At 41.4% G+C, this 72,089-nt stretch overlaps 1 protein-coding gene across 1 annotated transcript; it reads right to left on the bottom strand.

The window, feature by feature from the left end:
- Positions 1 to 14,500: 14,500 nt before the first annotated feature.
- htatsf1 (HIV-1 Tat specific factor 1) lies at positions 14,501 to 33,253 on the bottom strand. Its single transcript, XM_072552606.1, has 9 exons — positions 32,935 to 33,253; positions 31,797 to 31,989; positions 29,393 to 29,440; positions 28,096 to 28,250; positions 26,222 to 26,385; positions 23,151 to 23,250; positions 22,257 to 22,346; positions 19,507 to 19,644; positions 14,501 to 16,973 (listed from the first exon to the last, which is right to left on the bottom strand). Exons 1-9 carry the CDS (start codon positions 33,097 to 33,099, stop codon positions 16,560 to 16,562), a joined length of 1,467 nt encoding a protein of 488 aa, XP_072408707.1. The 5' UTR covers positions 33,100 to 33,253; the 3' UTR covers positions 14,501 to 16,559.
- Positions 33,254 to 72,089: the final 38,836 nt, after the last annotated feature.

Below are 72,089 nucleotides of genomic sequence, written 5' to 3'. Positions count from 1 at the left end.
ATTGACCCTTACATTGAACAGCATGGTGGAAATTGTTGCCAGGCATTTCAGTACCTTTCGAATTCTCAATGTAAAGAAATCTCCTGCCAGCCTCTGCTGTCATATTTAGTCCTATTACTTAAATCTTCTCTCTGCTCTGACTATTTGCAAAAAAAACCTCCAGTTTTGGAAAATCACAAAGCAACTTTCTCCATTGACTGGCACACACTCTGCTTTGAAATGGGATATTTATCTGTTCTGGGAGAAAGTGAGGACTGCAGATGCTGGAGATCAGAGCTGAAAATGTGTTGCTGGAAAAGCGCAGCAGGTCAGGCAGCATCCAAGGAACAGGAGAATCGACGTTTCGGGCATGAGCCCTTCTTCCTGAAGAAGGGCTGATGCTCGAAACGTCGATTCTCCTGCTCCTTGGATGCTGCCTGACCTGCTGCGCTTTTCCAGCAACACATTTTCAGCTATTTATCTGTTCTGTCAGCTTCATGTAGTGTAGCTGCAGTCTTTTATTCTTACAGCTGCAGCTGTTGTTAATGCTTGTCTTGATTTCAAATGTTAATAGCGGCTTCAACCCAGCAGATGGTCTTTTTGATCCATGAATGATTGATACTTTGAAGAAGCTGTATTAACAGGATATGCCTTTAATGTGTTATTGTGTTTGTTTATACACCTAATAAGCGACCAGGAGCAGCAAAAAGAGGTGGACTCAATCAAAGGGCTGTAGCCTCAGGGCCTGGTATATCTCTCATTTTACCGCGACCATCAAATGGTGGATCAACCCTTCTTCAATAAATAGTGTTGGGGACTGTGCCAGGAGTAGTACAAGCCTTACCTATAAAATAAGGTCTCAGGCTGGCAAAACTGCACTTAAATAATAATTGGAGGTGGAAGAGGCTTTACAAATGTCTCCAGAAAAAGTGGTGGAGTAGTGGTAAGGTCACAGCAGTAGCAATCCAGAACTCCACACAAATGTTCTAGGTACAGGGGTTTGAATTCCACTGTGGCAGATGGTGAAATTTGAATTCAGTTTCTAAAATATGGGACTATTGGATGCTGCATTCTAACGTAGTTATGTTTTTAATGCAGCGATTCCTCTGATGAAGTTAAATCAACCCTTACATTGAGCAGCATGGTGGAAATTGTTGCCAGGGTCTAGTGATAACCATGTAACCATTGTTGATTATCCTAAAAACCTATCTGGTTCACTCAGGTCCTTTAGGGACTGTTGTCCTCACGTGATCAGGCAGACCCACAGCAATATGGTTAACCCAGTGACATCCACACTGAATCAATAACAGAATAAAAATGATAGGAAGTCTACCGTGCAAAGTCCAAGGCAAAAACCTTTGTCATCATCTCCAACCAGAAATACTGAGTGGAGGGTCCACCTCAGCCTCTTTGGAGGCCTTCAGCATCACAGTTGCTGCTTTTCAGTCAATTTGTAGAGTCACACAGCACAGAAACAGACCCTTTAGTCCAATCAGTCCATGCTGAACACAATCCCAAACTAAACTAGTCCCACCTGTCTGCGCTTGGCTCATATTCCTCCGAACGTTTCTTATTCATTGACTTATCTACATGTCTTTTAAACATTGTAATTGTACTACGTCCACTACTTTCTCTGAAAGTTCATTCCGCACACATACCAATGTCTGTGTAAAATTCTTGCTCCTCATGTCTTTTTTAAATCTTTCTCCTCTCACCTTCAAATTATGCCCCTTGGTCTTGATATCCCCCACTGTGGGGAAAAGACACCTGCCATTCACCTTATCCATAACCCTCGTGATTTTATAAGCCTCCACACAGTCGCTTCTCAATCTCCTATACTCCGGTGAAAAACGTTCCAGCCTATCCAACTTCTCCCTATCATTCAAACACTCCAGGTAACATCCTGGTAAATCTTCTCTGAACAAATCTAATGGACTTCCTGAGATATAAGAAACAATTGAAGCCACTAATATGAGTCTTGCCTCCAGCGGGATATTTTACCATCATGTAAGAAATTATGGGAGGAAATATTGAAGAATCGAAAAATGGTAATTAAAGCAAACTGTTATATGCAGACATAGCCTAGGTACTGCTGTGCCTGTGAATGCAAACATTAAGCTGTGAAATTACATCAAGCCACATGCTTCAAGTCGAGTAGTAGATCCCTGGGTAAGATGGAGTCTGACACCTTTATACCTCCAGGTCACCTTCTATGCTATAGTCTCTTCAAAATAAACACATAGTTTAGTTTCAGTGGCAGTAATTGTCACGCAAACTTGAGCACCAGAGCTAGCCACATCCTTAGCCAAGCTGTTCCTATACAACAACAATATTGGCATCAATCCAACAATGTGGAAAATTCATGTGTATGTGCTGTCAAATCCAACCAATCCAATTGCTGTTTGATGTGTCTGCTTTCAATCATCAGAAACATGGGAGAAGGTGCCATCAATAGTGTCATCAAGCAACACTTGTGCAGCAATAACCCATTCTTCAACATTTAGTTTGAATTCTGCCAGCTCAGCTCCTGATTACTTCACAGCCTTGGGCCAAGCATGAGCAAAGGAACTGGATGGTAAGATAGCATTTTTGACTGACCACGGCATCAAGCAACCCAAAGGGAATCTGAAGAAAAGTCGCGCTTTGTTGGAGTCACACTCAGCTCAAAGGAAAATGGTTGCAGTTGTTCAAGGTCAATCACGCCAGTCCCAGGATATCACAATCAGAGTTTCTCAGTATGACCTGAGCCTAACCCACATTGGTTGCTTCATTAATAATTACTGTCCATCATAGGAGCAGAAAATGCTTTATGGATAATTGCACCATGTTCAGCACCATTCACAACTCCTTAGAAACAGATTTGTTTCATCGTGGGGCTCCATCCTTAAAGGTAGTCCCATTAACTTTACCATCATTGCATAAGTCATAGAGTCATAGAGACATGAAGCACAGAAACAGACCCTTCGGCTCAATCCGTCCATGCTGAGCATAATCCCAAACTAAACTAGTCCCACCAACCTGCACTTGGCGCATACGTGTTCAAATGTATTCGAGTACTTTCCTCAGGGAATGAAGGGCTCTTATACTTCAACAGTATTGAGACTAAGATAGTAGTGTTTTATCTGTACTCTATACTTTGATTTCTTACATTGATTCAAAGTCCAGACATCTGTTGACTCTTTCAAAAAGATTGCAAAGATTTCTGATTGTTTTTGCTTGAAAATCTGTACGCTAACCATTTGAAAACAAAACTGAATCAACACCTTTGTGAGTTTTTATTGTATCCAATTCTGGAGGATTTGTTCACTGTGGAATCACATGATCATCATGAACGGCACAGCTAATCTGAGGGACCAAATGACAACCTCGCCTCCTATTTCTATTGTTCTTAGAAATGAATCTATGTGCCTCTGAATTACCTTTTTAAACTGAGAAGCCCTGAAACTCAGTGGGGCATCAAAATATTCACATTCTTATTTTACTCACACATGCATGATAACTGCACAGACTGAGAGATGAAATGTAATCGATAGTTCTTCAGCTTGAAATGAAACGATGGCACCAACACCAGAATCCATAAAAGATTCCTGATGAAGGGCTCTGGCCCGAAACATCAATTCTCCTGCTCCTCAGATGCTGCCTGAGCTGCTGTGCTTTTCCAGCATCACTCTCTCGACTCCATAAAGGATGGGTACAGCAACAGCAGCCTTTGAACAATAAGAGAGAGAAAGCACAACGTTCTAACAGCAAGGATACTGGAAGCTCTTCTCACTCTTTCTCTCCCTCAATATTAACCTCAGAACCAACACTAATAAGAAAGTAGCTTGTGGGGGACAAAAGTCATATTTCACTGAGGGCTCAATTCTGTCAACGTTACCACTGTTGAAAGAACAGGAAAATAGCTAAATAATTGGACTCAGATCTTTTAGTTCCACAGCTCAAGGGACTATTAAGATCTGTAACCTTCATGCCTGTACCAGATTCTCCTCCCCCACTTTTATAACTCATCAACTGTATTTGTCTGTGCGTTTAATGTCACATTTTATTATTTCTTAAGATAGAAGCTTATGAAAGTCCTCTCTCTTTCACTCATGGAAACCCTGAAATTGGCTGTCCTTCACTTTTGGTTCTGGTCAGCTGGGTTTATTTGATGTGGGATAGCCGGATGCTAGAAAAGAAAATATTTCAAGAGTTGCTGTCACTGACCAAGAGGGTTTGAAAATGTGAAGGGAGCCCTCCTCTTCGGATTGTAACGATCAGATCTCTAGTAAATTGTAGACAACGATAGCGGCAAGGGGCCAGATTTTCCCTTTTGAATTGGAAATCCCAATTCTACCCTCCTGTGAAAACCCGCCAGACATGACATTTCCCTGTGGAGTTGAGGCCTGTGCTTCTTGAATCAGGCCCAAGGCGAGAACAGAGGCGAGCAACTAAGAATGCCCATCTTCTTTCATTGGTACATTGGCCCAATTAAATTCAATTCCTGATGAAGGGCTCTTGCCCAAAACGTTGATTCTCCTGCTCCTCAGATGCTGCCTGACCGGCTGTGCTTTTCCAGCATCACACTCTCGGCTCTGATCTCCAGCATCTGCAGTCCTCACTTTCTCCCAGTTAAATTCTCTCACGCCTCCATAGAGTTCCCAAACCCTTCTCATACCTTCTATATCCTCTCCATACTTCCCCTTCTTACATCTTCAATAACCACTCATTCAGCATCCACTATGGATGGACCTCATGAGCCCTATAACAACGCTGGGAAGACTTTGAAAAGGTCACTCACCATAAGACAATGAAAGAAATACTTCAAGCATTACCATATTGGGGATAGAGAAACAAATGTGATTGAACAGGCCTAGTGTGCAACAATCAAATAAACTGAAGAGCCAAAGAAGTCTTTCTGTGTTGAAGTTATTAAAATAAAAAAACCTTGCTCTTCTTCTAGTTTTTGATTATATCTCCCTCACGTTACCCTTAACTACATCTCTATTAAGGGGACCTAAGGGGTAACTTTTTCACACAGAGTTCCGTGCTGTACATCTCTATGACTCTATGATTCTACTACAGGAAAAATAAAATTAACTTACAGCTATCATTGATCAGCACCTTCACTCCAAGGGGTCAAGCATATCTCTATCCATCTGGTGTGAGATGGATAAGTACAAATATAATTAGACGGAATAAAGATGAAGAGAGAAGCTCCTGAGTGATGGTTTCAAAGCTCCCTTTGCTGAGCGGACGACCTCCACACGAAGAAAAAATATCTATCAGCTTCCTGCTGTCCACTCCAATCAAATGATTTGTGCATATGTTTGTGTGTGTGTGTGCATGCGCACGTGTCTTAGTGTGTGTGTGTGTGTGTGTGTGTGTTGGGGGGGGGGGGGTGGGGGGGGCGGGTTTGCGGTTTATGTGTGTTAGTGTTTTTTTGTGTTTGGTAGTTTGTGTTTGTGTGAGTGTAGGAGTGAGAGTGTATGAGTATATATGTGGTAGTTTCTTATTTAAACCTGGATGTGACAAACAAATTGGAACAAAAAGGGATAAAAGGAAATTCGTAACGAAATGTTAAAAATAGGGAAAAGAGGATATTCGGTCAGAATAAGTTTCAATTACCAAAAGGAAATCAAATTAAACTAATGAGATCAGAGTCTAGAATTTTCAGGGAATGCCACAGATTAGGATACTTGTCTGTGCTGAGTTAACAAATGACAGTTCCCCTATCAGACACCCCACTCCACGTGAAATAAATGCCCAGGGCTTCTGTCATTGATTGTTTGATATGGATTCCTGCTGGAAAAAAATGACAATGACTGGAGCGGACTCAGCAGTGATGTTCCTTGACTCATTGACTTTGGCTCCTTGCCAAAGAGGGTCCACTCAGGTTGAGGATCCAAAAAGTGGTTATTGTCTGTGCAGCCTGAAATTGCAGAGAAATGAAATCTGTTCAGGAAGGGAGGAAAGAGTAACATTATCCCATGGGAAAAGTGGCAGTAATAGATTATATTCTACACCAATAAGAAACTTTAATGAATAACTGATGATTATCCTAAACTCCTTTGTAGACTGCTTAATTAGTTAATTAATCAGAAACAATGTCAAATGGCATTGTAGATTATCCCCATATCTCTTTCTCTAACCTCACTTGCTGCTGGAAGATTTATTTTTAAATCGAATACCTTACGTACTGATTTCTTAGCTGGAAGAATAGAAGCATGTGTTCTCAGAGTGATGCTGGCGATGTAATTGTAGATTTTGGTGTAACATTTTAGAGTCAAGGTGGCTTGTCAAACACCTGCTCTTTCTGGAATAACACTTTGTTAGCTCACCAGTTTGGTGCCTGTTTTAATTAATGGTAGTGCATTTTCATCTTTCTTTCCTTTAGGTATGACTGAGCAGACAACCTCCACACAAAGAAAAAATATCTATCAGCTTCCTGCTGTCCACTCCAATCAAATGATTTGTGCATATTTGTGTGAGAAAGATTCCCAAACTTCTTGGTTCATTCCCAGCTTTTTTTAGGTTCCCTTTGTCATGTGTTCCAACTGCAATTTGGTCGAGAATAAGTGTGCAGACACTAGATAATCCCACATTACCAGAAAATCTCTGCTGTCTCACTGAAGAGGTCATTCTATTTTCATAAAGCCGGGCAGTGAGAATTCACAAGAGATTTAGTACTGGGAAGATCACAGCTGAGTCTCAGCCGACAACCGTAGATGAGAGTGGATTTCTCCCACTCTTTTTCCTGAGAAGCTCAACAGTGCAGGAACCAGCAGGAGATAGACTTCAAGGGCCTACCACTGCATGGGTTTCCTCAGGAAATCCCAGGAGAAAGGGTGGCAGAAAGTCTACAGCCATGCAGTATTCGGCCCTTGAAGTCTATCTCCTGCTGATTCCTGCACTGTTGAGCTTCTCTTCAGGGAATACCCCACTTCTGAGATTGAATTGCATTGTTGCATTGTTTCTGGAAAGCACTTCAGCCTCATACTGGCCTCGCACTCCATAGGGTCAGGTCACTGCTGCGGCCACATCGTAAAATAAGGTCTACACCCTTGTGTGAGGACATTAACAGGTTTTATTAAACTTAACTGTACACAAGGTGAGAAATCACATCCTGCTGGAAAACTACAGAGTCAGGCTGATGTTATTAATACATCATTCATTTTGCACATGGTCAGTGGCTACTCTTAGAGGTACAATTAACCCTTTCCACTGCAGTGCACTTTTCAGGACAAAAGCAGGTCATTTCATGCTTGTATTCGAACACCTCCCTAGTCTCTAAATTACCTTAGCTGAATAGTGTTTCAATAACTATGCTTAACTATTTCTCTGATTGCTACATTTTGCGCATTTTAATTTCCTTCTGCCTGCCATTCAGCTGGCTATTCCATCAACTTATAAATTCTCTACCGTCCCCCACCTTCTCCTCAACACCAAGTCACTCTGTCTCTCTTTTGTTGTCCTCACAGGATTTTTCTTTGACCCCTTGACCCAAGCTGTCCATCTGCCCTAATATCTTCTAATGTGTCTTGAAATTAAGTTTTATCTGAAAACATTTCTGTGAAGTACCTTGGACTGTTAAATATTATTAAATTTTCAGCATAAATGCAGATTATGTTTATTATTGCGGTATATTTTATTTGCTAAACAATCAACCAAAACACATCAGGTACAGCACAGACACTACATTTTGCATTTTGGTGCCTGGTAATGAATGCTGAATGAGTACACAATCATTCAGATGCAATCCAACAAAACCGACAGAACTTAAAGCTGATACTAACAGCTGACAGTCCAATCTTGTGATTATTTTTTTAAACTGAAATCGGCTTTAACTTTTAGTTAATGATATGAACCTGAATTTTGACATGCTGCATTTCAAAATCTTCCTGATTCCATCCTCACACCTTCATAAACCTTCAAACAGCATCAACTTTACTGACAAATGCAGTTATCTTTTCTTAACCCAACTGAATGGACTTGGCTGACCTTTCCATTTTATATCAGTTTTTATCTACACATGTGCGTGCGCACAATATTCTGAGGATTCAATGAGAACCAACACACAGTTGGCTGTAGAATTCCCCAGCTGTGGTAGGCTTCTCCTCCAGCTATTCCAAGTTAGCATTGCGTTCTCAACACCATCACTGTGATAATATGCATGCATGAATACTAAACAGTTCTACTGAGCTGGATAACCATTAAGATGATTTACACGCTTACTAGACAATTAGCAGTCTGGGGTTATGTAAGATCAGGACAAGCTTAATACAGTACAATACAGCAACAGAAGATTGCTGCACAGGTGGATCGAGTGGGCAAGAGGCATATGGTATACTTGCCTTCATCGGACGGCATATTGAGAATAAGAGCTGGCAAATCATGTTAAATTGTACAAGACATTAGTTCAGCCACTTTTAGAATACTGTGTACAGTTCTGGTTGCCACATTACCAAAAGGATGTGGACGCTTTGGAGAGGGTGCAATGAAGCTTTACGAGGATGTTGCCTGGTATGGAAGGTGCTAGCTATGAAGAGAGGTTGGGTGGGTCAGGATTGTTTCCATTAGAAAAAAGGAGATTGAGGGGGGACCTGATTGAGGTCTACAAAATCATGAAGGGTATAGACAGGGTAGATTGAGAGAAGTTTTTTCCCCCAAGGTGAAGGTTTCAATAACAAGTGGTCACACTTTCAAGGTGAGAGGTGAAAAGTTTAAGGGGATACACTCGGCAAGTACTTTACACTGAGGGTGGTAGGTGTCTGAAACATGTTGCCAACAGAGGTGGTAGAGGCAGGGTAGATTAATTTAAGATGTGTCTGGACAGATGCAGGAGTAGGTGGGGAACAGAGGGATACAAGTGCTTAGGAATTGGGCGACAGGTTTAGACAGTGGATTTGGATCGGCTCAGGCTTGGAGGGCTGAAAGGCCTGTTACTGGGCTGTAAATTTTCTTTGTTCTTAGAGCACAGGTACACATGCCCTTCTGCCCACCAAGCCTGTGCCTAGTCCTAATCTTTATTTAGACCTGCTACTTATGATAGTGTGGTTTCTATCCCTCTGTTCACTTCCCTACAAAGATGTGCCTTAAACTTGCTAACATGCCTGTTTCCACCACCTCCCTTCGCACCCATCACCCTCTCAGTGAAAAACTGTCTCCACACTTCTCTAAACACTCCCCCTCTCGCCTCGAACCTGTGCTGTCTTGTCATTGACATGCCCACCCTGGGAAAAAAAGCCTCTGACTATCCTATCTATGTCTCTGATAATTCTGTAGACTGTGGTCAGGATGCCCTGCAGCCTCTGAGTTTATCCACCCTCCACGCTTAACTGAAACCCTCCAAACCACTCAACATCCTGGTAAACCTTCTCTGAACCCTCTCCAAATGCACATCCTTTTGGCCGTGTGGTGACCAAAACTGCAAGTTAAATCAGCGCAGGTTTCCTCAACTCAGAAATGTCAAATGGATCAAAGTATACAAGTAATTATTTTCAATAAAGTAGGATTTCTACAATGAGGGAGAAAATTGATATAATTCCTATAGTCATCCAATCAGACTGTCCAGTTAGATAATCACCTTTATCCATTTGTTAAGGGTGGTGTGTGATACTTTTCTGATTCATTATGTGAAAAATACTTACTGAGCTGAATTTAACGGATGTGTTTTGTCCCTCTATTTTCCAGTTTCTAAACATTTTATATTCTGCTTACTCGTTGCATCTAGTTCTCGGAGGTTATTGTGTCTGTTTCTCTAGCATGCCCCCAACACCAATGCATTGTCAGCATGTTAAAATTCCAAAACTAATGACCTTTGCAACAAGGTTAAGTGACTAATGACATGGGCTATTATGATTTTGTAGTTATGACCACGAGCCCCACATTGCTGTGCGTTAGCATCTTGCCAGGAACATCAAGACATTCAGGGATTTACTGGTGTGAAGGAAATAGGAGGGAGACAGCCAGGTTACAAAAAAAAAGGCACATTGAATAAAAACAAAACTGGGAATAGTCACTAGGTCAGGTAGTGCCTGTGGATAAAGAAGTGTCTCAGATTTATCATTGATCAGATGGTTGCTGTTCCTGTGTTAACAGGGGCTCTAGCTCTGCCATTTCCTACAGAAACCACTCTCCCACCATAAAGTTGCTCCTTAAACAAGAAGGTCTTTTGCCAAATGCTTTGTTGCCCAAATGCCTTCTCCTTTAGGTGTATAAATTTAAGTCAAAGAAACATGCTTGTTTCTTGGGACATTTGGTTATAAATGCTTATTATTGTTGCAATAGAAAGACTTGATTTCTAACCCTTTGTATGTTCAGAATGTAAACAGAGTTGAGATGAATATCAGAGACGATTGCTGTGTTTTGAGGATATCTCCCTTGATGTTCAGGGAGACTATTTCTATATCAGCCACATTTTACTTCACTACTGCTTTAATGTTAGTGTATACGGAGTTAACTGCCTGGTCAAGACAGACAAGGACTCTACACCAATTACACCATTTTCTCTGGAAACTCTCCATTTATTCTGAATGTTGCTGGATCTTCACGTCCTAGACTAAGGATAACCTGAATCCTAATTCAACCACATCCTGTACTAGATTTCCATGGGAACACAGGAAAAGGAGTAAGCTAGTCAGTCCACCAAGTCAGCTCCACCATTCAACGTGATCATAGCTGATTGAATACTTTAATACCTTTTACCCAGTCCATCCTCAAAACCTTATGCAGTGCTGGTAATCAGAAGTCTATTAATCTCTACCTTTTACATATTCAAAGACTGAGCTTCTACAGCACTATCTGTGATAGAGAATTCCAGAGGTGAAAAGCGAGGAGAACTTGGTCCTTGGTCAAACTCCAAGCATCTTTTTAAAAGGTTTATGATTGAAGCTGCCTGCGAATCGCAGAAACTATGACTACTTTCCTTTGATTAACTGAATTGACTACGATTTTGAAATTCTGGATGAGTGGTGCTGGAAGAGCACAGCAGTTCAGGCAGCATCCAAGTAGCTTCGAAATCGACGTTTCGGGCAAAAGCCCTTCATCAGGAATAAAAGGCTTCCAGCACCACTAATCCAGAATCTGGTTTCCAGCATCTGCAGTCATTGTTTTTACCTTGTTGATTTTAACCCTATTGCGAATCCTCTTGCAAGGATGCCTGCCTTGAAGAAGTTTTCCTCCTCTCTCTACTGCAATTTTAAAATATTGCAATCCATGGTTAACGGCAATTGCTTGCATGCAGTGTGCTCAGATCGCCATCTTGTGGCAATGTGCTGGCAGTGCAGATATCTCTCCCCTCAAAATCTATCCCATACATACCAGCCCAATTATATTCCAAAGTACAAATATAATGGAAGACTTGGACTAACTAGGTCACTTTTTCCAAAGACAATTCTCCACATCCCCTCCTACTAATTGTGCTTTAATTCTAGTAATACTTGTGTGCTACAAGTGCTTTCTATCATTTGCAATCGTTCACTAGATTAGGGCATTGGCTGGCTGGATTACATCGCAGAGTAACAACCATGCAGGCTCAATTCTTGTACCAGCTGAGGTACCATGAAGATCGGGCCTTCTCAATCTTACCTGAGGTACAGTGACCCTCAGGTTTAATTCATCACCAGTCTACTATTTCAGAGAGCAGATGCATGCTTCTATAATGACCTTATCTTAGGATTCTTTCATATTACAGTACCTTTGCAATTAGCTGTTCAGACAGGATCAGCAAGAAAGTTTATGGGGCATGTTCAATATCCTCTGATATGCTTACCACCTCATATACTCATTTTTTGTATCCTCACTTGACAATACAATTGTTTTGTCATAAAACAGATGCTTTTTCCTCTGGTCTGGACTACCTGATAGATGTCATTTTACTACTTGTTTGATATGGACCACAATCTCACTCAGAAGTTTGCTTGTAAAGGTAAAAACGTTAACATTTTTTCTCCTATTTGAAATGTTTTGTTTACAACATTATTTTCTTTCCATTCTTTTATCTTTACCTTTGTTGTGTTACTTTGCATGCTGAGTCTCTCTAGCAACAGTTTAATTTAACGTTGAAGATTTGTCTTTCCTCCTCAAGAACTTTTCCTTGATCAACCTCTTATCTCATAGATCAATTCAAATGGACTAAGTCGATTAATTTCTTAACTAATTTGCTGAATCTCTGGTGTTAAATAACAAATTTCAAAACTTTATTCCAATCCTGAGGGAATTCATCACAATAGAGTTTAATCATTAGAGTGTTTTATGATATCTTGTTGACTGTGGATGACAATGCTGCAAACTTTAATGGTTTCATGTCCAAATTGTTAGTCGTTCATGAAAAGGTTTACACATACAGCTTGATCCTCTAATTGTATTTGTATTGATAGCTTAGAACAAGTTAAAAACAGAATTATTTCACCCCCACTACTTTAGCTGCAATTGTACTCAAAAGAAGTAGGACCTGAAAATTAAATTGATTCACCTTTTTAAGCCCATAGTTGCAAGAACATACTAGGTGTGCCACATTTGGGTTTTGGTAACAGCCCGACACAATCTATTCTACTGAATGATTCTTTAAAGACTTGCATGAGTATCGTAGGTTTGAGATTTTCTCTCTGCATGACAAATGGCCCATTTTGTGGAACTACACTACACCCTTAAGACTTGGTTTTAAATGTAACTTTGCCATAACTACCTCTGACAACTTACTGCGTGGAGTCCCTGGTCTCTCGTATTTGTTAATTACCACCATGCTCATATGTCTATCTTACAAATCAAGAGGGATACCTCCATCTCAAAGACCATTTTAGTTGCTTTCAATACTGTCCTACTTCACTTATATTAGAAACATATTGTCTAAATCACTTTTACCCTCTGGATGTGGACTAACAGTAACTTGGCAATCTCAAAGTATCATGGCCAAGCTTCTGAACTTTTACACAACTTTATTGGAGTGTGCGAGGAATACAGCCTCACCACTTCCTGAGATCCAAAAAGTATAAAATGTCCAATCAAATCACCAGTATGTCTAGGAAAAAAATGCAGCCAGACTTAATGACAAAAAAAAAGGAAAACCAACTTGTTAAGCAGTAAGTGGCAAAACAGGTTACTAACAATGGAAACATGTCCTTTTTAATATAGCCAAAAACAAACTCCAAAATACATTCAGAGACAGGACATATAAATCCACAGTTATTATGGATGGTGGAAAAAAACCTCATGTAACAATAAACCAGAGCTCAAGGATGGAATAAGGCGACTTTCTCAGATCTTTCTGTTTCCAATAGCAAGATCACAGAGTGATGAAGATCCTCAGTTTGGGCCACCAGTCAGTTAGACCCAAGTTTAATGGTCTAGCTTTGGGTTGGTTTGTGAGAACGCAAGCATGAGATCACAGAGAGAACTCTGTTTGCAAATATGTCCAAGGCATTCAAATAATAAAAAAAAATTGAGGAAGACACTGGTCTTTGGTGATGACTTAAGCTCCTTGGATGCTGCCTGAACTGCTGTGCTCTTCCAGCACCGCTAATCCAGAATTATTTTTTCAATTATACCACTCTGGAAAAATACACATGATTCTAACATCTGACTGAGCAGTACTTGGCTGAAACATGGTTTGCAAAACTTTCATTGGAGACTGGCATCCCTAGAAAGACCAACATTCATTGTTGAATCATAGTTACTCTGAAGGGAGGTTGTAGTAAGATCAGATAATCCCAATGTCATATACAAGTATGTCAGCACATGCTATTTTTTAAAGATATTGAGGAAGAGGGAATTGAGGAAAGACATTAAGTGGCTTATTGTTCTACCTGCACAATCATTTCACCATAATCGCCATTCAAAAGAAAATTTGATTTTAAAATTGAGAAATCAACATGCAGTGTCATATTTGAAGATACCAAGAGGGTTAAAATTCAAGGCTTCACTGAGAAAAATTATAGGAAGGGTGCTTTTGGGAAAGAAACCTGTTTCACCAGATTAAATTTCAGTTTGAACAATGAAAATGGCAGGAAGAAAACTATGGGATTGCAAATCTATAATCAAGGAAGGGTGTCAAGAGTTTGGACTGGTTAGAGGGCTAAGAGAAAAAGAAGTAGTAATACAGCAATTTGGGAAATTCCTAAATAATAATAAATAAAGGGTTGGTTAGCTCAGTTGACAGGATGGCTGAATTGTGATGGAGCATGATGCAAACAGCATGGGGTCAATTCCCACACTGGTAAAAAAGGTTGCTGTGAAGGACGGAGGCAAGGTGACCCCCAGATTAACCCACCACCAGTCAACTCTTTCTAAATGAGAGAGCAACCTTAGAGACACCAACAAATATAAAAAAAAAACGGATCTTACAATTGGGACCTGTAAACTAAATCTGCAATGTGTTAGCGATATGGGAATGCGAGAGATGACAGCGATACCTTCAAAATGCTAATAATCCTAAAAAAGTGTAATTGCACAAGAAAATGTTCTGACATTTTGTGATCTATTAGGTACTGTCTTAAGGGTTTTTTTGTTTATTTGCTGCAAATAATTGAGGCAATACTTGAGAACCTCTTTAGTACAATTTTATTCCAGTGGAAAAGATGATCACTTGTGAATCAGTGTTTTTTTTTCCCCAAAATACAGAAGACAAATACTGTACATCCTAGAAAGTGCTGTCAAAGCACTGCATGTCAAACTGCATCTGAGAAGACAACTTTTTTTTAAGGGCCAGTCCTTCATGAGAACAAAGAAGGGCAATAACTGACCTGAAACAATGACTCTCTCTCTCTCTCTCTCTCTCCCCCTCCTCCTTCCTTCCCCCCCCACCCGACACAAATGCAGTCAGACTTGCTGAGTATGCCTAACATTTTCTGGAGTTATTTCAGGAGCTTTTTTGAGAGCTAGACCATACCAATGATCAAACTTATTGAAACTGATCGCATGCGGAACAGGTACTTTAAATGTGTTTCACCCAGCAGCTCGGGGAAATAGTTAGAAAACAGAAGTCTGAACTCATCCCAGAGGAGACATGCTATTAAAAACCTGAAGAGGGAAACAATGTGCGAAAGGCTATCATGCAAATAGATTTCAAGCAGATAAAACGTAAAAAAAGAAACAGTTGGGTAATTCACAGGAAGAACAGAATCTGACAAGACTACAGCTACTGGAAGTTTCTAAGCAAGTCAACAAATCTGACACTTTACAAACATTAATAGTTTGATATAATAAATGCATCTAGATGTGATGAAGCAAAGAACTTTTAAATCTTAAACATAGTTCAGTAACTCAAATCACTAAAACTGAACTTTCCTTCCAGATTACACACAGCACGCAACACTCAAGATGCAAAGTGTAGGGAATGATTCACTGCCATTATGGTTTCTTCTGCTCAATGAAGTTACCTCCTTCCAGTTTGTTCCAAATATATCGAAGGGTCATGCGCATCTTTTAAAAGAAAGAGGAGGTTTCCTTGGTGCATATTTACAGAGAGAATAATTTCACCACTTTTAGAAGAGATCTTAAATGTAGGCTGCCTGTAGCATTCTAGGAGTATCCCCTCCAAATAGTTTTGAGCCATAAAGTGGACAATTGCATTTACATATTAAATCACTCAAAACCAACATCCACATTCTAAGAATTAACAGCAATTTGTTTGTTCAATACATCACATCAGTTGTATGACACTTTTGATCTTTTACTATAAATTCTGTGTCCTATGATCCTGCCTCACTAGCTACCTGATGAAGGAACAGTACTGCGAAAGCTTGTACTTCCAAATAAACCTATTGGACTATAACCTGGTATTGGGAGATTTTTAAAATTGCACTGCTGTTCAGTCAGATTAGGAAACAGTTTCTGTTGCCTCATTGAGATAACCCCCGCGTCCTCAAAAATTAGTTGGGTTTTAACGGTTTTGCCTTTCCCAGAACATTACAGGCTTCAGGTACTTAGTAGAATGTATATACCATGATGTTTGTGTGAGACAGGCTAAATACAGAAGTGGATTACCTCCTGTCCACTGTTTCCACGTTTGTGGCAATATGAACTCAATAAACTCAACTGAAGAGAGAGAAAGTAAAGGGAAAAACACCACTCATGGTTCCTGTTACTAGGAACATCAAATGATAGATAGTGTGAGATCTCACATGGAAAGCTTTACACTCTGCTGCAGCATCCTACATGACTGGAGTTTATCAATGTCTACACATTATATCAAAAAAAGGGTTATTTGGATGGCACTGCCAACAACTGCTGACACTTAGTAAGCTATACAGAAACAAAATACTGCTTTAATCAGGCAGCATGGAAAAGGATGAAGAAACTGCAAAGAAAATAGAGAACTGTTTGCATTTTTACCTCAACATATTTTTAACAGAGAAGAACAGTTATTGAAGTCAGTGGATAAGTTAAGATGGGAAAGGTTTCTCTCAATTGAGCATAAAATGGCACAATCCTTAAATACATGTTTGACACCAAATATTAACTATATTAAAGCTTCTTTCAATTAAAGCAGTCAACTTGACAATTAAAAACCTGCACACCAGATGTCCAGCCGTGTTCTACAATATTTCAGATAAAAATGGTGCTTTTAAGCAGTCATTTAAAAGCAAGGTCCCAATAAGAACTCACTGCTCTTCTTCTTCATCATCAACACTTCCATCAATACTGCTGTCCGTAGATAAATTTTCTTCAATCCATTTCTCTTCCGCCTTCTCCGTATCAGATATAGAATCAATCACATCTTGGTGTTTATGGTCCCCAGAAAGTGCTGCACTGTCCACTGTAGGTTTTGTATTGTCCTTTGACAGCGTTACTGTGTCCGCTGATAGGTTTTCATTATCTGCTGAAGGTGTTAAACTGCCTGCTGATTGCTTTCCATTGTCCTCAGACCGGTCTGTGCTATCCTCTGGAGGAGCGGAGACTTCTAAAGATGCTTGACCACTTGCCTCTGTAGTCTTTGGGTCATTGGCAGACTTACCTTCCAAAAATGATTCCCATGACTTCAAACGGTATTCTCTTTCTTTTACAGTTTCTTCAATCTGGAAGAATTTAAAATACTATTTAAACTTTTTTTTTAAAAAAAAGAAAGCAAGCACTTCATTTCTAACAAAGTAAACATCTTGCTGCTTAGATAAAATAGACAAGTTTTTGTGGCACACTTCAAATTTTCTCAAAAGTTCCCAGTAAGATGCCTATTTGAAATTAGTTTAAACTTTGCCCTGTAACTAAATGTTTGGATTAGAAATGTCCTGCTTGAGTGGGTTAGGGATGGTTTTCTCTACCAGTATGTTGAGGAACCAACAGAAGACATGCTATTTTAGATCTAGTAATATGTAATGAAGGGCTAATTCACAATCTTGTTTTGGAAAAGCCTTTAGACATGAGTGATCACTACGAAAAAAAATTTACATTCTGAATCTATTGTCACCTGCATTTTAGATTAAGTGTAAAATAGTAGAAAGTTTTTACAATGTCAATGTGATCTGACACCATTTTGAATAGCTTTTAGAATAATGGACTCTTAAGCCATACCTCTTCTATCAGTACTGAGCCAGTTCATCATCAATGCCTGCACCATTACCCTTCCTCCACTGCCTCACAGTTACATTCTGTTAGCAAGGGAGGCAGCTCAAACTGAATCAAGTTTTAATAACTTTAAGGGAAAGTATGAAGGCATGAAGCACAAATTGACTGAGATGATTAGAGAAAATTAAAAGGCACGACTATACAAAGGCAATCTATGACATGACTTAGAGCATCTATGCGTTCCTTTGAAGTGCAAAAACTCAGGTCGAGCAACGTGGTGAACAAAGGCGGTTCAGGATTGTATCAAAATAAAAGGCCTATCAAGTTGCCAGAGAACATAGTAGTTCTGAAGATTGGGAGGTTTACACAATACAAAGTTCCTGCAGTAGTGACAGAGTGGATTGAGAATTGATTCAGGTCTCCACATGTATGTTTGGGTCCCACTGAAGGTAGCTAGAAAGGGCATTCATAAGAGGGTGGCACGGTGGCTCAGTGGTTAGCACTGCTGCCTCACAGAGCCAGGGACCCAGGTTTGATTCCAGCCTCGGGTGACAGTCTGTGTGGAGTTTGCATATTCTCCCTGTCTCTGCATGGGTTTCCTCTGGATGCTCTGGTTTGCTCCCATAATTCAAAGATGTGCAGGTTAGGCAAATTGCCATGCTGAATTGCCCATAGTGCTCAGGGATGTGTAGGTTACCTGCATTAGTTGGGGGAAACAAAGTAATAGGAGAGTGGAATGGGTCTCGTTGGGATACTTTTCAGAGGTTGGTGTGGACCTGTTGGGCCAAATGGCCTGTTTCACCACTGTAGGAATTCGATGAAAGGACCAAGAAATTAAGAAGGAAAGGGAGAACAGAATAGGAATGCGAACTACCAAAATAAAAACAAAACAGATCGTAAAAGCTTTTGTAGGCACATAAAAGGAAATGTATGGATAAAATGAGTGTGTATCCATTACAGTAGCATCAGAAGAATTTATAACAGCAAAGAGAATGACAGGCAAGTTAGATGGTTACACTAATGTCTATCTATCTTCATGAAGGAAGGCAACAGAAATCTCAAAGAACTAGAGTGTTTTAGATTATTAGATTAGATTACTAACAGTGTGGAAACAGGCCCTTTGGCCCAACAAGTCCACACCGACCCTCTGAAGAACAACCCACCCAGACCCATTCCCCTAACACTACGGGCAATTTAACAATTGCCAATTCACCTAACCTGCACATTTTTGGATTGTGGGAGGAAACCGGAGCACCCGGGGGAAACCCACGCAGACACGGGGAGAATGTGCAAACTCCACACAGAGTCACCTGAGGCATGTTCAAGTGGCACAGGTGAATGAGGAGTTAAAGGAAATAGTATTAAGATGATTGTTGTGGAGACATAATGCAGGTGAATGTTGATAAATCCCCAGCTGATGATCTATGTCCGTGTTGAAGGAGATGGTCAGATAGGCAATGCATTGGTGCACCTTTCAAAATAATGCGCAGGGAATAGAGCGATACAGACCACACAGATGAAATTAGGTTAGAATGGCATCATGGGTAAACACCGACACGGACAGCTGTAGGGCCTGTTCCTATTCTGTACTATTTAGATTCTGGAACAATTCTTGTAGATTGTAAGGCATCAGGAATTGATGCCTTACATCAGTAGTAGGGAAAACATTAAATATTGATAAAGAATGGGAACAACAGACAACTGATACTATCATAACAGATAGTAGCGATCTGATTGGGATTGGTGAGCATGGATTTACAAATAAGAAATCACTTGACAAACTTGTTGGGGAATTTTTTTGTTTGAGGATGTTACCATCAAAACTGGGAAAGGAGAAATGGATGCAGCATTCTTAAGTTTACAAAAAGTCTTTTGATAGCTTCCACACTAAGTAATCTAATTGGGAAAAAAAAAAGTCCTCCATAAGCTGGGTTAGAAAGAGTAAAGCACACATTTGAGGTCACGCACTGGCATTTTTTAAATTAACAAGATGACAAACAGCCTGCTTCTAATTCATCCAAAATAATATCAATCTTTCCCCCATACCTGGTAATCAACAACACCATCCCACGTTTCAGCGGTTATCTGGCGTCCACCAAACCATCTTCCATTAAGCATCAGGATACATTGATCTGCTTGTTCTGGTTCTTTAAATGCTACAGAGGCTATTCCAGCAGGGTGTCTCTGGAAATTAGATCCAACATTAAAAACATCTTTAATTTTTAATACATTTGTTTTTATGGTTCATGGGATATGGATATTTGTTGTCCCTTCCTAATTGCTCTTGAACTCAGGCTTGCTCAACCATTTCAGAAGCTGATTAAAAGTCAACCACATTGCTGTAGGTCTGGAGTTACATGTTGGCCAGACTAGGTAAAGACGTTACTGAACCAGAGTGTTTTTTAAAAAACTATAATTAATAACAGTTTCATAGCAACCACTAAACGAGCTTCAATTACAGTAATATTGAGTTTAAAATTCCAAAAGCTGCTCTCAGTCATAGAGATGCACAGCACGAGAATAGATCCTTCGGTCTAACTGGTCATTGCTAACCATATATTCGAACCTAATCTCGTCTCATTTGCCAGCACTTGGCCCATATCCCTCGAGAACCTTCCTGTTCACATACCCATCCAGATCCCCTTAGCTCTCAAATTTTTCTCCTCTCACCCTAACTGATGCCTTCTAGTTCTGGACTCCCCCACCCACGGAAAATACCTTATCTATTTATCCTCTTATAATTTTACAAATCTCTATGAGGTCACCCCTCAACCTCTGAAGCTCCAGGGAAAACATCCTCAGCCTATTCAGCCTCTCCCTTTTGCTCAAATTCTCCAACCCTGGCAACATCCTTGTAAATCTTTTCTGAACCCTTTCAAGTTTCACAACATCCTTGCAATAGGAAGGAGACCATAATTGCACATAATATTCCAAAAGTGGCCTAGCCAATGTCCTGCACGGCTGCAACATGACTTCCCAACTTCGATACTCAACACTCTGACCAAGAAAGGAAAGCATACCAAATGCCTTCTTCACTATCCTATCCACATGTGACTCCACTTTCAAGAAACTTTGGGATTTGAACCAGTGTCCTCAGATCTTTAGCCTCTGGATTATGCTTGGTAATAAAAAAAAAATGGAGCTTTCACAGCCCTCAAGGGGAGAGAATTCTAAAGATTCGCCACCCTCTGAGCTAAAACAAAAAAGAAAAAGCTGATCTCGGATCTAAATGGCACCCTCTAATTTTTAAAATTTGCTCCCTGATCAAGACACCTTATCCACAATAAGCAAGTTTCAATTATAATCACCTCTCATTCTTCAAAACTCTACAGCACACAGGCTCAATTCCCTTAATTCCACCTTGGGAACAGTCTGGTGAACCTTTGTTGTTCCCTTTCTACAGCATTAAAATTTTTGCCAAGGTAGGGAGACCAAAACTGCAAACTGCACTCCAAGTGCAATCTAAATGGGCTCCTAAAAATAGAAACCAAGATTTCACGACATCGGAATTTAAAACCTTTTGCAACAGCATTCCATTAGCCTTCCTAAAAGCTTACTCCACCATGGAGTTAGCCTTCCGTGACTTTATAGATAAGGTCAAAGTGCCTTTGAACTTCTACAATTGTTAATTGCTCACCGCTTAAAAAAATACTCTGCACATCTGTTCTTCCCTCCAAAAGTAGAGTACATCATTTTTCTACATTACAGGGCAACCTTGATTTTCCAAAAGACACGGGCAGGGAACATTTTGTTTAGATAACAGAATGCTTGGATAACAGTTTACCCAAGCATCAGGGCCTTGATATCTTGTTTGGATAGTTTGAAATTCAGATAAACGACGTTTGGATAATAGAGGTTGCACTGTCTGTCCCATCTACTGTTATGAAGTTGGAGGTGTACTGTACCTTTGAGAGTGAAAGCTGGCAAGGACTTAAAACACAGATTGTGCTGAAAAGATTAAAAATGTAACATTTGGCTGTGAAACAAATAGCTGAGCTGTTATGGTACACAACAAATTCGAATTTGGCCAGTTTAAATTATGTTCCAAGATACCAAAATCCAACTGATTTTGAATTTTACTGTTTTGACAACATCAAACCATAGAGACTATCGGTTCTTTTGGGGTATAAGAATCAGGCATTTTGAACAGTTAGCCAGAATGGCAAAGGGCATCATCAAACACAGACTGCCCGCAGAACTGCTCTCTGAAAGGTATCTGTTCATACGAAATCTGTACAGCAGAAGACCGAAGAAAAGGCCCAGAAAAATCTGGAGGAAGATACAGAGGAGAATTGACACAGCTGAATTGTTTTGAAATTTAAATTTTTTTGTAAAACTTATTGGATCAGTATAGATTTGTAGAGTGGGAGATAGATAAATTGAGACAAAGGAGTTTTACAGTGTAGATCGTTGATGTTTAATGTTTTATTTTCTTGGAGTTAAAGAATAACTTGTTTTTTTTTCTTTAAATAGTAGGATTTGGTAGTTGTGTCACTCACTTTTACATATTACGAGGTGAGCTTTTCTGTGGGTCTTGTTTAAACTAGCAGAAGGACATCTTCCTCACAATACACATTCCTGGTTAGCTTTGTATCATGTGCAAAATTTGGAAATTCTACATGTTGCCCCAGATCCAAATCATGGAGATAGGAAGTGAACAACTGGGACCTGAAGTACTTAATCTTGTAGTACCCCACATTGCAACTTCATTGATATTATCCTCTAATAATCCACACAAATAAACCATATCTTGTACAAAATGAATGATTTTTGAAAAAAAAACAAAAAATACTTACATCAAATATAAGTACTTTTTTGACTTGACCAAATTTTTCACATTCTAGTCGAACATCATCTCTGATCTCATTCAAAACCAATGGATCCTCCTATAAAAAGTTTAAAGTTAGTAAACTTTAAATGAGTCATTTCATTGACAACTACATTTTCTCCTGCTGATTTAAGTCTTGTTGCTTAGAATTACACGTAGTTACAGTTTAATATTACTGTTTGTAGCATTCTTCATCTTTGCACAGCAAGTAGAAAATCTCCAGTTTTGATAGGACAAATGCTCGGACAAGAACTATTTTGAAAGCCATCCCTTTTCTTTCTGTCTCTGTGCTAATTTGAAATACAAGTTGCCTCAATTCATCCCACACATCCTTGTGTAAAACAAAAGGCAGAATTTTTCAAGCCTGCCCAGAACACTTAGGAGGGGGGAAACATACATGGACAGGAGGCCAAAATTCAGATTCAGATAAAACCTTGCATAAAATTTTCTGAGACTAAGTCATGTTGGACTTCCTGGCACTTATGTTCAGGAACCTCATGTACATTCACAAGCTTCTATGAATACTCATGGTCACTGCATTCCACAGAAGTTACAAAAAACAATAATTCTCTTGGTGACCCATGTTATTCAACTAGCTTAAGATCAATGCAAAATAAATTCAAACTAGACTAGATCAGCTGAAAACAGAGATAAAAGTTGAAATTGAAATAACGTGGGAGACTTGTTTATTTAGACTAGTTTAATCCAATCTTTGGTACAATTAGATCATAATATGGTTACAGCAAACCCAATAATGATTTAATCCTGAAACTGCATAAAGTTATTTATTCATATTATGCCTGTACCGGAAGTTAAAAAAAAACAAAATCAATGTATAATCCATCTGAGTGCCTAAACTTACCTCAAAATCCTTTGGATGAAACATGTTCTTAAGGATTACAACTCGTTCACATCGTAATCGGGAACTGCCAGGTTTTCTTTCTGGTCTCCAATCCAGCTGCCTAACAACAAGGAATTGTGGCTGTCAACAGAAACCTATCTTAAAAGGCCTATCCATATACAAGCAGATTTCTGAGAATAAACATTTACAGGGCAACCTCAATTATTCGAACGACATGGGTGGGGAGTATTTTGTTCGGATAATCAAATGTTCTGATAACAGTTTACCCAATCATCAGGCCCTTGAGATCTTATTTGGATAATCGAGGTTGTATTGTACTAGGTAATTCTTCTGATATTGCTCATGGTCATAATGCGATCAGGAGAGCTTTTTAATGTCAACATGTAAAAGGTCCGACAAGGGACAGTGCAGAGAGAGAAATGTTCAAAAAGGAATCGGAGAAAATACAGACCCAATATGTTGGGTAAAATGTAGCCCTAGAAGGAAAAGAAGCTTTTACCAGGTACAAAAGGTGACGTCCTAGTGGAGTATAGAAAGTGCGGGGAGGAGACTTTTAAAAAAGCAATTAGGGAGCCAAGTAGGGGCATGAGAAGGTGGTGGCAAGTTGAAATGCCACAGTCCATCTGCTGTGGCTGGGAAGGCCAGGATTTTGATTTCATAACACTGAAGGAACAATTATACAGCCTCAAATCAGAAGAGCCCATGACATGGAGGAAAATATGCAGGTAGCATTCCCGAATGAACATCTGCAGTAATAATACCCTGGGACTGAGATGATTGGCTTCCAACAAGTACAACTATTTTCTTTTATGTGATCACATTTAAACCAGTGGAGTGAATTTTCCCTTGTTTTCACTGACGTCAGTTATGCTGGGACAAAAACTACTTCATTACTTTACAATGGAGTGGATAAGTGGCTGGATTGAATTCGTCCCTTTTTTTGGACAGGGCACATCTGGACAATTTTCCACAACAGATGCCAGTGTTATTTCTGTACTACAAAAGCTTGACTTGGGACAGTTCAGGAATGCGAGTAGCATAGTTAGTCACCATTTTACTTTCCAGCATCAGTAGCATTTTGCTTTTGTTTCAAAAATAAATTCTTAAAAATGTTGAAGCAATAAAGTTATTCAGGAAGAACCACATCATTCAGCCCTCTAATGGACATTGAAATCAAACCTTTAAGTTTTTAAAATCACTTTTGCTTTCATGCATAACCAACCCTGGTTATGTTCTGACCCACTAGCATGAAAGACCCTATAGAAGTGGCACCACACATACAGTCAGAAGCCTTGAGGGTCCTCAACATTGACTTGAGTCCCATGAATTCTCATGCCATCAGATAAAACATGGTCAATGAACTCTATCAATTACCACACATCACTTCCTTAGCTGATGAAGCAATACATCTTCATGTTGAACACTACTTGGAGTGAACATAGAGGGAGGCAAAAACACAGATCACACTGTGAAGTACTTAAAATGTCCAGAGTGGCTCGCTGCAGTAAGACTAAGCCTGGTGTATATTCATGGATATAGCTGCTAGACTGGGCATGCTGCAGATGCTGAGGAAGCTAGATATCTAGTAGGCCTGGTCTTCACAAATCTACCTGACTCAGATACATCTATTCATTACTGTGATAGGAGTGATCACCGTACAGAGATTTGGAGAGATGAAATTCCCTCTTCACACTGAGCATACCATTCATTGTGCTGTGATACCAAATGATGCTAAATGGGATCGAATCAGAACAGGTCTAACATCTCATAACTGGGCATCATGAGGTGGTATAGGCAATGAGAATCATAAAATTGCACTTAAAAACAATCTATAATCACATGACTTGTAGGTGAGAAACAGCACATGGCAAAGCCAAAACATTCCATAACTAATGAATTAGATCACAGCTCTGCAGTCCTGCCACATCCTGTTGAAGAATGGTGGACAATTAAACAACTAATGAGGGCAACAGCTCTACAAATCTTCCTATCCTATTGATCAGGAAGCTTGGCACAATTTAAAAAAAGACATGGCTGAAACATTTGCATCCGACTTCAACTAGAAGTGCTAAGCCAATGATCTAGCTCAGCATTGCCTTGAGGACCCAGCAACACAGATGCCAATGTTCAGCCAATTCAATTCACTCCACAATTTAAAAGGAACAAAATCAAAATCAATAGCACTGGTAACAAACAAAGAGACAAAACTATTTGTTAGCTAGACAGTTGGTCTTTACTGAGAAAGAGGACATTCCCTCAAGTCCAGTGCCTGCCAAGATCAGACAGTTTGCTAAAAAGTATAAAGAGCTCGCATTAATGGGAATAATGAGGTTTCTTTTTTGTTCTCATACAGGATTCTTTGAATGATAGTTTGATTTACTGCTATTAAGATGCTGAACTGGAGTCTGAAAAATCTAACTCAAAAGTCATACCTGGTCTTATGCTACTTGTGCTCAGTTTTGAAGAGAATAAAGCAGCTTTTGGGAGACCAAATCAGAAAGGAAGTGATCTGGTCTGGAGCATGACAGTTCCTATTTTTACACTCCCCAACTACTGTGTAGTTAGGTATTAGAAAGTATGCGCTTATTCCTGAAGGGTATAGCATCTGATTGGTATTCTTTATGCCCAGAGTCTGATCAGGAATTCAAAGGCAGCATTTGGCCAAGTTAGTATATAGCAACTCTCCCCAGGACAATAGAGTCAGACCAACTCTCCCATCTTGATTCCTATAGCCTGCAAGTTTATTTCCTTTAAGTGCCCATCCAGTAGACATTTTAAATCATTATGTATGCCCAGATCCATCATCTTGATGGGCACCAAGTTTCAGCTCATTACCACTTGATTTTAAAAAACCACTTCACCATATTGCTCCAAATCTCAAATCAAAACATTAAAATATGTCCCCTATCCTTGTACTAATAGAAACAGCCTTTTCTTGTCCACCTTACCCAAGCTTGCCATAATCAATAATGTGAATAGTAAATCTCAGATGATCACTGACAACAGCAACTCTGCAGGCATAATTAAGAAGAAAGCTTCCCAGCTAAAAGGTATAACTGATATAAAGGTACTTTTTCTGCAGAAGCAATTTCTTCTTGTAGTCTTTGCTTTTCTTCCTCTTTTTGCTGGCATCATATTGTCCTTTCATCTCAAACTTGGCGACTTCTACATGTAGCTTATATCCCCTCAATTCTGTTTCATCCAAAAATCTGAGAGCAAGGTCAATAGATTCTTTCTGGAACACAAAAGTAGTTTTGTCAAGGGAGGAAAATTGTATGACATCCTTTTAATATGAAGGAATTAGAGATGCAAGAACAAGTAAGTCTTAATGCAGAGAGTGTACAGATAAGAACACAGCAATTAGGAATGGGAGTAGGCAATTCAGCCCTTCGAGCCCACTGTCTTTTAACATGATCATGGCTGATCTCAACTCTACTCTCCTGCCTCTTCCCAACTACACTTTATTCTGCTTTTTTAAAAAATCAGAAACATACCTATTTCGTTTTTGAATCCATTGACTGATTCTGCCTCTAACTCACTCTGGGCCAGAAGTTTCCACAGATTCACAATCCTCCAAGTGTGGTAGTTTCTCATCGCAGTTTTGAATCTACCTCCTCCTCCATATCCGTGACAAGTTTAGTCTCTTTATTCAGAAAAAGAAATATTTGTCTTTGACAAAAGTGTCAAAAGATTTACTAGGTTGATTCTATGAGGGAGGGACAGGATAAGCCTAGGCTAATATTGCAAATTTAGAAGAACAAAAAGTGATCTGATCAAAAGTATATAAAAGCCCAGATCCAGGGATGCAGATCAGGATCCCACAGAGTTCCCCATGTGCTGACACTAAAGGGATTCACTGAGAAGTCTAAACTTCCAATGTGAAATTTCCCTGCTCCCTGTCAATCTTCAGTAAAGTCTCCAACTGAGAGAGCTAGAGACTTTGGACAGTTATCCGGAAATATTAGATGTGACAGTCCATCAAACTCCTGCTTAACCACACAACTGACCGCTCCCCTTCCACCACACCCAAAACCCGTTCCCAGCTTCCCCAACTAATCCCATCCCTGACCCAACACAAGTGGACCCTAGCACCCAACTGGACCCCAAATTCCTCCCACTGAACCATCAGCTCCCCCGTGACCAACTCCTCCTGACCTGACCCGATACCTGGGCCTGCCAACACATCCTGACTAACCCTACTCTTCCACTCCATTTTCTTACTTACTTCCCACCCTCTTGCCCAATTATCCCAACCACTCTGGTCAACACTGTCATGCATTGCAACAGGTAGACTGGTGAAGTTGAGGCCAAGTTGACGTTTTCATCTTGTCGATTTAGTCAGGACCTGCTATAGACCAAGTCAAGCAATTATGTCCTTTAGGGATGGGTCAACTTAAATTAGTAGTAGTACTTCCAAGACACTCTTGCTGATGGATATTGATGTCCCTAACCCAGTATCGTGTGTCCTTCATACACTTGGCATTTTGTACAATTTGTGCTCAACTTGGAGTAAGACTGATTCATCAACTTGGGGTGTTGTTAAAGCCAAATTATATTAAAAAAAGTTCAGTTTCACATGAAGCATAACTGTTCAGACATCTCAAAGTCAATCTGGTTGGAAGGTAATAAATGTCTGTCTGCTATCCAACGCACATCAGAAGGAAATAACTTACTTTTTAATCTACATGATTTTTCATAAGTTTAAATATTTGAAAAAAAATGGCCAATTCAGTTTCATGTGAAGTTTAAAAACAGTAACATTCAGTTTTAATAATATTTCGAATTGGATCAGGTGTAGTTAGCCAGTCTTGTTAATGACTTCCCTGTAGAATTTGGTAGAGATAATGATTCAACATAAACTAGATAATTCAGAAAGGAAGAAAAACACTTCCTGTAATATAGTGCAAATATTAAACTCAGAATCAACGGTCAAATAATTGCGTACCTTCAAGTAGCAGCAGAGACCATCCCCCTTGAGGTTTCCATCTTTGTCCTTGTACAATTTAATCTTATATTCTTCTGTTTCTGGGTTTTGCATGATGATTCCAAATTTTGACATGAGTTCCACAAATTCATCATTTGTTATGTCTGGAGGTAGTCCTACAAATGAGAAATAACTTAGAAAAACATCCTGCCAGAATTCCAAATGGAAGTAAAGTTTTGATGGTGCAGGACCATTTCTCTTCTACATGTTGTAATACACTGAAGCATGAACTTACAATTGCTTGGAGGAAATAAAATCATGGAAATATACTTCAAAGTAGTCATGGTATGATCTTTAAAATTAATAGCTTGTAGCTTTTACTTTATCTTGACAACAAAACCTGAATGAAGTGCTCAAAATAGAAGATATTTACAAAACAAAGAGAGAGATGATGGTAGCCAATTCTTCCCTTAAAATATTCTGAAATACACCAGAGATAGAATTCAAATCCACCAGAAAAAAATCTAGGTCAATACTCTGCATCCCTGCTAACAGAATTAAAGGAGGTGCCTATTTTTATAATCAAGTAGAGAGGTCTCATCTTCCCTCTCAAGTAGATATCAATATATTCATAGGCCAATGTTGAAGAACTGCAATGGGGTTCAGCCTGGTGTCCTGGCCTAAACACATCCCTTATCCAATATTATTAAGATCACATTGTCTTGCCACCATCCTGTTGCTTTCCCACAGCAGGAATACTTCTAGTTTAGTTTGGCAACAAAAGCTTAGCAATGTACTCAAAACATGACCACGACAGTTTTAGAGGGAATGCTGCTCGAGGAATTTTCAACATCCTATTTCAGCTTCATAGAGCAGATATTTATCCAAAGTAAATGTTAAAAACTAAAAAACGTAAGGCACTTTATTCTGTTATAGTAAGGGAATCCTATGCGGTTTTACCTTCTCACGCAATTTTGTTTCTTAAGTGACCTAATTTGCAAGTTGGAACTTTCTATGTACACAGTCAGCCAGTTATCTATTCACCAGTCAGAAGACTGTATGTATACTTATACTGGCTACCCAGTACAAAGAAAAGTACCTTGCAGTTTTTATCCAAGCATGCTTTACAATAAAAGCCATATTCCAGTCATAATAAACTGAGACTTGCCTCAGAAGTGCATCTTTGAGCTGGCCTCTCAAAAAGCATCTGCAACTCACCAGAATCATAACAGGCACTTCATCATGGTGAAATAAACCCAACTATACAAAAGTGATTTGTTTTTGTCAAGTGACATGCAGTCCTGAAGCCAGTACTTACCAGACACATACACATTTGTGTTCCTCTGCTCCTCAACATCAATCCAGCCTTTAAAAGATATAATTGCATTGTTAAATATGAATGAAGCTCTATAAAATAGATGAGATACGCAAAATGGTAAGTACTACATGCTTCTTAAAAATCAGAAAAGCATGAGAGTGAGCAGTAAGGCACAGTTGTTCAAGTATTAATTCAACATCTTTACAATTTTGAAAACGTCAGAATCAGTTACTTGGAGTAGTATGGTGAAATAAGTTAGAGTTGCTGAGACCAAGATGGGTCATTTCACATGAACGATGACGTGGGTTGCAGCATTAAAACAGAATTTTGCTTTCTACTTTTCAAATTGTTTATCTAGGTGATCAAATTGTAGAATTTCATTATCAGAAATCTGACATGATTAGATTAGATTCCCTACAGTGTGGAAACAGGCCCTTCAGCCCAACCAGTCCACACCGACCCTCCGAAGAGCAACCCACCCAGACCCATTTCCCTCTGACTAATGCACCTAACACTAAGGACAATTTAGCATGGCCAATTCACCTGACCTGCATATCTTTGGATTGTGGGAGGAAACCAGAGTACCCGGAGGAAACCCACGCGACATGGGGAGAATATGCAAACTCCACACAGACAGACAATCACCCGAGGCTGAAATCGAACCTGGGACCCTGGTGCTGTGAGGCAGCAGTGCTAACCACTGAACCACCGTGCCACCCCATGTAGACAATACCTTGCGCCTGTTCTTTTTCAGAGACTGTTCAATTACATCTGCATCCATCTCAAGAGACAAGTTAAAGACAACAATACGAAATTGACAAATCAGCCTCAAAAATGATTCAAAACTGTTAGCAATGCGAAATGAATTACAAGATGCGCCAGTGTGTGTGTGTGTGAACGGTTATCAATAATGCCAACATTGTGATTATTCGAATTAAAATTCAATGAGAGATCAAGAACAGAGGAAAGAACATGCAGTTAACATAGCAACCTCCACAGTTGGAATCATTGAAGTTTCTAGCACAGGAAAGGCATGTCCACACTGTTCAAAAGTCAACCACCTACCTATTCTAATCCCATTTTCCAGCAATTGGCATTGCAAGTCCACTTCTAAATAGTTAGGTGTGGAGAGAGGTTCCGCCTCTACCACCCTTACAGGCAGTGCTCGAGAATCCCACCAACTTCTGGGTGAAAACGTTTTTCCTCACAATTCTTCTAAACCTTCTGTCCTTTAAGTCTATGCCCCCTGATTGCTCTTGATGGAGGGATGAACAAACAGTTCTTCCTGTCTGCCCTTCCTATGCCCCTCATCATTTTACACTTCTTGTGTATTCCAGCCAACTAAGTATTTTCGGTGCAGCTGCTGTTGTAACCTGGGGAAACCCAGTGAGTACCTTCAGATCAGATGAGAATTGTTTCTCTCAAAGAGCAGCGTGACTTTGGAAAATTCTGCCACCAGAGGTAGTGGAGGCAGGATCGCTGAACAGTTAAACAGCAACAGACAGGCTCTTGTTGGGTACATATGTTCGTACATTCATTTTGCACAGTGCCTTAAACATACTATAAATTACACGGCACTTCACTCTAGTGTTGTAAACAATATTTGACATTGCCACATTAACAGGTATTAGGGCAAGCTAATTTTAAGAAACATCTTCAAAAAGAAGAGTTGGAGGGGTTTAGGCAAGGAATTCCAGAGTTCCAGCCCTTGTTGATATCTCAGGAGGGTTGAGTGCTTTCCGAATATTTAACACATAGATGGGGACAAGACCATGGAAGGATGTGAAAACGTGCAAGAGATTTTTAAAATCAAATCAAAGCAGGGAACCAATACTGGTCAGTAATGATGCAATCAATTCAAGATCAAATTTAAGACCAAAGTTGCAAACAGCTTGATTAGGCCTCAAACTGTTGCCAAGGGGAGCAGTCTCAAATTACAGTACTCATTGTATCCTAAATTTTATGAAAAATCAACTTTGCATTTTAAACAATTAACACCATCAGGTTACACACACTAATGGTCCTGAAGAGGAGACCGGGAACAAAAAAAGAATGCCAGACAGAAAACGCACTGGTACCAGTAAAATTCAAGAGAGTGTTTTGCCAACTCTGAAGGCAAAAAAAGCCACAGCCACAGGGTTTCTCGACAAAATCGATACAGTAGTGTAGTGACCTACATCCACCAGCGATCCACTCAGGGACCTACTTGGATGCTGCCTGAACTGCTGTGCTCTTCCAGCACCACTCATCCAGAATCTGGTTTCCAGCATCTGCAGTCATTGTTTTTTTACCACTCAGGGACCTGCCTGGTCCTTTAAATAAATCAAATTTTCAAACTCTAATTAATATCCAACACATATTAACAACTTCTGAAGTGCTAGATGACAGAGAAAAATAATATTACCTGCATCCACTTTTCTTTTCTCCCCTTTTTGCTTTGATTCTTTAGGGTCCCCTTGAGGCGTATTGTTCTGTGAAGACTTTTGTATAACTGCTGCTGTCTTCTCAGTTTCAGTGGTAGAATTGCCAGTATTCTCAGGGTTCTCTTCAATGTAACCATAGTTTGCATGATAGGTTGCAAGAAAATCTTCAGTGATCTGGAAACAGTCATCATTGACATGATATGCAAGACAAGCGGTTGAAAACTTTCAATGAGGGAAAAGTCAGGTAGGATGGGTACAGGAAGAGGATAGGATTGGAGGGGCACCTTATTTTGGGTGGGGAGAGAAAAACTGGGGAAGGCAATGAAAGAAAGACATTGGGGAGGAGAGGGGATGAGCATGAGATGTACCCTGGAGAGAATTTGTGGGCAAGACAGACTAGGGAGGCAGGGGATGGAGAGGGAAACACCCTGGCACAGCAGGTAGGATATGGAGAAGACAGAGAGAGAGAGAGAGAGAGAGAGAGAGCAGGATCCAGGGATAGAGGGGAGAGAAGTGACTGCATTCTGAGGTGGGGGAAGAGAGAAAGACCTGAGGGGCAGAAAGAAAGATAAGATAAGATCCTGGAAGACGGGCAAGGGAGAGAGAGAGACAGACAGACAGACACAGGGGTCAGGGTGTGTGTGGAGAAGGAGAATAAGAAAGATTGGTGGTGGGGGAGATAAAGAGAGAGAGAGAGACAGACTGACACACACACTGGGGGGGGGGGGGGGGGAGAAGAGAGGGGGAGTGAGGTGAGAAAGACCCTAGATAGGGGGGAGATGGGGGCGGGGGGCAGGAGTGGAGGAGATGTGATACCTTACACTGGGGGGGGGGGGTGGCTGAGGGCACCGTAGCCCCAGGGGTGCACTGGGAGGCAATGCTGTATGGGGGGGGGGGGGGGGGGTGTGGAGAGAGGGGGGGGGGAAGAGGGGGGAGTGGGTGCGGGGAGGAGCGAGGGAGGGGGGGGGAGGGGGGGTGGGGAGGGAGGGTGAGGGGGGGCGAGAGGGAGCGAGGGGGGGCGAGGGGGAGCGGGAGCGAGGGCGAGAGGGAGCGAGGGGGAGGGGGAGGGGGAGCGGGGGAGGGGGAGCGGGGGCGGGTTTCCCCCCCCCCCGGCCGTACCTTGGGGAACCAGGCCTTCCTCTCACAGTCCCACTCGAACTCGGTACCGTCCGCGTCCACGAACGTGCTCGCGCGGCCCCGCGCCTCCTCGGCCTGTCCGCCCTCCAACAGCCGCTGCAGCCGGAGCTGCTCATGGAAATCGGCGTTCACCTCCTCGCCGCTCATCCCGCTCCTCCTCCTCCTCCTCCTCCTGCTGCTGCTGCTGCTGGCCCGGGGCCTGGGGGGGGGGAGGGAATGTAACAGCAATCGGCCCAAAAATAAAGGCGCTCAGCCGCCACTCTTAAAGTCGCCTTAAAGCACCTGAATACGCAGAATCGCCGAACTCTGACCCTCGGCATCCTGTTTGATGCGTCATTTCCGGGAGGTGTGTCTTCTGTTTGTGGAGGAGGAGCTACAGTAGTTGGTGATGGTTCAGGGACAGGTATGTCCTCCATCCACCTGTTCACTGACCCCTTCAGTAGCTGGAACTTTGTACCCCAGGCCTCCTGGCTCTGAGGTAGGGGCACTACCAGTGCACCACCAGTCCATGTCCGCAATCAGCCTGAGGCTCATGGCATTCAATGCTTGTCAAAGCCATAAGGGCCAGGAACGGCTCAGTGGGTTAGCACTGCTGCCTTTCAGGGCCAGGGACCTAGGTTTGATCCCACCCTTAGGTAACTGTCTGTATGGAGTTTGCACATTCTCCCTGTGTGCGTTTCCTCCCACAGTCCAAAGGTATGCAGGTTAGGTGGATTGGTCATGATAAATTGCCCACAGTGTCCTGGAATGTGCAGTCTGGCTAAGGGAAATGCAGGGTTATAGGGATGTGGTAGGGGGTTGGGTCCAGATGGGATGCTCTTCCAGGGGGACAGTGTGGACTTGATGGGCCAAAGGGCAAGTGTTCACATTGTAGAGATTCTATAATTATTACTTAGTTGTTACCACCCAAAATTAGATCCAGGTTCTGTCTTCAGATGGGCTTTGATTATATCACTTAAATAGGCATTAAAGATACCACCAGAGCCGTCCTTCTCATTGTGAGATTTCACTGTGTGAAGAATAGCTGATGTCTCTGCCCAGATAATATTCAGTTGTCTGCTATAGGGAGAGGCTGAATAGGCTGGGGATAGTTTCCCTGGACCATTGGAAACAGAGAGGTGACTTTATAGAAGTCTATAAAATCATGAGGGGCACTGTAGGTGATTCTGTGCTTCCATGACACCTATCAGGGCACAGCATGTTGTTGGAATCTTGAGACCTGGACTGGCAGATGATGTGGGGAGGGCTGAATCTTTCCCAAACCAGAGGTGCCAGGAAGGTGGTTGTTGCGCACAAGCCCCAAGTTGCACATGTTTTCAAAGTGCCAATCTAGATTGCATAACTCCAGTGCAAATTGTGTCTGGCGTCAGGAGTACAGACACAGAGCATAAAACCAAATTATGGAACTCAGAAATCCAGGACCTCTGAGCTAGAAGGCCTGGGTTCAAGTTCCAGCTGCTCGAGAAGTGAGTCTCTGAACAGGTTGATGAGAACATATCTCTGGACTGTGGGTACACCTTATGCTGCACCTCTCTTATAGCACGTCAAATCCCTTTTTTCTATTGCCTCTGTGCTTGCTGAGCTACATTGGCATCACACTAGAGGAAGGAATGTGGGTACATTTGATAAAATGCAGGACATTTACAAGAATAGTTCAAAGGAGGAGACACTTCAGTTATGGGGAGAGATCGGGTCAGTTTGCCCTTGGAAAGAAGCAGACTGTGAGAAAATCTGATATAAGTTTCCAAAATCATGACAGCTCTGGATAGAGTACATGGGGAGAAAATGCATCATGAAACTCTGCTCTTCCATTTCTACCCCCTTCAAAATCCTGTTTTGATTGCCTCACTATTGGTGATCTTTCCTTCAGGACACCCCTGAAAACTCACTTCTTGAACCTTTTCCTAATATCTCTTTTTGTGGTTCAGTGTCATGTTTTAGATATTTTTATCAACCTGTCCAGGCATATAATGGGACACCTCTGGAGCAAGTGGGCCATGATGCCAACCTTTTGATCCACACTTAGGTACATTGCCTTTGCACCACAAGAACCCCTTCAGTGTTATGTTTTATAATATTTCTGTGAAACGTTTATTATTATTATTAAAGTTGTTATAGCTGTTATTGTGCTTGCTTGAGTGCAATTAAATCTGACTATTAAGAGTAAAATCAGTTTACTCCAAATCTTTTGGACATTTTCACTGGGTTGATTAGTGATCAACCTGGTGTAGGTACAAACTCTATGCTATTATTTGCTGCAGGATTCTGCACTCTCAGTGGCCTACTGTTGAAGACACATTATTTGTATGGCTAGTCCAGTTCAGTTTCTGTTCAATGATAGCCCCAGGATGCTGATAGTGAGGTATTCAGTGATGGTAATGCCATTGAATGTCAAAGTGCAATGATTGGATTTTGACTTGTTGGAACTGGTCATTGCCTGACACTTGTGTGATGCGAACATTAGTTTGTATACTAACATTTGACCTATGAAACCCAGATCCTTCTGTACCACAAATTCTGCAGTCTCTTTCTGTTTAAATAAAATGTTGCTTTTCTATTTTTCCGCCCACACCACCATGTTCACATATCCCACATTATAGACCATTTACCAAATTGCTGCCCATTCATCAGCAAAACTAGTAACCATAATTAAATCCCTTCATTCAAGGCATTGACATTGGTCAGATAATGGGAAACACAATCCAAGCGTCATGTGTTCAAATAGAATGTTAGCTAATAATATTGTTTTCTTAAATACTTTCAACAATTTCTATTGCTTTTTTTAAAATCAGAAGGTGTACTTAAGTTAGATATTGCAATCAGTTGTCCTCTGATTTCCTCAGAATTTAGGAATCCCATTTACTGATATTTCCTGATTATCCATCTTCTTAATCAGACACGTTTTATAGGGGCAGCAGAAGAAACTGTTAGAAAGACAAGTGTTCAGACATGACGGTGAATTATTCTGTTAATTAAACCAAATACCCAGAAAACCTCACCCCTCCTCATAGTTGTTAAAGTATGAGTGACAGAGAACTCCCAAATTCCACTATCTAAATAAAATAATATCAATTTATTCTTTAACTCTAAAAGTGAACATTAAATAACAACTATTCACAACTCTAAGCCCCCTTTCTCTTAACTGCTTATTATCTGCCTCTAACTCTATATAAATATGCTGTTCCAATAAAATGCTTATTAATATTAGATCAACTTAATTTCAAAACCATACTGTGACTGCCGTTGGTGTCTTTCATCTTTTGGCTGAAAAACTCCCTGGGTTGTCTTCTTTCTTTTTAAAATGAAGTTGTTTCATATGAAAAAGGTATGTTTCATTGAGAGTGTTTCAAATGACAGTTGATCTGTCTGACTTTCAAACTGCTTGCCTTTGTTTAATACCCCAAACATCGGATTGTCTCATTGGTTTGAGGTTGGCAAAATAATAAATTCAAACTTGATTGGGTTTCAGTATCCTGAGGTATAATTTAAAATGAAAACATTCGAATTGTTATCAAAACAGTAACCAACTCAGGTATCTATTTCATAGCCAAATGTTACGTATTTTGAATTTTCCAGTAAAATCTGGATTAGCTGGTTAGTCATATGACAGGTGCTTGTAAGCTCTCAGTGCAAACAACATTCACTCTCCCTTAAAGGTACAGTACACGCCTTCAACTTCCTAACATCTCCCCCCTCAAGAAAAAATGAACCATCAGAATGAAAAAATGGCTTTTTTTCCTAATTCCTAATCCCATTGCAATGAAATACATAGGACATTAATCTAAGTTCATATTAATTTCTGCACACACAAAAACATTGGTATCTGTTCAATCTGATCTATGCTTTATCTTTTAAATCCATGATAAAGCATCTGCTATCACATTTTTATGACCCGCAACATGTACAAATTGTAAATGAAATGTCTGTAACATAACACTCCATATTCTTGTCTTTAAATTGTTTCAAGCATGTAAGAGGATTGTGATCCACGTACACAACTGTCTCCGACACACTGTTGGTCACATAAACATTAAAATGTTGTAAGGCCCGTACCAAACACATGAATTCCTTTTCAATGGTAGAGTATTTTCTCTGGTGGGTGTTGGGTTTCTTTGAAAAGTAGCCAATTGACTGTTCAATTCCATCATCATCTTCCTGTAGCAGTACAGCTCCAACTCCTTTATCTCTAACATCGATCATAACTTTGAAGGGTTTCAAAAACAAATTTGATGTAATTAAAACAAGTATGGTGGTTAATACTGCTTTTAAATTCTCAAGTGCCTCCTGGCATTGTTCTGTCCACCGAAATTTTGTGTTCTTCTTCAGTAAATCTGTTAGCAGTGTTATGAAGGTGTAGATGTGTACTGTACCTTTAAGAGAGAGAGGAAAATGGCAAGGACTGAAAGCACAGAGTGTGCTGACCAATTTTAAAATGTAACATTTGGTTGACACAAATAGCTTGTGCTGTGTTGCCATGGTACAAAAACAAATTCAAATTCAGCCAATCAGTTTAAATTATGCTCCAGAGACCAAAATCCAATCAAATTTGAATTTTACTGTTTGGGATGACATCAAATCATTCAAATGATCCAATGTTTTTCAGTATAAAAGCGGACATTTTGAACATTTAGGGGGAGAACTGCCAAGAACAGCAACAAGTATAGACTGCCAGCAGAATAGCTCCCCGAAAGATACCTGTCCATAAGAAATTTGTGCAGCAGAAGCCCAAAGTCGACCTAGAGAAATCTACAGAGGAAAATCTACAAAAGTGAATTGACAAAGCTGACTGGTTTTGAAACGTGATTTTTTTTTCTTGTAAATCTTAATCAGGGTTTTTTTAATGGCACTAGTATTGTAGAGTGGAGGTAAAAGATAGATTTAAGAGAAAGGAGTTGTAAATAGTTGTCTGATGTTCTCTTTTGGACTTAAAGAATAAAATTGTTAATGTTTCCTTTAAATAGTGACCTCTGGGATACTTCTTTGCACCTCAAAATTTAACAGGTTACAGCGCAAGGTGAGCTTCTCTGTGTGTTGGATTTAAATTAGCAGAGGGGTTTCCCCATGTTATAACAGCAGTGCTACCATGCTGCTGAAGTTTGGAATAAACTTCCTGTAGAATTCACTTAGTTCCAAAAATTGAAGCACATCTTTCTTTGAGGTTGGTCGTGGAAATTCTTCGATGGCCTTTGTCTTGGCATTCCTTGGAGTCAACCTTGTATAACCGACATTGTGTCTCACGGACGTCACCTCTGCCTTCGCAAAATCTGTTTTCTTTAAGTTCATTATCAGGTTCTCATAATCATTCAAAGAGCTGTGCCAAACCGTACCATGTATTCTTTCCATGACTTGCTAAAGATCACTACATCATCCAGAAGACCTCCACAGTTTGTTAACCCAGCCACAACTCTGTTTATGTGTCTTTGAAATATGGCGGGTGCATTCTTCATTCCAAAAGGCATCACTTTGAATTGATATAGCCCATTTGGAGTTAAAAATGCAGAAATGTCTTTCACTTTCTCTGATAAAGGTACCTGCCAATAACCAAGCAATAAGTCCAACTTTGTGATGTAACTGGCTTGTCCACCTTTCTCTATACAGCCCTCCAATCTTGGTTTTGGGTATGAGTCTGATTTTGTTATGGCATTGACATTCTGATAGTCCACACAAAATCGTTGAGGCCCGTCAGATTTGGGAACTAACACAATCGGTGAACTCCACTCACTCTGACTCGGTTTAATGATATCTTTATTGAGTATCACAATGACTTCTTTCTGGACCTGTGAAGCTTTGAAAGGATTAAGTCCGTAGGGGTGTTGTTTCATCAGAACAGTACTCCCTACTTCCACCTCATGTACAATAGTACTAATCCTCCCCATCTTATTCCTGTATATGTCCTCATACTGTTAAAACAAACCTTTCAACTGGGTTCTTTGCACCTGAGACAGATAGTTCACTAACCTATCCCATTCCTCAAGGACTTCCTCATTGTTTAACATATTTTGAGGTATATCAACTCCATGACATCTGGATTCCTCACTCTATGGGGCAGTAATTAACATCTGTTTCTCCAGTTCCCTATGTCTATTATAATAAGGTTTCAACATATTTACATGACATACCCAATACAATTTTTTTCTATCCAGCATCTTTACCAGATAGTTTACCTGACAACTTTTTCTCAATTTGATAGTGACCACTAAACCTGGCTTTAAAGGGATCTCCTACCCCTGGTAACAATACTAATATGTTATCCCCATGGGAAAACATCAGTATTTTAGATTAGATTAGATTACTTACAGTGTGGAAACAGGCCCTTCGGCCCAACAAGTTCACACTGCCCCGCCGAAGCGCAACCCACCCATACCCCATACCTAACACTACAGGCAATTTAGCATGGCCAATTCACCTGGCCTGCACATCTTTGGACTGTGGGAGGAAACCGGAGCACCCGGAGGAAACCCACGCAGACACGGGGAGAATGTGCAAACTCCACACAGTCAGTCGCCTGAGGCGGGAATTGAACCCGGGTCTCTGGTGCTGTGAGGCAGCAGTGCTAACCACTGTGCCACCGTGCCGCCCAAATTTTAGAGGTTTTAACCTGTCACCTGCTTCATTCTATGCTGTGCCCTCTACCCGATTTAATGTCTCCTTCACCTCAGATACATAATCCAAGTTTGAGATCTCTGACTTTGGTCTTGTCAATTTCTCTTTAATTAATTTCAAAGGCCATTTCACTTCATCTCTGAATATTAACTCAAAGGGAGTCAACTAAGTAGTTTCATTTGAGGCATCTCTAATGGCAAACAATATGAATGGGATACCTTTATCCCAATCATTCGGGTAATCCTGACAGTAGGGTCTTAACATGGTCTTCAGGGTTTGATACCGCTTTTCCAAAGCTCCCTGGGATTCAAGATGGTACACACTTGATTTAAAGTGCTGTTTGCCTAAGCTGTCCATGACTTCCTTAAACAGCCTAACAGTAAAATTAGACCCTTGGTCCAATTGAATCTCTGGGTAGCCCATACTGCTTGGAGAAAGCTACTCACCCCTCTACCATCCTATCTGGTAAGCACATCCATTATGGTTAACAAGTACTGGTTCCCACTTTTAGGGAGCGGATCTACACAATCAATCATAAACCGCATGAAAGTTTCTTCGTATGCGGGAATAGGCAACAAAGGTGTGGTTTTATTACCGCCCATGGCTTACCTACCATTTGGCACGGATAACGTATATGGTAAAAGTTAGCCACATACTTGTGCAGTCCAGAAATGCTTTTGTATCTTAGCTTGAGTCTTCCTCACACCTTGGTGACTTCCTACTGGTGATTCATATGCTACCCATAACACCTCCTGTCTGTATGCTACCGGCAACACAATCTGGTGCACTTTGGCCCATTTCTCCTCTGCACTAACCTGCTGAGGTCTCCATTTTTGTCTAAGAGTTACAGGGAAGTAGTTACTCCTAGGCACAAAGAAAGCTGGGTGACTGTTTGAAGGGGGATAAAACAGTCAGTGGAGAGAACCCCTGTGGTCATTCCCCTGAAAAACATGTATAACGTTTTGGATACTGTTGGGGGGGGAAATGACTTACCAGGGATATGCAGTGGGACTCAGGTCTCTGGTACAGAGCCTGTCCATAAGACCATAAGACATAGGAGTGGAAGTAAGGCCATTCGGCCCATCGAGTCCACTCCGCCATTCAATCATGGCTGATGGGCATTTCAACTCCACTTACCCGCATTCTCCCCGTAGGCCTTAATTCCTTGTGACATCAAGAATTTATCAATCTCTGCCTTGAAGACATTTAGCGTCCCAGCCTCCACTGCACTCTGTGGCAATGAATTCCACAGGCCCATCACTCTCTGGCTGAAGAAATGTCTCCGCATTTCTGTTCTGAATTTACTCCCTCTAATTCTAAGGCTGTGTCCACGGGTCCTACTCTCCTCGCCTAACGGAAACCATTTCCTAGCGTCCACCCTTTCCAAGCCATGTATTATCTTGTAAGTTTCTATTAGATCTCCCCTTAATCTTCTAAACTCCAATGAATACAATCCCAGGATCCTCAGCCGTTCCTCATATGTTAGACCTACCATTCCAGGGATCATCTGTGTGAATCTCCGCTGTACACACTCCAGTGCCAGTATGTCCTTCCTGAGGTGTGGGGACCAAAACTGGACACAGTACTCCAAATGGGGCCTAACCAGAGCTTTATAAAGTCTCAGTAGCACAACGGTGCTTTTATATTCCAACCCTCTTGAGATAAATGACAACATTGCATTCGCTTTCTTAATCAGGGACTCAACCTGCATGTTGACCTTTAGAGAATCCTCGACTAGCACTCCCAGATCCCTTTGTACTTTGGCTTTATGAATTTTCTCACCGTTTAGAAAGTAGTCCATGCTTGTATTCTTTTTTTCCAAAGTGCAAGACCTCGCATTTTCTCACATTGAATTCCATCAGCCATTTCCTGGACCACTCTCCCAAACTATCTAGATCCTTCTGCAGCCTCCCCACTTCCTCAGTACTACCTGCCTGTCCACCTAACTCCGTATCATTGGCAAACTTCAGTCCCTTCATCCAGATCATTAATATATAACGTGAACAGCTGCGGCCCCAACACTGAACCCTGCGGGACACCGCTTGTCACCGGCTGCCATTCCGAAAAAGAACCTTTTATCCCAATTCTCTGCCTTCTGTCAGATAGCCAATCCTCAATCCATACCAGTAGCTCACCTTGAACACCATGGGCCCTCACCTTGCTTAGCAGCCTCCCGTGTGGCACCTTATCAAAGGTCTTTTGGAAGTGTAGATAGACCACATCCACTAGGTTTCCCTGGTCTAACCTACTTGTCACCTCTTCAAAGAATTCCAACAGGTTTGTCAGGCATGACCTCCCCTTCTGTCCCTGTTGCACAGAAGGGAAGGAGGGAAAGGAGGAGAGTGTCAGTCATTGGGGAATCAATAATTAGAGGGTCAGATAGAAGGTTTGTTGGGAACGAACAAGACTCACGGTTGGTGCGTTGCCTCCCAGATGCCAGGGCCCATGATGTTTCAGATCATATCTTTTAGGTGCTGAAGGGAGAGGGTGACCAGCCTCAAGTCATGGTCCACGTAGGTACCAATGACATAAGTAGAAAGAGGGATAGGGATGTAAGGCGGGATTTCAGAGAGCGAGGGTGGAAGCTGAGAGCTAGTTAACCGAGTCATCTCCGGTTTGTGAGGCAAGGAATAAGGAGAGATATCAGCTGAATATGTGGCTGCAAGGATGGTGCAGGAGGGAGGGTTTCAGGTTCTTGTGGATAATTGCGGCTCATTCTGGGGAAGGTGGGACCTGTACAAACAGGACGGGTCGTCACTTGAACCAGAGGGGTACTAATATCCTGGGTGGGTTTAGACTAGCTCATCAGGGGAATGGGAACCTGAGGTGTAGTTGCAGTGTACAGGAGGATGAGAGTAGGGAGGACAGGGACAGGATTTCACAGTCACAGGAATGTGCTGGCAGACAGCAAGCTGGTTTGAAGTGTGTCTACTTCAACGCCAGAAGTGAGGTGATTCAATTTGGGAAGAATAACAGGAAGGCAGAGTACTGGGTCAATGGAAAGATTCTTGGTAGTGTGGATGTGCAGAGGGATCTTGGAGTCTATGTACATAGATCCCTGAAAGTTGTCACTCAGGTTGATAGTGCTGTTAAGAAGGCATACGGTGTGTTAGGTTTCATTGGTAGAGGGATTGAGTTCCGGAGCCACAATATCATGCTGCAAACGCTGGTGCAGCCACAATTGGAATATTGTGTACAGTTATGGTCGCCATATTTCAGGAAAGGTGCAGAGGAGATTTACCAGGATGTTGCCTGGTCTGGAGGGAAGATCTTATGAGGAAAGGCTGAGAGACTTAGGTCTGTTCTCATTGAAAAAAAGAAGGCTAAGAGGGAATTTGATAGAGACATACAAGATAATCAGAGGATTAGATAGGGTAGACAGTGGAAGTCTTTTTCCTCAGATGATGATGTCAGCTTGTACAAGGGGGAATAACTACAAATTGAGGGATGATAGATTTAAGACAGATGTCAGAGGCAGGTTCGATACTCAGATAGTGGTAAAGGCATGGAATGCCCTACCTGCTGATGTAGTTAACTCAGCCACATTAGGGAGATTTAAACAATCATTGGATAAGCACCTGGATGATGATGAGATAGTGTAGGGGACGAACTGAGAATAGTTCACAGGTCGGCGCAGCATCAAGGACTGAAGGGCCTGTTCTGCGCTGTATTGTTCTATGTTCTATCTTCTATGATTCTAACTTTAAGATAATAACCCTCAGGAATACATTCTGACTCCTTTTCTGAGTATGCATCTATAGATATCTTTTATTGTCTCGTATTCCTGTTGTAAATCCATGAGCCTTTCAGGACTAAACACTTCTGCCTGACCCTCTGGTTTTTCCCGCATCATTACATCAAACAGGGTGTCCACTAACTGAACCTCAACTCTTCCCTTTAGTTTTTGTTTGTGCTGTGAATAATGATAGTGGGATCTTGATACTACAGAGTCTGGAAAAATTCCAGGGTATTTTTCTTCTAACTCCTCAGTTCCCTGGTCTTCCTTTGGCTTCTCCACAACAAGGGGTGTCACTCCCACCTTGGATCCTGCTAAATCGTTCCCAAAAACAAACTGTATTCCTAGAACTGACACTCTGTCAATCATTCCCACTGTTCCTTTCCCAGTCTTGAGCTGGCATTCCATAGGGGCACGCTAAACTTATGTCTATGTATTTCACAAATTACCACTTTCTCGGGTCACAGGTCAGAAAGAGTGCAAATGCATTCATTTCTTACTATTAGATACTGATTAGATCTTGATTTGGAGATGCCGGTGATGGACTGGGGTGTACAAAGTTAAAAATCACACAACACCAAGTTATAGTCCAACAGGTTTAATTGGAAGCACTCTAGCTTTCGGAGCGATGCTCCTTCATCAGGTGATTGTGGAGGGCTCGATTGTAACACAGAATTAGATCCTGTATCTCTCAAAATTATGACTTCTTTTCTTCCTCCCCCTGTTCTTGCTGAGTAAACTTTACCCACAGTGGTGAAGTCTTTATAGAGATCATGCACTAACTCAATACTCAGCCGCTGCCTAGGCTGTGCACTCTACTGCGGCTCCTCAACTTTTCTTGGGGTTTCCTCTACTACTTTTGCTAATGCCACTGGCTTAGCATCTTTTGCCACATTTTTTTCCCTTTCTTTAATGACCAGCACTGTGACTTTACATGTCCCGCTTTCTGGCAGTGAAAAATCTTTTCCCGGCGCCTTTCTTAAACCACCAGCACTGTAATTTTCTGTATCCCACTCCATTACAGTGAAAAGGCCTGAGGCCTTTCACCTCCTTTCCACCCTCTTGAGCTCCTTTTCCACCTGTGGTGAACTATTGCCAGTATGCTCTAATCTTTGCTTTGTGATGTAGGATCTCCCTTTCTCCCAATTTCTATCCCTCACAGGATGATATTCTTGCCGGAAGCTAAATTTTGCCTTATGCCACCAATGCATATTCATCTGCCATCTCTACTGCTCTTCTCACTTCTTGAACTTTCTGTTCATCCACATGAACTCTTATCATCTCTGGAAGTGAGTTTTTAAACTCCTCCACAGAATAATTTCTGTTAGAGCCTCATGGGTTTTATCTATCGTCAAGGCCCACAACCATCTATCAAAATGACTTTGTTTAATTCTTTGGAACTCAACACAAGTCTCACCTGGTTCCTTTTTTATGTTTCTGAACCGCTGTCTATATGCGTCTGATACCAATTCATAAGCACTCAAAACAGCCTGTCAACAGCATAATCTCTTGACTCCTCATCTGACAGTGTTGCAAATACCTCACTAGCTCTGCCTGCCAGCTTAGTCTGAACTAGTATTACCCATGAGTTCACTGACCACTCCATCTGCCTAGCCAATTTTTCAGGCTTCGACATCTTTCTCATCAAAATGTGGCAATGTTTTAACACATTTGTATATATCACTACCTTCTCTCTTCAATCCTGTTAACTTGACTTTCCTGACTAATTTAAAGTCAGGTAAAGTCAGTAATTAAAAATACGGGGTAGACCATTTAGGACAGAGATGAGGAGAAACTTCTTCACCCAGAGAGTGGTGGCTGTGTGGAATGCTCTGCCCCAGAGGGCAGTGGAGGCCCAGTCTCTGGATTCATTTAAGAAAGAGTTGGCTAGAGCTCTCAAGGATTGTGGAATCAAGGGTTATGGAGATAAGGCAGGAACAGGATACTGATTAAGGATGATCAGCCATGATCATATTGAATGGTGGTGCAGGCTCGAAGGGCAGAATGGCCTACTCCTCCTGCACCTATTGTCTATTGTCTAATTTGCAAGTTCTGAAGTTCAAATTCTCTCTCCCTTCCTTTCTTCTCTCTCACTTTTTCTCTCTTGTCTCGCTCTTTTTATCTCGTCTCTCTCTCTCTCTTTCTTTATGTTCAGCTAAGAACCTTCTCTGCTTTTTTTAATCATTCAACTCCAATTTTTCTAACTCCACTGCACTTGTCTGTTTCTCTGACACACCTAAGTGCTTGACCAACTCCCTTACAACTTCAGCTTTCCTTTTGTCCCCAGTTAGACCTAATTCTAATTTATTTGCTAATCCTAAATGTATGTCCTTCTTCTGTTCTTGGCAAATTTGGAAGCATCTTCAAACCCCAGAACCCCTTTAGCAATCTTAAGAGCCATTTCTCTTAATCTAACCAACCAGAAGTCGCTGAGATTCTCTCACCTACATTTTATTTAAAGATTTAGGATGCTAATCAACAAGTGTTTAAATCTGCTGGGATCTTTTGTACCCCAAATCTGTCCAAATCTCAGACTGGATCTGTCTAAACTTGTCCAAATCATGGAAATAAGCCCCCAAACTGTTATGACACGGCAGTGACTCCTTCTTTTAATTAAACCAAACACCCAAAAATCCTCACCTCACCTCATAATCTGTTAAAATATGAGTGGCAAAGAACTCCCAAATTCCACTATATGAAGAAAATAATATCAATTTATTCTTTAACTCTAAACGTGAACATTAAGCAACAACTATTCGCAACTCTAAGCCCCCCTTTCTCTTAACTGCTTATTATCTGCCTCCAATAAAACTCTTATTAAAATTACATCAACTTAATTTTAAAACCAAACAGCGGCTGTCGTCATCGGTGTCTTTCGTCTTTCAACTGAAGATCTCCCTGGGTCGCCTTCTTTCTTTCTAATGTGAAGATGTTTCATTGAGAGTGTTTCAAATGGCAGTTGCTCTGTCTGACTTTTAAACTGCCTGCCTTTCTTTTTATGTCCCAAACTTTGGATCATCTCTTTGCTTTGAGGTTGGTAATACAATAAATTCACACTTGATTGGGTTTTAGTATCCTGAGGCATAATTTAAACTGATTGGTTAAATTCGAATTGTTGTCAAAACAGCAACCAACTCAGGTATCTATTTCATAGTCAAATGTTACATATTTTCAATTTTCCAGTACACTCTGAGACTGCTAGATTAGATTACTTACAGTGTGGAAACAGGCTGTTCGGCCCAACAAGTCCACACTGACCCGCCAAAGCGCAACCCACCCATTCCCCTACATTTACCTAACACTACAGGCAATTTAGCATGGCCAATTCACCTGACCTGCACATCTTTGGACTGTGGGAGGAAACCGGAGCACCCGGAGGAAACCCACGCAGACACAGGGAGAACGTGCAAACTCCACACAGACAGTTGCCCGAGGCTGGAATCGAACCTGGTGCTGTGAGGCAGCAGTGCTAACCACTGAGCCACCGTGCCGCCCCAATTTAACTGCTTGTTAGTCAAATGACAGTGCTTGTAAGCTCTCAGTGCAAAACAGCATTCACTCTCTCTTAAAGGTACAATACACGCCTTCAACGTCATAGCACTAGGTATAAGACTTTGCAGATGATTAAAGACTAAAAATGGGGAATTTGAACCTTACTTTTAGTCTCTGTCAAGCTGTTTTAAGACAACTATTATAAAGTGATAGAGAGTGCACCTTTAGATTACTTTGATTTAAAGAGTTAAAAATCACAGAACATCAGGTTATAATTCAACAGGTTTATTCAGAAGTACTAGCTTTCGGAGCACTGCTCCTTCATCAGGTGTTTATGGAGTACAAGATCATACAACACAGTATTTATAGCAAAAGATTACAGTGTGATGCCACTGAATGATATATTATAGAAAAGAAATTGGATTGTGAGTGAAGTCTTTCACCTTTTAGAATGACCATGTTAGTTTTGGATCTTTCATATGTAAACCCCAGAACTTTCTTAAAGTTACATTCTCAAGTTAGCTTTAACAATAGATTTAAAGGTTTTCATGATCAGGATTACCCATTTCAGCCTAGTTTACCTAGTGCTGCCCATATGAATGTTGACAATACAGATATTTTGAAACAACTAAAGCATGAGATCGACAGGACATTCTGCCTTTGGGTTATGACATAAACACACACAGCCTATATAGTTTGTACTTCTTGCAGGTAGCTTTCTAGCCTCTTAGATGCAGTCTTCCAAACCAATGCTTCTCATACATCCTCCTACCTGCTCCCCATCACTCCTCTTCTTTCCTTCTGGTACCCAACAAATCTAAATTCCAATTCCAATTCTCATGTTTAGAGCAATTCACAACCTTTTGCCCTAAGTGTACAGTACATCCTTGTGTCCTACAAATCCACTGAACCTTTCATGGAGCACCCCCTTCCCTTTCACGTTATCGTTACTGGCCAGGCCTTCAGCTGCAACATGTCCCTGAGACCCTTGGTCTCTTCTCTCTGAAGGTGTTCCTTAGAGCTTACCCTCTGACCAGAATTTTCCATTACTTGATATGTATTCAGTGAAGGACTCGGGCATGTTTTTCCATGTTAATGGTGCTATATAAATGTAGGTTGTTGCCACATTTAAGAGATAGCAGTATTTGTTCCAGAGGTCAATAGTGCTGGAAATCTGATGTGTGTATCATGATGTGGGTGTATGAGTCCACATTTACACGACACAAATATCTAATAATCATGTTCTGATACTAGTCCTTTATCTGCTGTTTGTAATCCTTCAGACCTGAATTCAGAGAGCTGACCATACAAATATGAATGTACTAGATGGAGATCCCAGTATCCACCACATAAAAAAATCTATATTAATGATTCAATGTTACTTGATGTTATGTATTTGAAAACAATAGAAATTATTTTGCGACAATATCAACAAACATGGAAAAATTTAACTGAACAACCTCTGGACCCGTTGATATTTTTGTGTCACAGATGTGTATAAAGTTCCCGACTTGAAATGGTTTTGCAAACGTCTAGACTGTAGAACCCTTTGCATATGAAGAAATATGGAGCTCTTTAGCTCTGAATTGAAAATCATTCATGCTACACTGTAGGTTTATTCCATACCATATTTAACAAAGTGTGAAGAATCTCCTCTAGATATAGCTCAGCAACCGTGAACTTCATATTGCAAATAACTAAACTGAAAGGTTAATAAAATATTTCAGAAATTCCTAAAAATGTTATTGGGTTCAGCACAAATCCTTCAAATATTTTGTTTTGCAGGACATTATTCCCATTTGCAGCAAATATTGTACACTTGAGAATATTCTGTAATTTCCATTTGCCACAGATTCCAGTGAATTTATTTTGGCACTGCTACTGTTTTGGCAAGAAACAGACTGCAGGGGGCGCTGCCCACTTGCAATAGAGTCATTGGTAATTTCTCAATTCTTTCCAATGCCAACAGAAAATATTTGGATAATTGCAAATTATAGGCCTATAAGAGATTATCCCCAATTTGCAAGCTCCCTTAAGGTTACTGGATTACCCTTTATATTTGATATATTTTAATTTCAGGATTTAATCCTCACTTTGATGTTCTTTATAAATAGTAAATAACTTGTCAAGCTTTTTTGCCAACAACTATAGGGCCTTATCATACCTTTATTGACGAAGCAAACTTCTTACAATGAACTTTTAAAACTCAAATTATATAGCTGAAAGGAAAGCCAGATATACATCTTTTTCAGTGAGTTACTTGAGATTTGTCTCTTAAAAAGTATTATTCACATAATCAAATATAATTTTGACTTGCAAACATACTTTTATGTAGTATCAGAGGCTGTACATCACATGAATCAAATTCCTCACTAATCAATTTCTTTGATCAGATTCAAATTATGCTGGTGAGTAATACCTATTCCTACAAACTTCAAGAGTTCTAAAACAATTGATGTAACATGGTTTACCCATTACGGGTAGAAGTAAGTAAATTGTGGGAAGTATCAGTTGATTTCTCCTTGACCCATATCTCTCTCTTATACAAGTGGGTGCCATATCGTTCACCACAATAGTTGAAAGTAGAAATACTTCAAAAACAGGATTCCAAATGGTCTCAGTAGATATGTTGAAAATACAAGCTGCAACTAGATTCACTAATATGAAGATTTGATTTAATGTCTTTGATTTTGAAATATTTGGCTAATAGAGAATAGCATCAAAACAAAGACCATTTGGATGAGAAAGGTCCAACTGAATTTCTTCACATTTCCTCTGAATAAAAATACACTTTATTCCTTTCACAAAACGTAACATGTCACTTGATCTTAGAAATAACAACTGTTCAGAAAATTCCTCTGAAATATTATTTTCTCAAGGTTTTCTCTTCTTTTTCTCCTGTATTCAGAGTTTATTGTCATTTCTAATTAACTAACTGAACAATTGGAAAACCTTAAAGTACCTAATATACACAAAACAAAGGTCTGGAAGAGTTTGTGGATTTTTTTTTGCTGTCGTTTTATCAAACCTTTGAATTCTAATATAATTAAAACAGAAATGAATCACAAATGCATATAATAAACTTAATGTACTGAATTGTTTCCAGATCATTACATTTTCCTTCCTTTTTCCTGGAAAAAAGAAGTAAATAATTTCTTTTAAAGGGTGGCATGGTGGCTCAGTGGTTAGCACTGCAGCCTCATAGTGCCAGGGATCCGAGTTCGATTCCAGCTTTGGGCAACTATCTGTGTGGAGTCTGCACAATCTCCCCTTGTCTGCGTGGGTTTCCTCTGGGTGGTCCGGTTTCCTTCCACAGTCCAAAGATGTGCAGGTCAGGTAGAGTAGCCATGCTAAATTGCCCATAGTGTTAGATACAATAATCAGAGGGAAATGGGTCTGGATGGGTTACTCTTCGGAGGGTTGGTGTGGACTTGTTGGGCAGAAGGGCCTGTTTCCACACTGTAGGGCATCTAATCGAATCTAATGTTCGCCAGAGTTGATCTATTTGTAGTGCCTGCAGTGGTTCATGGATTCTCCCACTGCTGAATTCGTTGGGTCTGCATCATGCTGCTACCACTCCTTCCAGCTGCCCATCACTCCCTCCTGATCCTCACCCCTTTAGACCTCCCAGTCCCTCCCACATGCTGCTCTCCATAGTACTCCAGTATTCCCATCGGCTCCCTTCCATTTCCACCCCACACCCTCTCACTGGCTGCTTAGAGAAGGTAACAGAAGCAGAGAATGAGAAGCTAAAAGGACCACCGGGGGGAAGCAGAAGATCAACAAGGGAATGGAAAAGGGGAGTGGTGAATGGTAGGGAGCAGGTAGGAGTGGAAGCAGGAGTGGGAAGCTGAAGATACCAGTCAGCAGCAGCAGAACAGGGAGACAGAGTGCAGCAAGTGGAAGGTAGTGACAAGTTTAGAGTGAAAGGTGTATGTGTTCTTTTCTGTCCTTGATTCAGTGGCTATCTGGATAGCTCTGTCAGTAATATCAAAACTACATGTGCAGGGAGTGTACCATCTGCCATTGTGTTGTCATTAAATATGGTCTCAGTTAAATGTACTTAAACTTGAAAAGGGATGTAGTTTTGCCTTTTACCAGTAGGAGGTGTAAAGCTCCAGTGGAATTCCACTCATTTAGTTTATGACTTGGAGGCGCAGGTGTTGGACTGGGATGGACAAAGTTAACACACCAAACAACACCAGGTTATAATCCAACAGGTTTATTTGGAAGCACTACTGGTTGTGGAGGTTAAAATCATGATCACAGAATTTATAGCCAAAGGAGACACTGGACTCCTTAGGCTGTAAATTCTGTGATCATGATCTTTTATTGTTGATCTATTTTGACCAAACATTCACTCAAACAAGCACCAAAGCATTAAAGCTGAGGTCATAATGTGGTATATAGTACCACTGGTAAAATATTTATATTTAGCACCATATACTGCTGTCATTGCTAATTAACAAAAGAAAAGCATTTCCTACAGCTTAATTTCTTGCCTCCTTACTTGTTGGATGGTGGGGAAATCCTCATTTCAAGTTATTGAAAACTCAAATCTGAAAATGGTGACTAACCATTTATGTAATCCTTGACATCAGAATATTTCAAAACTCATTAATATGAGGAAAGTAGGAGCCAATTTGTGCACAGCAAGAACCCACAAGCAGCAATGAGACAACATCCAGATAAGCTGTTCTTTGAGGAAGAAATGCTGACCAAGATGCTTCTCTGTGAATTGAATGATATTTATATCCAACTGAGATTTTGGGCAAAGCCTCACTTTAACTTATCTGAATAATAGCAGAGTATTCCATGTCCATCATTGAAGTGTCAGCCAGGATATTTTTATTAATTCATGCGATGTGAGTGTCACTGGCTGGGCCAACATTTATTGCCCATCTCTAATTGCCCTTTAGAAGGTAAGGGTAGCTGCCTTCTTGAAACTCTGAAGGTAAACTAACAATGCTATTAGGGATGCATTTCGATAGTTCCAAGATTTTGACCGGTAACACTGAATGAACGGAAATATATCTCCAAGTCAGGACGGTGAGTGCCTTGGAAGGGAACTTGCAGTTGAATGTGTTCCCATGTATTATTGCACTTGTAATCCGAAATGGAAGCAGTCATGGGCTTGTAAGATGCTGCCTAAAGAGGCTTGATGAATTTCTACAGTGCACCTTGTAGATGCTCCACAGTGTTGCTTCTAGCATCAGTTGTGGAGATAGTGAACATTGTAGGTTCGAATTGAGTGGGCTACTCAATGTTCTTGAATGTGGTTGGCGCTGCATTCATCCAGGCAAATGGAGAATATTCCATCATGCTCTTGACTTGTGTCTTCGGATGGTGGACAGAATTTGGGGAGTCAAGACATGAATGCTCACTGCAGTTCACTTTCTAGCCTCTGACCTGCTATTGTAGCCCCGATATTTACATGGCTAATACAGTCCAGTTTCTAGCCAATGGTAACCCCAAGGTTGATGATAATGGAGGTCTCCATGATGGTAATCCCAATGAATGTCTAGAAGTGATGGTTAGATTCTGTCTTTTTGCAAAAGGTCATTGCATGGCTCTCATGTGGCATAAATGTTACTTGCTGTTACCAGCCCAAACCTAGATATTGTCCAGGATTTACTGCATTTGGACATGTACTGCTTCAGTATTTACAGAGTGTTGAATGAGTGCTGAACATTGTGCAATTATAATGAGCATCTCCACTTCTGACCTTATAATGAAGGAAAAGTCATTGATGAAGTTGAACCACTCAGGTCCACGTGCCGGAGGTGGACCCACATTGCCCTTAGAGGGGAACGTCCAGGTTTTTACCCTAGCAGCAGTGAAGGAACAGTGATATATTTCAAAACCAGGATGATGAATGGCTCGGAGGGGAACTTGCAGGTAGTCCCGTATCTGCTATTCTTGTGCTTCCAGTGGAAGTGGTTGTGGAAGATCTGAGGATCTTTGGTGAATTTCGGCAGCGTATCTTGTAGATAGTACACGCTGCAATTACTGAGTGTTGGTGATGGAGGGAGTGATTGCTTATGGAAGTGGTGCCAATCAATCGAGCTGCTTTGTCTTGATGCTGTCGAGCTTCTTGAGTGTTGTTGGAGCTGCACCCATCCAGGCAAGTGGGGAGCATTCCATCACACTCTGGATTTGTGCCTTGTAAATATGGACAGACTCTGGGGAGTCAGGAGATCTGTTACTTGTCACAGTATTCCTAGCTTCTGACCTGCTTTTGTAACCACCATGTTTATTTGGTGAGTCCAGTTGAGTTGCTGGTCAATGGTAACCCCAGGGATGTTGATGGTTGGAGATTCACTGTTGATACAAAGCTAAGTGGGAATTGTGTTATGAGGAAGATGTAAACCAAATTCAGGAGGATTTGAATAGGCTTAGTAAATGGGTGAGAACTTACCAGATGGAATATAATGTGGAAAATTATGAGATTATCCATTTTGTTAGGAGAAGCAGATGTGCAGAGAATTTCTTAGATGATGAGGATGGAAAGTGTAGATCCATAAAAAGGACCTAGGTGTCTGTGTCAATATGTTACTGAAGACGAACATCAAAATACAATGAGCTATTAGGAAAGGAATTGGAATGTTCATCTTTATTGCAAAAGGATTTGAGTATAGGAGTAGTGAAGTCTTGCTTTGATTGTTTGGAAGCTTGGTTAACTGCGTCTGGGGTACTGTGTGCAGTTTGGTTGTCTAATCTCAGAAATGTATTATTCCCATATGAAGAAGTGCAATGAAGGTTCACCAGACTTGGTAACATTATGGCAGTCTGTCCTCTAACAGAGATTGGGCAAACTGTACCTTTCATATTCAAGGAATGAGAGGCATTTCATTTAAATGTTCAAGACACTTAAAAGGGTAGACAGAGGTAGTCACAAATAAGATGTTTCCCTTGATTAGGAAGTCCAGAATCAGGGGACGCCATTTAAAAATAAACGGGATACCATTTAGTACTGAGATGTGAAATTCCTTAAATTGGGAGCTGATGAATCTTTAAAAGTCTCTACCTCAGAGGGCTATGGAAGCTCAGTCTTTGAGTATATTTCAAGTAGAAGTTGATAAATCTTTGATTATCAACGTATTAAAGAGTTATGGAGATGGACTGGGTAAAAGGCATTGAAGTGTTCAATCAGCCAATGATTGTATTGAATTGCAGAGAAAGCTTGATGGGCTGAATGGCCTACTCCTGCTCCTATCTTCCTGTGTATAACTCAAACCAGCAGAGAGCCCCCCCCCCCCCCCCCCCCGCCTCCCGATTTCCACTGATTCGAGTTTTGCTTGGGCTCACACGTTCAAATACAGCATTAACGTTGTCATTAATGCTGTCACTGTCACCTCTGGAGTTCAGATCTTTTGGCTGTGTTTGAATTAAAGCTGTAATTGGCTCAGGAGCTGAGTGGTCCTCATGGAGTGCACTGTCAAGTCTCTGCAGCGAGACTTCACATATGAGCTTCTGACTCAAAGGCAAGATTGTATTCAAGCATAATATAACAATAGCCATAATTAATTTTTTTTCCCTAAATCTCTGTCTGAATTTTAATACTATAATGGAGACACAGAATCCTACAGCACAAAAGGAGGCCTTCCAACTTGTCATATTTATGCCAGGTCTTTGATAGACTTGTCTGATTAAATCCCACACCAGATTTTTCACCATAGCCAACAAGTTATTTTTCTTTAAAACCATGTCTTTTAAATCTGATTCGAAAACCCTGCTTTCAGGTAGTGTATTCTAGGTCATAATGAAGGAAAATACCTTTGGCTACAAGTCAACTAGGCCGTGAGTCAGCACGTAACATCCTCAAGACCCTGTGAGGAGAGGAGAGGGTGGATCCCATCACTTGGTTCCCTAGGCAGACTGTCAAAGTCGTTTGGCAGAATCCTTCATCACCAGAACTTTCCAACAAGCAGCAATTCGTAGTGAGAAGAGCACTACTGGTGAGATCCTCCATTTATGCCCGGATTCTGCGTGCCCTGCACACTGCCCTCAAAGTGGACGGGGGTGGGGGAGCTGTACCGACTGTCACAAATCTCCAGTTGCAAAGGAAATCTGGAGAGAGATGCGTCAGGTTTTGTTGAGGTTTGTCCTGAGCAGCTCCGTGACACAGGACTCTGTGCTCTGCGGCCTGTTCCCGGGACACACACCAAGATAAATATGACTGAACCTAGAGGACCATTAACTTTTTTTTAAATAAATATTTTTATTGAGAAGATTTTGAATTTTTCATTAAAGTATGAAATTATTTCAAAATAATAGAACAACCTTGCAATATAACAACAATAATAGTAAACAAACTACTACTCCATAAACAATTTAGGAGAAAAAAAAACTCTACACAAACTACAATTCAATAAATAACTAAATCAAAAAAAATAAACTAAATTAAACCAAACTGAACCAAGACAAATTAAATTAAATTATGTTACAACACTCAGCGCAATCCCACCAAAGCTCCCCATCACCAGGAGCATTAGTTGGCATACCCGTATTTGTTCAGAATACCTCCTCCCAGGGGCCCCCGGTCCACCTGACATAGCCCTCATGATGACACAAAGGCCCTGACCAGTATAATCGACAAGTCTGCATCCAAATAATTCAGAAAGGGCTGCCATGTTCTATAAAACAGTTCCATTTTCTGGTGCACCATACTTGTATGGATGTCCAGGAGGATTTGCTCTATGATTAACCGACGCCAGCCCGAGAGCCCTGGGGGATTTTCTGACACCCAGCTCATCAGAATGTTCTTCCTCACACAGACTGAAAGAATACTAAACAATTTCTTCCCATGCACGTTCAAAGGGGGGAGATTCGGTGAATCCAAGAGGAGGGACACTGGATCTACTTTGACATCAGTTCCCAAGATTCCTTCCAAAGCACTCATTATAGTGCTCCAATACCTACGAAGCTTGTGGCATGACCACAGGTAATGAGTAAGAGTACCAACATCTGTTTTACATTTGGGGCACATTGGGGATACATCTGTCTTAAACTTCACAAGCCACTCCCATGCCAGATGAGCCCTGTGCAGTACCTTCAATTGCATAGCCTGCGTCCGATTGCAAATCAAAATCTTCCTTACATTCTCCCAAATATCCTCCTACTCCTCTGGTGAGATATCCACCCCTAATTCCTGAGCCTAGATTCCACATAGCCACTTAACGTCTTTCGAGACACTACCTCCTAATAAATGATAGAAGGTGCTGACCGAGAGAGTGCCCCTGGACTGAAGTACTCTCCTCTCCATACCTGACTTATAGGGACTAATCATTAATATAATATTTTTCTATGCAAAGTCCCTAATCTGGAAATAACAAAGAGAGGTCCCACCTAGATAGTTCATATTTCTGGCTCAGTTGCTTGAAAGACATCATGGCCTCCCTGTCAAATAAATCCCTCCACACAGGAAACACCTTTGGACTCCCAGCGCCTAAAGCCAGAATCCCTCGATCCTGGCCAGAAACCTACCGATCTGAGTAAAAAGGGAAGTTCTTTGTAAATTGCCCTCACTTTGTTGCATCATTCCCCATGCTTTAACTGTGTTAAGGACAATCCGATTTCTGTAATGGTCCTTAACAGTCCTTGTCTTGTCCATGAACAACAGATTAATGAGGGGCCATTTTGCCTGAGAGGTCTCGATGTCCAGCCAAATTGACCACGGGTCCTGGCAAGCCCAATCGGCTACATTGGATAGTAGGGAACTTAGTTGGTATTTCTTAAAGTCTGGAAAATCCACCCACCCCCACCCTGCAGGATCTGCAATTTGGCAAGCTTAATTTGGCTGCCTGTGACACCAGATAAAAGAGCTGTTAAGCCTCCAAAGCACCTGCTTGGGCAGCATCAAAGGGAGCATTCACATGGAAGACAATAAATGTGGAAGAACATTCATTTTTTTTAAATAGATATTTTTATTGAAAATTTAACATGTTTTTACAAGTTTACAAATAAAAAAAACACAAGTACAAACACTAATATACAATTAAATCTTAAATAATAGCCAAAACCCGTCAAACAAAAAGAAGAGATACAGAGAAGAAAAAGGAAAGGACAAAATTCAACTAACTACTAATCTAACCTATAACTAACCAGAGTGATCAAATATCTTACATTACTCAAAAGAAAAAAGAAGGATAACATAGTAATTATGTAGTGAAGTACATGCTCGGAATGAGTTAACATCAAGTCGTAATAAAACCCGTATTCACGGAGAATTCCTCTCCCAAGGGGCCCCGGACCAGCCAGAACCCGGGTTCAATTCCCGCCTCAGGCGACTGACTGTGTGGAGTTTGCACGTTCTCCCCGTGTCTGCGTGGGTTTTCTCCGGGTGCTCCGGTTTCCTCCCACAGTCCAAAGATGTGCAGGTCAGGTGAATTGGCCATGCTAAATTGCCCGTAGTGTTAGGTAAGGGGTAGATGTAGATGTAGGGGTATGGGTGGGTTACGCTTCGGCGGGGCGGTGCGGACTTGTTGGGCCGGAGGGCCTGTTTCCACACTGTAAGTAATCTAATCTAATCTAAACCGCTACCTCAACTAGATGAAAGCCCTTGACAAAATAGCCGAAATATCTATCTATGTAATTCAAGAAGGGCTGCCATATTTTATAGAATAATTCACTTTTTTGGTGCACCATATTTGTAAGGAAGTCAAGGGCAATATATTCCATGATTAATCTGTGCCAATTCAGAAGTCCTGGAGGGCCCTCAGCCACCCAGTTTACTAAGATATTTTTCCTTGCACAGAAGGTGAGAATGGAAAATAATTTCCTCCTGTGCACATCCAGAGAAGGTAAGCTCGAGAAACCCAGAAGAAGAGATACTGGGTTTACTGTAATTTCCGTTCCCAGGATTTCTGTCAGGGCGTGTACTACTTTGGTCCAGTATTTGCAGATCTTATGACACGTCCATAGCAGTGTGTAAGAGTACCCACCTCTGTTTTACATTTGGGACACATTGGAGATGCTCCTGCCCTAAATTTTGCCAATCGTTCCGGTGCCATATGGGCCCTGTGCAGTATCTTTAACTGAATGGCCTGGGTTCTGTTACAAATGGAGATTTGTTTCGGCATTTTCCCAGATGTCATTCCACATTTCTGTAGAAATTTCCAGCCCCAAATCCTGATCCCGTGTTGAGACCCATTTGGCAAATACCTTTCCAACGCCAAACCTTTCCAATATATAGAACAGGTATGACCATTCAACCCTGTCGAATGCCTTCTCCGCGTCCGATGTGACTCCTATTCCTGGTATTTTTTCCTGATGACAGACTTGAATCACATTCAAGACCCTTCTAATATTATTAGGTGATCTACGGCCCTTGATAAACCCCATCTGGTCCTCTTTTATGATATACCCTCTCTAGCTTCAATGCTAATGTTTTAGAGAGAATTTTAAAATCTACATTTAGCAAGGATATTAGTCTGTATAATGCTCAATCTTCTGGGTCCTTTCCTTTTTTGAGAATAAGGGAGATATTTGCCTCTTTCAGCAAAGGCGGGAGGTAGCCCTGACTATATGAGTAGTGGGCCAGCTAATACTCCTGTAAGCTCTTTGTAAAATTCAACCTGAAATCCATCTGGGCCAGGTTCCTTACCGCTCCGAAGCTGCCTGATTGCATCAAGTATTTCCTGGGTTGTTAGGGGAGCATTCAGGACCGATACCTGTTCCAGGGTTAAGTCCGGAAAGGCCAGGCTTTTAAAAAAGGACTGCATCCTCTTGGCTCTATCTTCACAATCCTGTGATTTATATAAATCAGAATAAAACTTTCTGAAGATTGACTTACGATCACAAAAGGATCAACACAGAGTACCAGCACTTTCCCTGACAGCCATGATAGCTTGAGGGGCCTTTTTGTTCCTTGCAAGAAATGCTAAGTATCCACCAGGTTTATCCCCAAATTCATATAATCTTTGTTTTGCAAATAATATTTCCCTCTTTTCCATTTGGGTGAGCGCGGTATTCAGAGCTGTCCTAAAAACCGTAATCCTTTGTAATTTGGCAATAGAAGGTCTGTCAACGTATGCTGTTTCAGCTGCTTTTAAGCGAGCCTCAAGTATATGCTGTTGTTCTCCCTTTAATTTTTTCTGGGTCGCCGAGTATGAAATGATCAGACCAAATGCATAAGCTTTAATACTCTCCCACATCATTGACGGATTACTAGCCGTACCTGAATTATTTTCCAAGAAAGTTTTAAATTCGTGAGAAAAATATTTTACAAATTTACTGTCCTTCATTAAGAAGGAATCCATACGCCAATGTCAGGGGGATGCCTCATTGTTCCTAGCCTTGATTTCCATATACACAGCAGCATGATCAGAAATGATTATATTATCTATTTTACAGGATGATACAGAATTTTAAAAAGTCGAGGGGGCAAAAAAAATGTCAATTCTAGTGTGACATTTATGTGGATTAGAGTAAAAAGAGAAATCTCTGCCTTGCAGATGGAGGCAACTCCACACATCTACTAATCCTAACTCTTTATTCAAATCCGCCAATTGTCGAGATCTGGAGGATACACCCACAGTACTCTTGGGTATTCTGTCTATTTCTGGGTCCATAATGCAATTCAAGTCTCCCCCTATAATGGTATGACGAGCCCCAAGAGCCATCAGTTTGGAGAAGGCTTCCATTATAAATTTGAAAGAATGTGCCGGGGGACAATACAGATTTAAAATCCCATATTCCTCTCCATTTATAAGGACTTTACTTAGTATATATTGTCCAGATTCATCTTTTATCTGACTTAGGATTTTGAAAGGGAGATTCTTCCAAATAAGAATGACTACTCCCCTAGGTTTTGAGCTGAAGGAAGAAAAGAAGGCCTGATCAAATCCACCCTGTTGTAATTTCAAATGTTCTTTATCCAATAAATGTGTCTCCTGTAGGAGAGCTATATCAACCCTTTCTTTTTTGAGGTTTGATAATATCTTCTTCCTTTTGATTGGAGAATTACTCCCCTTGACATTCCAGGTGCACCATTTAATCGAATGACTAACCATAATTGTCCAGGCAAATCCGAGACCCCCCAAGAGGAGAAACCCCATCCAAACACCCCGAGCATGGACCATAGAAAATTCACAAAAATAGAGATTCTTTAATACACTCACACCAATATAATAAAAAACTATTTCTAAATAGAAAAAATATAAAACATATTTAAACGGAGAGTTTCCCCCTTGTTTCCGGGGGCATCACTTCCTTTCCGAAAGCCCATCATATCCTCTCCCAATCAGTGCCCCATCCTCGACCCAGGCACCCCATAATAAAATGAAGAAAACTCAAGAGCACTACAAAGCTAAAGTTAACAGTGAGTACCCTACCACCATCTCCACTCCCCCCCCCCCCGCCCCCAACACCAACACCTGCATATATTTGGTGATGTTAATACCACATACAAACATATACAACTATAAAATTACAGTCTCCGGAGATAATAATTAGGTATAGTAATGCAAAATAACAGGGGGAAAACAACCCCGCTTTAAAAGAAAGAGAAAAAATAAGACAAGGCAGAGACCCCTCCTCACCTAAAACAACTAGACGACGCGTCTGTATATATTTTAAAAAAAAGGGGGAAAATCGCAGAGTGGAGAACAAATAAGCCCCCCCCCCCGAGATAATAAAAAAGGGTGAACCAGGGAAGGGGGAGGGCAAAACAACATCATTCACTACACGAGTTAACTCTTACAATTTATCTGAGAGAGTCCAAAAATTCCTTGGCCTTCTCTGGCAATCCGAAGTTATACACGGACCCTTCGTGGCTAAAACGTAGCTTCGCTGGGTAGTGCAGGGAGTACTGAATGTTTAAATCCCTTAAACACTTCTTCCTTTCCTCAAACGCCCTCCTCTTTCGGACCAGAGCTGGGGGAAAGTCCTGAAACAGCATAATCTTGGATCCTTTGTAAGCCATGGCTTGGGGAGCTTTCCCAAGATTTCTGGAAGCTTCCAGGAGCATCCCGGAACAGGACCGGGCGGGTGTGCTGGTCCAAGCCGGGCCTGCGTATTGCAACCCGGTGGGCCCATTCTACCCTTACCCGGCCTGATGCAGCCTCCAGATTCAACAACTGCGGAAGCCACTGCTCCAGAAACGTTGTAAACTGGCCTTCCTCTTCCCGTTCGGGAAGGCCCAGCAAATGAATATTTTTTCGGAGACCCTGATTCTCGAGGTACTCGATGTGATCTTCTTAAGGTCCGGACTTGCTGGTCGAGAGTCCGTACCCGACCCACGGCTGATTCTCAGAGGTCGCGGTCTTTAGCTCTGCCCCTCCGACTCGACGTTCAGTTTTTTTCTACGTTTCGGTCGTGCTTCTGCAGTGCGACCAACAATGAATCCCACCCGTTCCTGGACTCTTCTATGAAGGCGTTGATCTTTGCTTCAAGCTTTGAAATCACTGCAACAAGGCTCACCACCATAGGTAAGTCCCCTGGGGCAGCTGCGGACGCCTCTGCTGCAGCTGGGGAGGGTGGGGGAGGGGTTCCTGTGTGCTGCGAGCTGCGGGCATTCTTTCCTTTAGTCATTTTAACGGGTCACTAAACTGCTCAAAATAACTAGCTGTATTAAATAAAAGCTATTTTAAATGATTTGGCCGGTGTGGTGGAGGTGCGCAGCCCACTTTGCCTGAGCAAAGTTGGGCAGAGCACTACAGACTCAGACTTGCTGGGTCGCTGCCATCTTGGATTTCCCAGAACATTCATTCTAACCAGAGCTATTCTACCCAACCAGGATATCGGAAGATCCTCCCAGCGCCGAAGGTCCTGTCTTATCTTCTCTAGCAACTGCACAAAGTTAGCTTTATATAATTGATCAAAAGCAGGGGTGATAAAAATGCCTAGATACAAGAAACCTCCCGTGATCACCTGAAAGGGAATCAGATTCCAACCCCCAAGATCGGGTACTCCAGTAAGACCCCCGACAGGCATGGCCTCCAATTTCATAAAATCGGTTTTATACCTGAGAAAGAGCCAAATAAATTAATCACTTGTATTAAACGAGGCACAGATATCGTCAAGTTAGTTAGAAAGAGAAGAACGTCATTTGCATAAAGGGTGACCTTATGCCTGCCTGATCCTATCTCCAGGGCAGTTATATTGGGGTCCTTCCGGATAGCCTCTGCCAACGGCTCAACCATCAATGTAAATAATAACAGAGAGAGGGGGCACCCTTGTTGGCTGCCTCTGCCAATATTAAAATTGTCAGACCTTCTCCCATTCGTGAGAACCACTACTGTAAGGTCACCATATAACACTGCCACCCACTGAGCAAAAACCCTTCCAAGGTCAAACCATTCCAAGATATAAAAGAGTACAGCCACTCCACCCGGTCAAATGCTTTCTCTGCATCCAGGGAGACTACCAAGCCCGGAATCGACCCTTGCTGGCACACCTGAACCATATTCAGTACTCTTCTAATATTATTAAAGGACCTGCGACCCCTTTTAAAACCTGTCTGGTCCTCCCTTACAATGAAGGGCAAGACCTTCTTCAGCCTTAATGCCAGCATTTTCAACAAAATGTAAAAGTTCACGTTTTAAAAACGATACAGGCCTATAAGAAGTGCAATCCTCTGGGGCTTTCCCTCTCTCAAGAATAAGCAAAATATTTGCTTCTCTCAGAGAGGATGGGAGGCAGTCCTGACTGTATGAATAATTGTACATATCCAACATTGGCCTGGCGGCATGTTTATAAACTCCTTATAAAACTCGTTCTGAAATCCGACTGGGGCGGGTGCTTTACATCTCTGGAGCTGCCTCACCGCCTCCTGTATCCCTTGGATTGTCAGAGGGGAATTCAAAAGAGATGCCTGCTCTGAAGTTACACCTGGGAGGTCAAAGGTCTCAAAAACGGACTCCAACTTCGCCAGTCTGTCCTCTCAGCACTCTGACTGGTACAACCTGGGCAGCATGGTGGCTCAGTGGTTAGCACTGTGTGCCTCACAGCACCAGGGTCCCAGGTTCGATCCCAGCCTCGGCTGACTGTCTGTGTGGAGTTTGCACGTTCTCCCCATGTCTGCGTGGGTTTGCTCCGGTTTCCTCCCACAGCCACAAAGATGTGCAGCTCAGGTGAACTGGCTATGCTAAATTGCCCATAGTGTTAGGTTCATTCATCAGAGGGAGATGGGTCTGGGTGGGTTACTCTTCGGAGGGGCGTTGTGGACTTGTTGGGCTGAAGGGCCTGTTTCCACACTGTAGGGAATCTAAACCCAGAGTAGAACTTCCTGAATGCTGCGTTAAATTTTTTGGAATCACAGTTGACAGTACCGACACCCTCTCTAATGGGTGTGATTGATTGGGGGGCACTCTTCTTGCTGGCCAAGTACGCCAGATACCTACCCGGTTTATCACCATACTCGAATAACCTCTGTTTTGCAAAGGAAATCTACCTCTTTGCTGTCTGGGTGAGCACAGCATTCAAAGCAGCCCAGGGCTGTAATCCGCTGCACCTTAGTTATAGATGATCTGTCCAAGTATGCTGTTTTGGCTGCCTTCAGCTGGGTTTTGAGCATACACTGCTGCTCTCCCCTCTGAGTAAGGCCCGGCTTTGTATGGGTTGCTCCCAGCACGGCCAATCCATTTTCAACATTCACACTTCTCATTACCCATTCAGTACTTATCTCTCTCCATGCCTCTCTGCTTCTCCCTTTTCTCACTCTCTCTCAGCACCATCTCCATTTATTCGACTGATTTCTTCTAGAACCCATCCAATCTCCCAACCCACTCTGCAACCTTTCATCAGCATAAATTTGACTATTGCCCAGTTGCTTTAAGTTATAACAAAGAGTCACTGAACTCTGAACGTTAACTATTTTTTTGTATGCAGATCCTGCTAGAACTGCTGAATTTCTCCAACATTTTCTGGCTTTGTTTCTGATTACCAATCTCTGAAATTCTCTGTTTTGCTGACATTAAAATAATAGCATGCTTCTGGGGTATACGGACCAACTGGTGACATAGGCAGATGCATTTCAACACAGTTTCCCTGCCGGATGGAAATTGTATCACCTACAGGGAGTGGTGGCAGGCTCAGAAAATAGGGGCGTTGCCCAGTGCATTATGGAGGGTAGATCAGTGCTGAATTTAACAGCATGCCACAATATGCAACCAGATACATAAGGATCAATTGCACTTGTTAATTTTAATCTTACCCAATGTTACCTTGCCCATTTCATAGAGGGGTTTGGATTTTTCAAATGGTAATGCTCAGCTTGACAAACCAGTAGGAGACTTGGATTAGGTTGCAATCTGGGGGAGACTCTGTCTCAAACATTCTAAGATGGAACTCTGGCATAATCCTACAAATTCTTAACCTTTGTAAGTCATATGTCAGATGGCCAATTTCAAATCTGATCAATTTACGTCTTTACATGAACCAACGTAACTTAATTCCCACAGTACAAACATCAGGTGCTGTTCATGTCCATTTAAGGCCCTCCCTTATTTTGTTGATTGTGCAGTTTAGACTGTGTCCTTGTTTCTATTACTCACCCATTGGTCTTCACTCTTTACCATCCTGAATATAATTCACTGTTACTCTTTTCTGCTACTTACGTTTATTCTAATAAAATGTTCCTAGATGAAACTGTCCTTAGCTCTTTCAGTATAATCCTTTCAGCAGAAGGAAAAGGTGGTAATATAGAAGGTACTTGCCTTCGCACTTTCAAGGATACCCAACAAAATATAGCTTCCCTCCCCTTCCTCCCTGTCTGGATTTTAAAACACGGCCGTCCATTTGCTTTGACCCACCAACGTACCTGTCACCTATCCCCATGGTGAAAAAGCCCTCCCTGCCCAATGCCCCTGACTTAGCACTGTCCAGCATTCAAGCTAAACCTTTACAAATTACTGGTATAGCCTCAGCTGGAGGGCTTGGTCCAAGATACACTTGCATAAGGATGCAAAAGCCTTGGAGAGATGTTACAGCAATGGATATTAGCTGTGGGGGAAGAAGTGTTCTGAAAGCATAATGGAGAGATGTAATAGTGGTATTCAGAATATGAAGGGGCATTTTAAGGAGCAAACAGAGAAAAACTTTTCTCTGGTAAATGATGAAATATCTGAGGTGATAGTTCAGAGGTGAACGAGAGGTGGCATCATCAGAACAGCTGCAATACAAATGGAGAAACTGGGAGATTGTAATGGAATCCTTGCAGGAGTCCTCTCGGGATATGTAGTCAAGGTAACCGTGGGAATCGGTTTGTCGTGGATATTGGTAGCTAGCCTACACCCTGCAATGGAAGCAATGACGTGGAAGAAAGAGTCAGAGGTGGTCCCGATGAAGGTGAAACCAGGGTGGACATTGGAAGCAAAGTTGATTAATTTTTCTGATTTCCAACAAGAGATGGAAGTGGCACCAGTAATGTCATTGACATTCCAGAGAAAGACATGTGGGGAGGGACCCAAATAGGATTGTAACAAGGAAGGTTCTATGTAACCCATAGAGAAATCGATATAACTAGTACTCCTTATTCCCAAGGCCATGTCATTTATACATATTAAGAAAAGGAATGATCTTTAAGATTGATCCAGTAGAATTTTACTGTATATTTCTCTCCAATCAGCAAAACATCCATTCATTGCTACTTTCTGCCTCCTATCCCTCAACTAATTGCATATGCAAGTTACTGCCATCCCTTTAATACTATGTGCCAATTTCCAAATAAATCTGTTCTGTGTTACTTCATCAATGGTCTTTCGAAAATCCATATAAACAACAAATCGCACAACTCTGCTGGAAAGATTGAATTTAATACTTCCTGTTCTATAACATTTACATTCTTCAAATAATCTCATAATTGGTGGAACATATTAGAACTTGAAGTATTTGCAACATCCCTCTTAACTCAGGCTGGTGTTTGCATTAAAGCGTCTAGTGAATCCAGTCGATCAGCTTTAGGACCAGAGTCATGAGATAGATCTCAATAAGCCGCACAAACATAATAAAAAGGAGCTTGTTTTGCATTCTATCCTTTGGGAGGTGAACGAAGAAGATGAAGAAGGAAAATATGTGCTAAATTATTCTTAATTTGAGAGTTATGCAAAAACGTCAGTTAAAATATGCTCCACATTCCACATACCTTATGGAAAAAAAGGTATTGTGTACTTGCACTTTCAAAAGGAATTATAGAGCTTTTAGTTGAAAACTCATTGCCAACATATCTTCCACACAGCTGAAACTGGGCCTAACATGCCTTCACTTGATCCTTTTACATCAACCTCCATTTTTTTGCCTCGGCAGATGAGGGTTAGATTTGTTTCTTTGATTATTTCAGCTGTGGGTACCCATATTATCTTGTTGCATAATCATATCTGAACAACAATGCACTTTAAGAGCACCTCCAAACAAGTTTAGATGCCTTCGCAGATCTCAAAGATAGTCATTTGACTGAAAAATTGTAGATACAGCAATTGCATTTTATTACATCAAAGCTCATTATCATCAGAATGTTTCTAAAGTACCAGGAGAAAAACAAGCAGATCACAATCTTCTATTTGTTTTGTAAGTGTACTGAGCATATCTTCATGGATGTCTTGGAGGTTATGCCTTATTAAATATTTTCGCTGGAAAATTGATGTCCCAAAACATGAAAAGTAAGTGTTTACATTTGGAGTTGGATCCAGGATTACCAGTATTGAGTTGAAGCAAGTGCAAGCTTGAATTCTTTCTCATCATGTGGGGCGTGTATCATGTATTAGAAAAACAGCAGGTCCAAGGTCTCAACAACAGAAATCAGCTTCAACGACCATCCTCACAGCATTGTATGACATTGCATTTTTAAATGCACTAGTGTACCTATTTAAGCGTTCCTTACTTGTCAACTAATCACCTAAATAAAAGCAACTGCTCATTTGTGCTTTCATCATTATGATGGAGAACTCTATTCTGAATCTTATATTATATTTTAGGTATACCAAAGGTGAGATCTAGTCTACAGTTAAGGCAGTATAAAATTGGTCCAAGTCTTCTTATCAAATAAATGACCATTGTATTCTGCCAGTTCCTAATTCATTCTCTTTCATTTTCTTGTCATGAGCCATTCCCTAGTAACCATGCTGTTTCAGAAGCAATCCTTGTAATTCCCTAATTCCAGTTCTGGTTGGGATAGAAAGCAGATGACAAGTATTTTTTTTCCTTAATGTCTTATGACCAGATTCCAAGTGAGTTTCCCCAAGTTATTACTATCAAAACAGGATATCCCAAATTCTCAAGCTCATAGGACTTGAGAAAAATAAACTCACTCCCCTTCTTTATTCACACGCCCCTCAGTTAGTAAATTTACAAAGGAGCCCTCCTTGTGGGATCTTTCTCCCACTCTGTAGTGATTGGGGCCAGGTTGACCTTGTTAACTACGAGGTTCTTGATTGGAGCTGTTAAACCTGGGCCAGTCAGGAAAGCCTTAGCTAACCAAAAAAACCAGGAGACACCCCCCAACTCTACTTTGATTTAATCCCTGCCCTCCCCTTCACTGTTTGATCACACAGCATTGCCCTTTTGTGAAGGGCACTGCTTGTCACTGGCCACTCGGGTGTTTTCCTATCTTCCTGGTGGTGGAAATTGAATAAAGATTCGTGCACTTGGTATCTTTCACTGTGTCTCACACCTGCACACACACACACACACAAAAATATAAACAGGAGAATTGCCCTTTGATGTGAAGGGCCATTGCTTGTCACTGGCCACTCTGGTGTTTTCCCTTTTGAGAATTGGATCAGTGTGACTGTGTGTGAAGAAAAAGAAAAAAAAACCGGGAGACACCCCCCAACTCTACTTTGATTTAGTCCCTGCCCTCCCCTTCACTGTTTGATCAAACAGCATTGCCCTTTTGTGAAGGGCACTGCTTGTCACTGGCCACTCGGGTGTTTCCATTCTTCCTGGTGGTAGAAACTGAATGAAGATTTGTGCACCTTGTGTCTCACACTATGTCTCACACAACATGGGTGCTAGGGGATAAAAAATATAATAAGCACTAACAAAAAAAAATTAACAGGAGTGTCAGGGTTAAAAAAAAAAATTTAAATAAAACCATGAGATTAGAATGTCCTCAGTTGAACACTGACTCCAAGCTGTCTAGCCACAGCGAGTGCACTGTGCACTCGTAAGTAAAGAGTGACTTGGTGACGGGACCCAGCCTCTGTGCAGTTACCTCACAGACCAAAGAATTCATGTTTCAAAAGCAGCCAATTTAACCAGGCTTTCTTGAGGTAACTAAGAGTGTATTTATTATTACGAAACATGAGAAGAAATATTAATGCTGTACGTATACACACAAGTTAGAAATAAGAAGTGAATCGAAAAAAGACAATTAAAGTTAAAAGATATATTAGTCAGTCTCTGGGTTGTCATGAAGAGTAGATAGTCGCTGTTGATAGTTAAACAGTCAGTTTCAGGATTCTTGGCTTTGGGTATGATTGACATTCTTTGGTCTTGTTTCCTTTTAATGATGTTTGGCTGGCAGCATGCACTGCAAGATAGTTCTTCTTTGGTCCTGATTCCATTTAACTGTCATGCTGGTTCCCAGCAATCCCAGCAAGAGATCATTTAGCTGTGATGCCGTAGTGACCAGTGAGTGGTTCTTTGATTGTGTTGTCCACAGCACTCTAGTGCTCAAACTCAAGCCAGGACCCCTGATTCCCAGGTGACTTGTAAACTTTCTTCCACTTGCACACACGCAGACCAGTACTGAACTGACGTTTAACCCCTGTACTTGCGAATTCTTCAAAAGGGAAGACACAAAACATTTCTCTTCCCAGACTGCTGTTTTTCTATCCCATCGTATCCACAATCAGTATATGAACCAGGAGATTACAGGTTAGTTTCCAATGCATCTGTTCCTTTTTGAGTCCTTTCTTCTTATGCTTCATTGACATCTCATCAGGTGTGACATTCCAGTCTCACCCCCTCCCTCACTGAATTTATTTGCAATGTGTCTTTTGGTTGTATGTACTTTTCTTCAAAAAAAAACATATAGGGTAATTAGAAGTTCAAGATGCCCTTAAGTGCTTTAGAGTTCCTCTGTCATCATGACAAATGACACATTGAAAGTGAAGTTCTGACTGCATAAAATTGATTTTATTAGTGGTTACAAAAAGCATGAGTCAACTGTAATGCATCTCTCGTAATAATATTATCAAGCTTCAAAATCAATGCACAAGTCAGTTGGTAGAACCATGAAGAAATGGGCTGGATTCAAGTGTGTAGTTAATTTCAGAGCAAAGAGAAACCTGAACATCAACCACGTACAAGACAATGACTCCCCAGTTTCACTAAAATCAATTTGATTCCATGAGTACAATCAGGTTGCCAGAGTCAGTTATGATTCGTTGTAAAGAAGGTGTATAGCACGCTTGCCTTTAATGGTGAGGAAGTGAGTACAAAAGTCAGGAGGGTTATGTTGCAGCTTTGTAAGTCTTTGGTTAGGCCACGTTTAGAGCACTGTGTTCAATTCTGATCACCACATTACAGAACGGATGGCCACTTGGATTCAGAATTGGCTTGCCCAAAGAAGGCGGCACGGTGACTCAGTGGTTAGCACTGTTGCCCCACAGCGCCAGAGACCCGGGCTCAATTCCCATCTCAGGCAACTATCTGTGTGGAGTTTGCATATTCTCCCCGTGTCTGCGTGGGTTTCCTCTGGGTGCTCTGGTTTCCTCCCATAGTCCAAAGATGTGCAGGTCAGGTGAATTGGCCATGCTAAATTTCCCGTTGTATTAGGTGAAGGGGTAAATGTAGGGGGGTGGGTTGCTCTTCGGAGGGTCAGTGTGGACTTGTTGGGCTGAAGGGCCTGTTTCCACACTGTAGGGAATCTAATCTAAGGCAGAGGGTAGTGGTGGAAGGATGTTTTTCTGGCTGGAGGTCTGTGATCAGTGATGTTCTGCAGGAACGGTACTGGGACCTCTGCTGTTTCGGATAGGATTAAAATGTAGATGGGTGGGCTAGTAAGTTTGCAAGCAACACAAAGATCAGTGATGTTGTGGATAGTGTAGAGGATTGTCAAAGGTTACAGCAGGATATGGATCAGTTGCACATAGGGGCAGAGAAATGGCAGATGGAGTTTACCCGAGTAGGTGTGAGGTGCTATACTTTGGGAGACCAAATATTAAGGAAAAGTATACAATTAACGGCAGGACCCTAAATAGCATTTATGTACAGAGGGGTCTTAGGGTTTAACTCCATAGTTCCTTGAAGGTAGCCACATAAGTAGATAGGGTGTTAAAGAAGTATTTGCATGCTTGCCTTTATTGGTCAGGAAATTAAGTACAAGAGCCAGGATGTCATTTTGCAGCTTTATAGGAATTTGATTATACCACACTGAGAGTATTGCATTCAATTCTGGTTGCCACTTTAAGGAAGGATGTGGCGTCTTGCGAGAGGGTGCAGAAGGTGCTTACAAAGATGCTACCTGGATTAGAGAGTATGGCCTATAAGGAGAGGCTAGAAAAGTTGGAGCGATGGAGTCTGAGGAGAGGCTTGATAGCAGTCTATAAAATTACAAGTTGGGTTGATGCTGAAAAATATGTTGCTGGAAAAGCGCAGCAGGTCAGGCAGCATCCAAGGAGCAGGAGAATCGACGTTTCAGATATAAGCCCTTCTTTAGCTCCTTGGATGCTGCCTGACCTGCTGCGCTTTTCCAGCAACACATTTTTCAGCTCTGATCCCCAGCATCTGTAGTCCTCACTTTCTCCTAGTTGGGTCGATGGTCAGAATCTTTGTCCCAGAGTTGAAATGTCTAATTTTAGGGGGCATGTATTTAAGGTGAGAGGGGGAAAATTCAAAGAAGATGTGAGGGGCAAGTTTTTTACACAAGGTGTTAGGAATCTGGAGCACTGCCAAGGGTAGCGTTAGAGGCAGATACGAAAGGGGTGTTTTAGGGACTTTTAGATAAGCACATGAACATGCAAGGATTGGAGGGATATGCACAAAGGCCAGGCAGAAGAGATTAGTTTAAGTTGGTGTCATGTTCGGTACAACATCATGGGCCAAAGGGCCCATTTCTGGGCTGTAATGTTCGATGTTATGTGTTCTATTTTATGAGCAATATGTGTTTTTCTACACAGTGGTGATTTGGATAGTCTGCAGAAGTAGATCACTGCAGAAATCTAATCAGCAGTTAACACACTCAGAATGTGGTGACCAGAGTAAACAGTGGTGTGCTCTCCTATAACGTACACGTCCTCTGTAAGAACAATAGCCAGAATGAGCAGGCACATACATTTGTTGGATTCTGAAAAGTCTGGGTGGCCATCCACTTAACAAGTGTACAGCACCCACAGCAACTTAGAAATATATCAGCAGAAAGGGATAGTAATCTATCAATATCCACTCACAAGAGGTGGTTTATGCAGCTCTTCATGAGGTTTCCCTGGGAGTAACTCATTATCCTTTCATTTTTTTTATTTCAAAAATAAACTTTATTCATAAAATTATTTGGATCTCTATACAATTGGTCATACCATTCTTGTGCACACATTACATTTCTTTACATGCAGACATCAAAATTTATTTTTCCTATATATAAGTCTGTACATTGACTACCCAGCTTTTCTGCTGAGGTGTCAGCAGAGCCCAAATGACTGTGCGGGCCCCCTGTTCTTCTTTAGGCAGGCAGATGTTACACGGTGGTCTTTCCCCACCGCGCCTTGGCGGCAGCTGCCCCAAGCTTCAGCGTGTCCCTCAACACGGAGTCCTGGACTTTGGAATGTGCCAGTCGGCAACAGTCAGTCGGGGTCAACTCCTTCAGCTGGAAGATCAACAGGTTTCGGACCACCCAGAGAGCGTCCTTCACCGAGTTGATGATCCTCCAGGCACAGTTGATGTTGGTCTCGGTGTGAGTCCCGGGAAACAGACCGTGGAGCACGGAGTCCCGTGTCACGGCGCTGCTCGGGACGAACCACGACAAACACCACTGCATTCCTCTCCAGACTTCTTCTGCATAGGCACATTCCAGAAGGAGGTGTGTGACAGTCTCTTCCCCTCCACAGCCTCTTCAAGGGTAGCGTTCAGTGGGGCAGAGAGTCCGGGCATGCATAAAGGATCTCACAGGCAGAGCCCTTCTCACCACCAGCCAAGCCACGTCTTGGTGCTTGTTGGAAAGTTCTGGCGATGAGGCATTCTGCCAAATGGCTTTGACAGTCTGCTCAGGGAACTGCTCAATAGGATCCGCCCTCTCCTTTTCCCGAAGGGTCTCAAGGACACTACGTGCTGACCACTTCCTGATGGACTTGTGGTCAAAGGTGTTTTTCTTCATAAACTTCTCCATGAAGGACAGGTGATACGGAACGGTCCAACTACTCGGAGCGTT

Source organism: Chiloscyllium punctatum, chromosome 32, assembly GCF_047496795.1.
Source record: "Chiloscyllium punctatum isolate Juve2018m chromosome 32, sChiPun1.3, whole genome shotgun sequence".
Lineage (NCBI taxonomy): Eukaryota > Metazoa > Chordata > Chondrichthyes > Orectolobiformes > Hemiscylliidae > Chiloscyllium > Chiloscyllium punctatum.
This window is presented reverse-complemented; position numbering and strand designations above follow the sequence as displayed.

What these genes read in the sequence shown, in the direction of transcription:
- htatsf1 (XM_072552606.1), bottom strand. Translation starts at nt 33,099, where the DNA reads ATGAGCGGCGAGGAGGTGAACGCCGATTTCCATGAGCAGCTCCGGCTG. An exon ending in GAAAAGAAAAGTGGATGCAG is followed by an intron (nt 29,441 to 31,796) that starts GTAATATTATTT and finishes TATCTTTTAAAG; the next exon opens with GCTGGATTGATGTTGAGGAG. An exon ending in TTCATCCAAAGGATTTTGAG is followed by an intron (nt 22,347 to 23,150) that starts GTAAGTTTAGGC and finishes AACTTTTTATAG; the next exon opens with GAGGATCCATTGGTTTTGAA.